Source organism: Chenopodium quinoa, unplaced genomic scaffold (genome assembly GCF_001683475.1).
Source record: "Chenopodium quinoa cultivar QQ74 unplaced genomic scaffold, ASM168347v1, whole genome shotgun sequence".
Classification (NCBI taxonomy): Eukaryota; Viridiplantae; Streptophyta; class Magnoliopsida; order Caryophyllales; family Amaranthaceae; genus Chenopodium; species Chenopodium quinoa.
Window position 1 is genome coordinate 1,402,688 of NW_018744790.1, and position 53,456 is coordinate 1,456,143.

Consider the following 53,456-nt stretch of genomic DNA (forward strand, 5'->3'; position numbering starts at 1 on the left):
CATTTGGCAACTAGCATGACCACTTGAGATCTTGAAATCTTCAAAAGGTCTTCATTTGCAACTTCATGGTTTCGTCTTCCAAGTCTTAACCAAAATTAAATACAATTACTAGTATCTACGATTAGGACTAATCTAAATATTAAGGTACAAAAATACTCAACGGTTCGTAGACCGTATTTAGATTTACAAAAATACATCACGGATCGCATTCCGTATTTTCTATCCTAATCGGGCCCCAATAGTTGCCATTTCATAAAACCTGTGAGAGAATATACATTCTATTCATCCATTCACTATCTGTGAATGGCCCATGCATTTTACAACGATAAACAAGTAACAATGCATAAACACGCGTGAACTAGTAACTAATCTAGGTGGTTAATCCAATTAACACTCCTAATTAAAACTAGTCAAAGTTGCTTTAACCGGTTATGTAAATAAGCGCAATTAATATTTGAAGCTCCCGCTAAATTCTGCATCCAACTCAATTAATCCAATTAATTAAGCCGGTAAATCCCAAAATTTGTCAAAATAAATTTTGCTAATGCCGCTCAAAACTCGAGGCCTAGACTCCAAAATTTACTAAAATAATTAAAACCAAATTAGATTAATGAATAATTAAAATGACAATTTAAGCAAAAAATACGTGGTCCAAAATGTCTAAGTGCCTAGCACTAAGACATGGAGCGCTCACATTCCGCACAACCGTTTGATGCTCAATGAACGTGGGAGTGGGCCCGATGTCGCTAAGCGTTACACCGCCCACATCGGCGAACTTTCACACATCAATAAAGTGGCCCTTGATGGCCATGTTGTACGAACTCATTGCACTACATTGCTTCGCAAGCAACGTCTACGCATATTCCCTTTTACACGACGTATGCACCAAGCCCAAGCGCACCATGCTCGTGCACCATGCACCACGCACCACACACCATAGCAGCCCCATACACCACGCACCACAGCACGCACGCATGCACCATGAAGGCAGCGTGCTGCTGCTGCTATGAGGCCTTGCGCACCTAGCCACGGCTTGGCTGCACGCATCCTCAAGGAAGCTCCTTGGCAGCCACATGCGGGCTGCTACGCATCCCGGCTAGCCAAGGGTGCTTATGCCTTGATTTGCATACCATATCCACGAGACTTTGATCCCAAAATTTTTCGTGACATTTTAATTAATTCTAAATTAATTTTAGAACTAATTTATTGAGCAAAATGAAAAATTTAAACAAGTCTAACTTAAAATAAAATTTTCATAGTGCATCTAACCAAAATAATTCCCCAGAACCATTCTTTAATTAAATTGGTTTAACTTGGTGCAACAAAAATAAGAGGGCAATTACTCACTATTAATTTAGTTAATTTAAATTAATCTTGAGTTTTTGACAAAATAAGAGGGAGTTGGAAAAATGAACATAAGTTCAATAAAGATTCCAACTTTAATACTTGTAAATCCTTGAAAAATTATATCTTTCAATGTGAAGATAAACAATTTTCTATCACAAAGTTTCAAACTTTATGATTCCAATCAACTAAAAATGATTAAATCAACAAAGTTTAACAAAAATTCATGAAATTTAGTAACTTAAAGTTTCAATCACTTAACATAATTAAAGATTGCATCTTTAGTACTTGAAAGCCTCAAAGAACAACAATTTCACACTTAATGCAATTAGTTTGCAATTATGTGAAAAATAAAACCAAGCTTTCAAGCACAAATTACCACCAAGTAATCATGCCAAAGAGGTTTAAAATTGCATATAAAATATGTATTGAACCAATTACATTATTACCATAAATATGCAATTAATTTTCAAGGTTAGAAAGACTTAAATTTTTTCGTCAAAACGAAAAATCCCTCGAAAAGTGCATTTCTGGTCATTTTTTTTTTGCTAAAAAACGATCCCTAAAAGGATAAAACCATTTCCAGAACGCCTTTTCCACCCGAAATTCACTATTTTTGGGTCAAAATATGGGTTCGGGGCTGATGATAGCTTTAATACGAGGTTAAAATAAATAAAACGAGATACTAATCTAATTAGCAACTCAAAACCATAAAAATTAAGCCATAAAAACACCTTGAAAAAAAATTATGATTTTAAAAATAAACGAGCGAGACTCCGATACCGCTGTTGGGATTTGGTGAGTCCGACTCACCGCGGAAACAACCCCGACCCAAAGAACCACTCGTAATTAATAAAACCATAAAGCATAACAAATAAACATAAAAGGATAAAATCGGAATTTACCTTTGAAGCGTGCTTCGCTATCAAAGTCGGGCTCTTACTTGAAAGCTTTAAGCTCCGAAAATACGCGAGCCTCCTACGGATTTCCACCCGCAAAAATTACTAGCGACTTTTAGGTCCGTTACCTCGAGGTTAGCGAGGTCGACCAAAATCCGAGTGTCATATGAGTTTAAGAGTTTTTGCTAATGCAATGCTCTATTGAACTCCAACTCAAGAAGGAATTCTCGTGCCATGCTTTGGCTATTTATAAGGAAGGATAGCTTGTGAATTACACTCATCTTTCAATGTGGGACTTTTCACAAAAAGATCCCACATGGGAAGATTGATGAATTCAATTATCCTTAGTTAAATAAACCAAGGAACAAGTAACAAGTGTCACATGGTTAGGTGAGGACCACTTTCCCACTTGGTCCCCAAGGTATTTCACATGCAATGTGAACTAACCATGTGTCACCCAACTTTGAGCCCCATGTTGGGTTCAGTTAGGCCATTTCACTACAAGAAAAATCTCTTTTCGTAGCGATTATTTCGTAGCGATTGTACATTCGCTACAATATGCAAGTATGTTTGTGAAATAATTAAGTATGCCATATCTTTTTTACAATCGCCATGGTTTTCCCATATAAAATCGATACGGAAAACATAATAATACATATCAACACTATTTTTACACATTTATATAATTTTGAGAAATCGTATCATTTACAATCGCCACTAAATCCTAAAAATCGATACGAAAAGCCTTTTCAACACTAGTATATAAATATTGTTTGACAAAGAATACATAAAATATGTCATAGCTTATTGGTGAAACATTTAATATAAGAGTTTGAGGTTGCATGTTCGAATCTTGTAAAGATCATACGCATTTTTTTTTTTTTGAAGAAAATGAGTTAAACATTATAGCAATTGTAATTGCTACAATAATCACCACGATTGGATGTAGTTTTTCGTATCGATTATTGAGGCCAACCCCAACGATATTGAAAACCACTACAAAAGGCTAAGGCAACGGGGGATATTGTATCGAATGATCATTCGTTGGGAAAGCTTTTTGTTGCAATTACAATCGATACTAAAGGTTAAAATAATCGCTACGAAAAGGTTATTTTCTTGTAGTGTTTTATTTTGGCCCGTGTCCATGACCCATCGCCCCGGGTCCACGACCCTTGCCACATGTGTCGCCATAGTGGCACACTGCCACCATGGCGCGCTGCCACTTGGTGGCTGCCACTAGGTGGCTGCCTACGTGGCGGCTGCCACTTGGCGGCTGCCACGTGTGCTACCACATGGCGTTTTGCCATGTGTGCTGCCACGTGGCAAGCTCCTATTGGGCGCGCTTTCCTAGCCTTTCAAGTGGCTAGGATTTTACTTGTTACTTGAAGCATTTTTCCGTCTCGCCAAATCCTAAATTTTGGCTCGACATTTGAGATTCTCCGACGCTCGATTTCGACACTCCATGCTTGAATTACCAACGTCTAAATATTTAATACTCAGGCGACGAATTAATTTCTTCTGAATTAATTCGTCAATTAAGTCGGTTCGTTTACTGCTAAGGGTGTGGCCCGAAGGGTTCAATCAAGATTAAGCTGTAATATTAATTATGCATTAATATTACTGATCGGAAGCGGCCTCCACCTAGGCATTCCGATCACTTGACCTTATATTAGCTTTCTAATAATTCTGAACCCACTAACGGAATAGTACACTTGTTCGAAGGACACCATTCCTTTCAGTGTTCAATCTTCAATTTTCGCGGGTGAATGAATGGAAATTGGGAAAGTTTGAAATTTGATAGTGGCGATTCCAGTATGGGTTTAGTAGGTTCAGCTGAACCCATATTGAGATAAAAAAAAACGAATAAGTTTTTTTTTAAAATAAAAAATACGGAGTAAAAATAAGGAAAATTTAACAACAATAAACCAACCTTTGCCCCATTCTCCCAAAATGAACTAACCTTTAAATCTGCTCATATTAGACACAAGTTTAACATTTTTCTCCCAAAATGAACTCAAATGACCACTAACTTGTACAACCGGTCATTTTTATAAATTATCTTATTTTTTTTAATTAAAAACCTTTAATTATCTTTTTCAAATTAAAAAAAAATACATTTTAAAAAAAAAAAACAGTTTCCCTTCACCCCACTGCCAACCACCCCCTCCTCCACCTCTCCTCCCTTTTCAGCCACCACTCCCCTCCCTCTTCACCTCCCATTTTTGAACAACTCCTCCCACTACATTTTCAGACCACATCCCACTCCCCATGAAACCCCTAAACTGGAAAAAAGTGAGAAATTGATGTAGAAAGATAGAAGAATTGGAATATTGAGAAATTAAGGGAAAATGGGATGATTTCGGAGGAGAGGTGCAGTGGTGGTTATGGGTGAGTGTGGGATAGCTTCGCCCACCCAATTTTTTATTAAAATTACCTTGACAAAATACTTTTCAGATTAGGTGTGGACGCGAGTTGGGTGGGGTGGAATTCGGATCTTGGTGGTTTTGGTGAGAGGATATGCGTTTTTGGATGGTTTTGGTGGGTTGGTTGGTGGTTGGGATGGAGTTTTGACTGTATTCGGTGGGTTGGTATGGGTGTTTTCGGTGGGTTGGATATGGTGGTTTTGATATTTTTGGTGGGTTGGTATGGTGGTTTGGTTGGTAGATATGGTCGTATGGTGATTTCGGTGGTTTTGGTTGTTGACATGGTGGTTACATAGGTGATGTTGCAGTGGATGGAAGTGGTGGTGGCGGCGAAGGTTAAGGTGTAGGTGGCTGTTGATAGGGGAGAAGCTGGATGTGGTGGAAGGGTGATTTTTTTTTTTTTAAATTTCTGTTTTTTTTTTTTAAAATATATCAAAATTAAAAAAAAAAAAAAAAAAAAAAAAAAAAAAAAAAAAAAAACTTGACCAACGATTTAATGACAAGTGGAATTTTACCTGGTATAACAGGTAAGGTAACTTGTTTGGTCCATTTTGGGAGAAAAATGTTAAACTCGTGTCTAATATAGACAGATTTAAAGGTTAGTCCAATATCAGAAAATCGTCCAATAGTTTGTTTATTTATGTTAAATTTTCCTAAAAATAATAGGGTCATATTAAACTCCGCGCATATATTTAGTTATACATCCCGCGTTCTAGTGGTGACTCTCACTCTCATTCAAGGACCGGCGCCGCTTTCAGATCGACGTTGGCCGCACTCCGCCGACGGACAGGTATTCGCCTGCTTGCCTTCAGCCTTCAGCCTTCTCTGAGTTCTCTCTCTTCGACAGTTCAAAACTTCAGTCTTCGCTGTGAGGGGTTATTTATTTACTTGGACAAACAATCTCCCTCCTCCACCAAACAGCACCTTGTTGTTGTCTTCTGTGCTTCTCTGTCTTCTGTCAGGTAAGACTTCTTTCTCTATCTCAGAACCAATTCATACTATTTCATGACGACTTCGGTTGTTTTTTTTTTTTTTTTTTTTTTTTCGAATTATCTTGTATTTGGGTAATTAGGGTTTATATTTGATCTAGAATTGTTAAATTTTCTGATAAAGTTTTGATCTTTCTGCTTCCTCTTGCTCTATTCAGCCAAGCTTTTACTTGGGTAATTAGGGTTTATATTTGATTTAAAATTGTTGAGTTTTTCTGATAAAGTTTTAATCTTTTTTGCTTCCCTCTTTCTCTACTTAGTCAATTGGCTTGTATTTGGGTAATTACGGTTTATATTTTCTTACATTGTATAGTTTTCTGATAAAGTTTTAATCTTTCTGCTTCCCTTTTGCTCTACTCTTAGTCAATCAGCTTGTAGTTAGGGTTTATATCTGATCTAAATTATTGAGTTTTCTGATAAACTTTTGATCTTTCTGCTTCTCTCTTGCTCTACTTAGTCAATTAGCTTGTATTTGGGTATTTGGGGTTTATATTTGATCTAAAATTTTTAAGTTTTCTGATAAAGTTTTTATCTTTCTGCTTCCCTCTTGATTTACTTAGTCAAATAGCTTGCATTTGGTATTTAGGGTTATATTTGATCTAAAATTGTTGAGTTTTCTGCTAAAGTTCCAATCTTTCTTCTTTGCTCTTGCTCTAATAAGCCATTTAGCTTTAACTTGGGTAATAAGGGGGTCTGTTAGTGGTGTTATTTGAGTTAAATTTGGCCGATTTGGCCTTTCAAGATAAGATTGTGCAGAAATTTCCGCTGTTCTGTGGGCTATGGACACTTTTAATTCAGTCCTTAAGTGAGCTTTTTGGCTAAAATTGATCAGTTTGGTGGATTCACACCTAAAGTTTTCTTTCTATTTTTTATTTTTGCTTAACTTGTAATATCCACCCCCATTTTTACTTGTCTCTTTTCAGCAATATGCTTATCGCTTTGGCTATTATTGTGATTTGTGGAAATTTACATAACTCACTTGTAATGTGGGTCTTTTTGAAGAATAGATTGAAATCCACTTTGGTAGGGATACCAAACAACCTTGAAGAGATTTGGTGTTCTCTAGTTTGTATTGGCCGGGAAGCATTATGGTGGAGAGGACTTGGCCTGCCCTTCAATCTTGCAAGCATCAGGTATGTCGTATATTTTATTTCCTTGTGATCCACTCATCAATGGCAGAGACAGATTTTTTTTAAAACAGGGATGCAATTTTTACATCATGTTGGCCATTTTACTATTTTGAAGTTCTATCCTTTTTTTTTTTTTTTTTTGACATTTTTTACAATTTTTGGAGGGCGAAAGTAGATTCAGTTTCCCTTTAAAAATTATCTGAGCAATCTTATTAAAAACGGGGATGTGCTGCTCGTCTACGGGGCTTAATTAATGAATCTGCCCCTGCCATTGATGTAAATTCACTAAAATTTGCTACAAAATATGATAACATGATTTGCGTTTCATATGTTAACTCAGTGTTCTGAAGCAAACGATCTACTGAGTCAATTGCCAGATGATCTTCTGTTTTTTATCATGTCCTTCTTAACATTGAAGGAAGCCGCAAGAACTAGTGTTCTTTCACATAGATGGAATTATTTGTGGCGATGTTTGCCTGTCTTGATCTTTGAAGATTTCTCCGCAATGGAGAGGATGTTCAAAGATGATGATTTTGTTTCCCAAGAAAGATCAAGCTTTTTGAGGTGGGTGAATCGAGTTGTGGAAGCTCATCTTGGTAAATATGTAGATGAGTTGAGGGTGACTTTTGATTTCAACAAACGTTGTCAATCTGATATAAATAAGTGGCTGGTTTTTGCTGTAGCAAAACATGTGAAAAGGCTTGAACTGAACTTCACAACACCCACTGGATGTTACAAATCTTCGCTTCCTAGATGGCGTATGTCTCTTGATCAGCCTCATAATTTATCCGTCTTTAAGTCTTCCCTACGTTCTTTGTCTCTCACTTACGTCTACGTAACTACAAATGATATTGATTGCCTTCTTAGTTCCTGCATGGTCCTTGAGAATTTGTGCATAAATAATTCACGGCCTTTAAAATATATAAGAGCTTTTGGTTTACCTCTGCAGCTAAAACACTTAGAGGTATCTTACTGTCCCCGTTTGAGAACCATTGATATTTTGGCCCCAAAACTTTTGTCATTTACACATCATGGCAACCCTGTTGAGCTACATATTAGAAATGCTTCTTTGCTTTCGAAGTTGTCACTTGGTAATATACGTTGTACAAGAGACATTGTGGCATGTGCTTTTGACTCCCTTTCAAAGTACTTTTCGCAGTTGGAGTATTTGAGTTGGACGATCGGATTGTGCATCGGGAGTAGTATATCGCTTACTTTCTGTGTCAAGGTATTCCGTGATATTTGATTGATGCCTTTTTCTAATGTATGTGTTTGGTTTGCTGATGTTTTCTATTGTAGTTTAATTTAGGGATTAAGAACCCACCTGCCATGACAAACCTCAAGCATCTAGAACTCCATGTCACTGCGTTCTGTGAACAAAGCCTCCTTGGATGGGCAGACTTGATTGAGGCATCTCCACTACTAGAAAGATTGACTCTAAAGGTAAGCACCATTCTGTTCTTTCTCAAATGAAATACTTCCTCTGTTTGTTTGAAATTGCTACATTTTGACTTTCACATTTTTTTAATTTTTGGCAAATAAGTTTTAGCTGGCAATGCTAGAAAAACAACCGCCAAGGAAACAAGAAGTCAGTCTTTACAAAATGGCATCAGTATGAATAGTTTCCCAACTTCTAGGAACGGTTGAAACCACCCACTCTTCATGTGCATAAGCCTGACAATACACCAAACACCACCAATAGAAACTACACAAGAATTAAATGACTATAAAAGCACCAACTACATAAGAAGGAGGTCCCTGTCAGCAGCTTTGCATGTGTAGGTAGCCTTAAACAGAATACTTTGTAGAGTTGATTAGCACCCTTCACCCTTGTTCCAAAAGTTTTATCATTCCCTCAATCCATAACCCATAGACAGTTTCAGCAAAAAGATTAAGGTAGACTTTGAGTTTTCTTTGCCATTTTCACTGGGTTTTGAGTTTCAGTCTCAAAAGAGCCAACAGATCTGGTCATTTAAAAAAGTTTTAAGTGCATCTTCCGAACATCAACAGAGAAAGTGCAAGAGAAAAAGAGATGTTGAACGCTTTCTAAATCCATTCCACACAAAGAGCAAGTTGGATTTGAGATTATCCCCCACTTCATGAGCCTATCTTTGGTAGCTAGCCATTCTGTCTTGCAGAGCCTTCCACAGAATAAGAACAGAGATGTGAAAGGTATCCCTACCTTTTGTATAATAGGCATCAACCCACCTGTCCCATTAACTGTCTTTTTTATGGGAAAGGGTCCATAAAAGTTTTGTCAGCTGCTTTATAACACTTATGCACATCTTATATATTCCATCCACCTGCCACCTTTGGCTTGCACATTGCATCCTAAGCCTAGAGTTCAAAGTATCACGGTAAGTTTCTGCAAATCTTTATATCACTCGAACTACCTTTTTAGGTTAAAGGAAAATTTGGCTCCGGTAGGTTTGATGACTAAACAAAATTACCTTAACCAATTGGAGCCTTCCAGCATATGACAACTTCTTTGCAACTTATGAACTCTATCTGTTTTGAAAAAAGACTCTAAGGAAGCCTAATTCTGAATTTCATATTTGACAACGCATAACTTTGATGATTATGTATTACTCCCTCCGTTCTACATTTCTTGCAACATATTCTTTATTTGTCCGTCTCACATTATTTATACAATTTCTTAAATGGAATGGTCCTACATGTTATTTGTTATTTTTCTCACATACATTACTTTCAAAAAAACATTAAAAAAGAAGAAACCCCAATTTACATACTTATAAAGCAAATGACCCAAAATCTACTAACTACAAAAAAAAAAAATATCTAAGTCAGTTAAACTGCCTAAATCCTTATGCTAGCTAACTTGTTGCGACTAATGTGTGATAGAGAGAATAGTAAAGATTATAATACATTGATATATTTGAAATTATACATTGATACTAATCCACCAAAATTTTACGTGATACAGAGTAACATTTAATTATTTAATGTTAATAATATTATGTGGTCAAACTTAGTGTATGAATAGTGAGAGTCAAATAGTTGCAATTAATGAATTTAGCCATTTGTTGTTCATGCTTAAGATTTTTGCTGGAGCTGGCTTTGATGGAGTTTTTCTTATATGCAGTTTTCCGCTTATCATGGAAAGCATAGTAGGAAGATAATAAAATGAAATAGGCGCCCCCTCAAAAGCTTGAAGACACTAGAGCTTTATAACGATCTCGGACTTCCAATTGATCTTGAGTTTGCTACTTATGTGATTGAGAACTCCGTCATGCTCAAAGATGTGATTGTTGAGCTTAAGCCTTTGTTTGGTCTACTTTCAGAACACATTAGTGTGCAGGATCAAGCTGCAAAACTTAAAAGTATAGTGCCCCAAGGTGTGAAGTTAACTTTAAAAATACTTAAATAGTGGATATGTGAAGGGAAAACATGTGACCTCCATAAGGGTTGATAAGCATATCTATGATCCACTCGCAAAGATGTTAATCGTTTCTCATCAGATGTAAGCGAGTTCTTTTCTTTTAGGGCTTGTCATTTACCACAAGGTCCATGTTATGTTATGTTATTCCGACTGTATATACAGTGCACTTCGTATTATTTTTCTTGTTTTAAGTTTATGTTTAGTTCTCTAATTGCTTGGTGTATGTTGGCGTATACTTTTCTCTCTATTTTTAAAGTGAGTTCTGAAGTTTGACAAGAATTGAAGTTCTTACATGAACTTCAATTCTATCCCTACGGTCTAGTTCTCCAGTCTCCCCACCCTTTCCGAAGTGACAGTAGGCAAATATTCTTTGAATAAGCTTAATAATACACACTTGATTTCACAGGAATACAATACGTGGTGAACCGAAATAAAATATGGATTCGACAGTAGGCAAACATTCTTTGAAAGAACTCTTAGTTGAGATGTTGATTTACTCTGTATTATACTTTGTAGTATGTATGCTTAATCTAAAGCAGAGTAGCTTATAAAACCATCAACACGATTAAAATAACATTGAGACCATAAGATTTTAGGAACGGTCATACTGCCTATTCTTCTTTGGCCACGAAAATAATAGAAATTGCGATAACATAGTTTACTAAAAAGCCTGAGTCTGAGAACGATTTCCCTGAAAATACCATTTCAGTGCAACATGTAAGAAGCAACCATGTTTCAATATAGAACAAAAGGAAGACAGTTATATGTGGATGAATGCTGAGGTGCTGACCAAGACGAGCTGCCTGTAGTAAGAGCATATGCATTAAATTAAGCGTGATCACTTCAGAACTTTCTAAAAGAGGCAATGATGTTAACAAGAATACAGAGCCATCACTGTCACCCGACTGCTAAAGAAGAAGAGACCAATCATGTTGTATAAAATATGGTCGAAGCCAATGTGGCTGAGCGCAGAGCTTAGTTAGCAGCATATGTATAAGTCCGCTTTTAAAGGTGTCCACTGAAATCTGCATGCAAGGCGTAAGATTCAGGGGTGCAGAAGCAGTAGAAGAACAGTAAAAAACATTGCAATTATAATTCACTCAACAAGACATTTCAACATAGTTACAACTTACAAGTAGACACATCTAAAAAAGCAGCAATTACAAGCAGACAGCAGAAAAATGCTAAACAAGACTGTAATAATGGAAATAGCATTGGAATTCAAAACATCTAATGCACTCAATCTAGTATATAATATACTGTAAGTACTGATAATAAAGTTTTTATACATGAACTTTTTAGATTAAAGATGGAACCGTACAAACACAACTGCATTGGCAAAGACCGGTTGACAATATAGGACCACGAGCTCCAGAACACACAGACAGTAGAAGCAAGAAAGAGACAGGGTCAGGATCCATGCAATCTTAAAATTTTGCCCTAGTTACAACTGATACGAACAAGCAAGAACAATGCAAAAATGAACAGAAAATCTACAAACGAAGAGGAATAACATTTGACACGTTGAGCTAGAAGACGTAAACAAATTAGATATAGAATTGCCCATTTGCAAATATGAAATCAGGAAGGCAAAGAGGCCTGTCCAATCTTCAAATACTCAGTAGAGAAAACATTTGAAATTCTATTTTCTCATCAGCATTAATTAGGTATCGTCTTTGTACAAATCCCACCCATTAACATTTGATGCCTTCAGGAAAGAGCTTTTAATTTTTAGTTTTACTATCATGTTTGTGCATTATCATTTGTATAAATCATTATAAATGATCTTTGTAAAAATCCCACATGTGAACATATTCGATCAAATCAGACATGGATGCACGTAAGTAGATATACATGGCCCCTGGGCAGGTCCAGTCTAAATTAGAGATTAATGATAGAACCAGCACACTTCACACAAAACTAAAATAGTAGCCAGGTGGGCCAGTTGGTGTGTCAATCCATTTTGTTTTTCACCAACTACTCAAGACCTATCTAAAACTGTTCTGCAAGACTGCAATGCTGCAACTAATGTCAGCTTCAAGTTAAAATTTCTGAGGGAGCATGATTAAAAGAAATCATAACCCTGAATAAAGCGGACAATGCTAGCAAAATTCCCACCAGACCAAAATCCAGAAGAGATCAATTATTAGGAACTAGAAATGTGCATCTAAATCTTTCAGCAATCAGTTTAATACAATAGTTGGGAGGTCTTACCAATAGCATGGCAAGGACTGGAATAAAAAAGTCAAGCATGATTGTCCTCCCCGGAAAAAAGGCGCATATCAAGAAGCATAATGTCGTTGACCATCGCAGTTGCACCCTAAAAAGCATAACAACTTAACAAGTGAGAACTCTTGACAAAAGTCTAAGCTAAGTTGAATGAAATAATGCATACCGTATTTTACAAAGACTAGTCGTTGGAGCACGCACGTTGCGCGTGCCCCCCCGACGGCAAGATAAGTAAAATTCGTGGTTGTGTTCGGTTGTTGTGATATTCGTGGTTGTGTTCGGGTTTTGTAATAGCAAGGATACATGGATTTATAAGTGTCTATAGGGAAATATGTATGAAAAACAATTGTTATAAGTTTAGTTATCTAGAATTTGCTATAATTTAAAGATTCTTAAAAAAATATATTACTCCCTCCGTCCTTTAATACAATGAATCTTTTGAACATTTATTCCTCACATAATAAAGAGAAAGATGTTGATTTTTTGTTTAAAATGTAGTATTAACTAATCAATTTGAATTTCTACATAAAGTATCTCAATACCTTATAAATCTTAAAACTTAGTTGATTTTAAATCAAATAGGTATACAAAGATATAATTTCTACTAACTACTACAATCAACTTGAATTTCTACGCAAACTATCTCATTATACCTTATAAATTTGTGTTTATTTATTTTTTATTTTTTTCTTTTGTATTAAATGTATTATTAATCAACTTGATATTAACCTCTTTTTCTCAAAATAAATAAATAAATAAAAAAAAAAAAAAAAAAAAAAAAGCACCAACTTGATACCTAGCCTCAAGAACAAAGATATAATTTCTCTACTAAAATCACAATACACATATTGAAGTTGAAAATAAGTACACATTATGCTCATATATTCACTTATATGCTCTTGCATTACTTCATCATTTACGTATCTAATTCTACCCATTTCTACCGTTTAAAAATATAAATTAAATACTACTCGTACTACAAATGAAATTAAATCCCATAACCTCAACCTATAACACTATCACCATCTCACACATGCTTCATCTGGTTGTATCCTTGTCTTCTTGGCGCCTTTAAGCACGTGCTCCACTCCTACAAGTAACATCTTGGCCCTAATATTTCAGGCTTGCTCACTTCATCCCAAAATTATCTGCATAAAACAGTAGAATAAAAAAAATAGAGCTAATCACATATGATAACACGATAAACAATTAGCTTGTATTTTACGTGAAGTTCATATATATACCTGAAGTTCATACAAAAGAAACCTACAAGTAGTTTCCTCTTCTGAAAGAGGATCATTCTGAATGTCACCCATATTAAGAGATATTTGTAACCACCAAATAATTAACCTGCAGATATATCAGTTACATAGATAAGCAAACAAAAAAGAACATGTATTAACTTGCGGACAAATATTTAAGATATCTAAATGATGATGAAGGCATATGCAAAAGCTGATACTTTAAATTCAAGATACTTAATTCTATTATTCTAGCTGCCTTTAACAGCTTATACACTTAATCTGCGATAGATATATGGGGAAAAGCACGGTCTAGACTTATATCCACAAGGCACAATATAAATATATAATGCGAAAAAAAAAAGAAAAAAAAAACACTGAGCTGCATACACGTCCAATCAGAAATCAAATATAAGAAATCTCACAATAAGCATTCCATAGAAAATTATGGGTCTTCCCATGAGAGCCTGTACGAGCAGCCATTAACCAAAAATGCTTAATATATACAAGCAATAACCAAGTTCATTGTCTATCATGTTTGACGAAAAGAATAATGTGTTGCCAATTTCTCTAATCTAAATATAAATGTACTGTATAAGGCAAAGCATCATAAGAAGATGAGAGGTTTTACCAAAGCAGTATATCTAAAGAAATAAACCCAAAAACAATTCATAGAACCCACTATTCATTCAGCACCATTATTCTGGAATGCCAATGATGCCTTCATCCCAAGCCTACTCAAGAACAAGGCATACAGGATGTGCAGAAGAAACACGAAGAAGCAACAATTTAGTAAGAGCTGCCAGAAAAAGAGAGTGTAAGCTTGATGGCTACATTATACAAAATAAAGAATTGATTTTTTTTCTCTATTTATAATAACAAAGCCTAAATGTTCAGAAATTTGTAAGTCAACAAAATCTTTCTTTAAAGATTAATAAGGATAGTTATAAAATACAGTTAAATTCATACAAGCACAACAAAGAAAAAAAAAGCCCTGCAAAAATCCATAAAAGCAAGAAGTCACTCACAGATACTTATTATGAGGTTCGGAGCTCCAAAAGCATTTGAGCAGAGTGATTGAGAACTTCTCTGAGATTGTCTTCCTCTCGATCTTCTCTTCTTTTCCCCCTGGAACTCAACAAAGCAGAGCGAGCGAGTGAGAACTACAGCAACTTTAGAGTTATTACAACTCAGTTGTTGTATCAGGGCTAGCTGACAGATTCGAGGGGTACATTATTGCTCACAGATCATCAAGATTTTATACAAGACCTGTATAAAAACACACAAAACAAGTATGAATAGCAGAAACATTGATGTAGATAGTTGCAACTGAAGTATAAGTGAGCAATCTAAATAATCAAAGAAACAGGAAGAGACGTACGCTTAAACTCATCAAGACCTCCGACCAGATTTGGAATTTAGGTAATGCCCACCTGCGAACGCAATCATGCAATCATAGTAGGGTGTCCTTTTGTTTTTTTTATCTATGCCTCCTAGATTAACTTTGTTATGGGAAAGGTCATAATGTTTCTCTTATCTTACGACAAACTTTAGGCAGAAAAGTCTGCCTCCTTTTCAAATACTTTAAGAACATGGAACCCGTCTTCTTCACAAGATTACAAGTAAGAGAAATCTTCGGAACATTAAGTCATCTATTTCCTTATGTGCACTTCAGAAACTTCTGTCAGTTTTGTAGCACACATTATGTGTTATAGGATCGATAAAGTCATAAATGACAAATGACATAAACAATATTCAATTTCGGGTCATGACTACGTTGTTTGGTGATCGTGATGAGTTGTATTTTCCTAAAGTAATGACTACTCTCTAAGCTTTAATGAGTATTGGGCCATTAGCAGGCTTTTAATAAATACAATCAAGAAAATAAAGTAAGCAAGCAGAGATGTAAAATAACTGAAGTGCTCAAGAACAAGAAGTCTAGAAGAGTAGTATATTGTAATAATCTCAAACAGAATAGCTTGATATACTTTTAGAATCCATCGCCTCACAAACTCATGGAGGTTCATAGAAATGCAAGGTCTAACAATGATCTAACTTTTGCACATCTATTGAATAAAAACTAATTATTACTTCAGATACAAAGGATCACGATCCTGCTCACCATCATTAAATTTAAGCAGGAAACGGCACACATAGTTGCCATACAAAAATAGGAGATAAGAGTGAATATATTTGAAAGACTAACCTCTTTACTCTAACAAGGATGTCCAGGCTGCTTTCTCGGTAGTTAAGTTGATATGGAATCAAGGAGGGCCACGCAGTTGAATTTTCTTTTTTGTTATAGAAGCACAAGACTAACTTCAAGCACTGCATTATTTTGCACCAACCTGCAATTGCTGCAAATATTACAGTAGAAAAGATAAAGGATTCTCAAGTTATTAGTTGTATGGTGTAAATTACTCTCACGTATATAATAATAAATTATAAGGAGACTATCATATCAAACATGACTTCTTTGTTGACTCCTTAATACTTCCCAAACTCACTTGATAAGTTATTACATTCATATAAGTAGAACACAACCCTTATCTAGACATACCACATGTACAAACCTTTACATATATATTTTCTCACCTCATTTAATAAAAACAACAAAAGGCTCATGTAATACGAAATAAGAAGTTAATTAAGAGTGATGAATAAACTTGGGGAGATTAGTGTTCGTTCATCAAATCTATTTTATAAACATTTAAAACCTTCAATACATTTAAACTAATTAACTTTAGTCACTCACACATTTGAAAATTTAACATACACATTAATCCCTCATCACTTTGGCAAATTATCAATTAGTCATTATCCAAATAGTCATTAATCAAAATTGCCCACATTTTAACTTTATAACTAATGTGTAAATAAAGGAAGAAGGGAAGACAAAATAAATAAGAGAAGCCCAAGCATTCATTTTAGCACCACAACCAACTCAACACAACAACACCACATAGGCATCAAATGAGCAATAACAGCCCGCTGCGATAGAACAAGGGTAGCAGACCATAGTAAATTCCAGAAGGCATAATTCCTAGCACACAATTCCAAATCGAGAAATTCTTGAGCCTAGATTGAATAACTTTTCGAGATCTAAAACATTGATGAAGGGACTATGAGCTAAAAACAATTTCAGGTCGATGATTTTCGGACGAACAGAACAGCGGTAACAGGGCAGCACCAGAATAACAGCGGCAACAGCGTGAAACAACAGCTACCCTCTATAGTCACTCACAACAGCAATATCTAACTTGACAGCATAAATTTTGGCAGCAAACACCATATGCATATAAGCATATTAAAAAGAGAAAATATTGGGAGAAAATGAAAAGATATGGAAAAAAAATAACAAGTAAGCTGATCATATTAAAGGTTAGGTGAAAATTGAACCAATTAGAACAAGAAAGAGAAAGGGGAGATAGAATTGTACCTGTAGATCAACAATTCTGTTACAAATCAGACAATAATGTTACTAACAATATATTTGGATGCTCCAACATGAGCTGCATAACTAAGAATTTCAGCGTTTACATAGAATAGAAGGTCAGTACAGCAACTAACCCTCATTTAGTTTCGTTTCCGTAACTTGAAGCCCTGAAACTGTAATAAAACTGCAAAAGAAAGAAAAGAAGACGCTTACTGTATAGTACGCCAAATTCGCATTAATATTCAACATATACTCTTTTCTTTTTCATAACTTCAGAGCTAGGACTTAGTACATAAGTAAAAGACTACAAATAAAACTATGAAGTCTATAACATACATAAACGTGCAGTATCAATAACATGCTACACTATTATGAAATCAGGGTCGGGAAAATAAAGGTTACGCAACTAACAGAGAGACTGCTTTCGAGACTCCATGACCTTCAAACAGAATAGGGAAATTGTATGATTGTGCAAAGGAGATAAAGTAATTATATATGCTTATTCTTTTCAAATATAAATTGAAAAACAACATTGCAAGCGAGCACACACAAAGCTTGCTCAATTTTAAATATGTTATGCAAAATATTAACTATACAAATGAACAAGATCCAAATTGCAAGTGTAAAATAGGTGCTGAACGGAAATCTAAATACTATGTATTTAGGATGTATCTTAATTTGTGGTATAAATTGTATTAGGGACTCCAACCACACAAATTTATCAAAACATGATCATATTGTCAAACCAGATCAAACAGGCCACTGAAATTCATACCTTTGCAAAGACATCACATAAGTACTTAGCAGCGCTCTACATCCTCAATAGCTGCTACCGAATGTCACCTATAACCCCCATTTTTATTAATACCTAGTTCATAAAATTCAATATTAATAACTGTTAAATTTTTTAAAAATCAATCTCCAATCAGAAAATTCGAAATTAAGTAACCCTTAACAAATCAATCTTTCACCTTATAGTTCAAACCTCATATCAAAAATGGTAGCACTACTAAATCAACTTCAAAGTAGATTACAACAAAAATCAAAGCTTAACAAACACCCAACTAAAAATTGCAATCACAATATCAGATCCCAAGAAATCACACTATCATAAAAACAGAAGTAAAAAATAACAAAACCCCATTAAGAAATACACCAAGAAAATCTTTAGCAATTGAATCGACTCAACGATCCACTATGCCTATATTATTTTACTCGATAAATTACAATGTAATAGAACATATTTTTTAACTTCAGATTTCACCAAATTACTTCCAGAAATGAATCGTATTATCTTACAACAGATTATCATTATATTAATCTTAAGAAGCAAATTTGTAGCAAAAATTGAATGCTTAGAATCTTGCCTAGCATAAATGGTCAATAAGTCCTTCACCTTGAATTTTCTGCACATACACATCCATGACATGAAAGACTGGTAAATCAGAAGTATATTCAGAAGGCATCATAAACCCTGAAAATTGATTGCTAATTAAACAATCTAGGTATTTACTCACCATCCATGAAACATTCATCTTCGCCTGAAACATAAGCTCTAGTCAATATGAAAGTAAAATCGGTGAGGGTTTGGATTGTTTCGAAAAGAATCTCATGCCTCGCACTGCTAACCTGAATATGACCGAAACTTTAAACTTTCAGATACATCAAACTGTTAGTCCTCTATAATATAATATCAAAACATGTTTCAAAATAATATATAAAAAAAAAAAAAAGAACAAACATCCAATAATACCCGAGTATCTTCACCTCAAACTCGAATCCACCAAACCTGGGTCCATCTTCCTCCTTGCAAAAATTAAATTTTTAACATCTAAAACACCCATATAACATAAAATAGTGAAATTAATAATCAATTAAAGTCAATATCTTGAAAACTTATACGACTAATACCTTAATTTTGGTGGGGTTGAATCAAAGATCCAAAGTAATCTCCTCTTTTTGGAAAAATACTGAAGAACATAAGACTAATACCTTAATTTTGGTGGGGTTGAGATGAGGAGGAAAGAGAAGGAAGTCTGTGAGAAGAAGGTGAGGAAGTCGGTGAGAGAGTAAGGGGCAAGTAAAGGGGCAAAATTGGCAATTCATTAATTTTAGGGGCAAGGCTGTAATAGCACCACATAGTACTATTCACCAGCTACAGTAAATTCTTTTGCATGTTTTATAATGGTTATAGATCCGACTGATTTTCTTTATAAATAGCCTCCTAAAACCTCTGTTTTGAATCATCAATTCTTCTCATCAATCTTCCATCTAATAATAACCAACTCTCATCAAGAAATTCTTGATATCTTCTTTCTCTCTCTAATCTAAACTAGCCTTCTCTCAAACAGAATTCCGCATTCACAAGATCTAGACATATCTAGTCAAGTTCGAAGTTGCCTTCGCTCAGACGTGAAAAGTTTGATATTTCTGAGGGTTTGGTCCCAAATCTCTATTTCAATTATTTAATTTAATTATTTGATTATTATTTCACTTGAAGTTATTAATGCGTGTATTTTGTTATTAGAAAAAGATACGAAACATCCAAGTAAGTGCTTTAATTGCTTGATTGATATTATAGAAATCATGTTTAGGTTGTTATTTTTTCCTAGTATCATGTTAGGATATTTTATTACTTCCTAATATCATGTTTAAGGTGACAACAATAAGTTTCTTATATCAATTATGATTATTGTGATGTTTCCTATTTTCTTTCCTAATAGCATGTTAGGGCTAAAGTTTTGATCTTTAATGTTTAGTGACATGCTAGGGTTTGTTATTAATCTTGTTAGTATCATGCCTAGGATCTTGCTATTATTATGCTTTAATATGATTATTTTTATAATTTTTATAATTATTATTATGATGATGATTATCGTTGTGTTGAATTATACAATTTAATGTAATTTGTAAATTAGGGAATTGTTTCACATAATTTGTTAATTTACGAATTGTTTCATGTAATTTGTTAATTTACGAATTATTTTATGTTATTTTTTAATTGACGGATAACTTATATATAATTTGTTAATATCATGTTGCTTGATATTTATTTATTGTTATTGCTTGATCACACCTTTTATGCATGTTTAAAGGGAATTGGTACTTGTAATCACGCTTAATAAGATAATTAATAATCTTGTTTAGGGTTAATTTGATTATAATTCAAGTGATCGTCAATAATAGTATTATTTGTGCATTAATATTTAACTAACATAGATTAAACAGGGGTAAACCTATTGATTGTATGTTAGTCAGAAAGTCACATGAATACGAGCAGAATAAAGTAGAGGCCTATTATTAGGGCAGGTTCAATCTCTTTTAGGTTGGATTTGTACTTTCATCCCCGAACTTTCAGTCACGGTTCCAGACCTATTGGAGTTAACGATCTCCTAGATCGTTAAGGGGTGTAACCTTCACCCTGTGAGCGGTTTACAAGTTCCTAAAAGTTGTTGGCAACTCTTTTACTAAAGCTTCCTTCCCTTTGGACGCCACCATGCTTAAATGTATGATCATAGTGGGGTTCAAGTTTGGGGAAATGCTTGAAATATTCCCTAAAGCAGCGCTCTAATAGTTCTCTCATTTTGCCGCCACCAAAAATCAGCTTCACATCTCAAGTAATAAGTAGCACAACCCACCTTAGAGTTTTCTGGGCATTTAACTGCCCCAAACAGTTTCTCAAATTCCCTTAACCAATTTTCTAGTAAGGTAGGGTCAGACTCTCCTTGATAGGTTGGTGGTTTGCTTTGGGCCACCTTCTTGAAAAGCTTACCCTGAGCATCCCCATTGTTAGTTGAATTCCTAGCCAACTGTTGGGCTACAGCTACCAATTATCTCACTACTTCATTCAAATCATTTCCATCATTACCAGAATTACTTCCTCCTGCCATTTTGCTTCTCCTGGATTAAGATCAAGGGTTTATATTAGAAATGGCTTTGTTTAGCTCTCAAGACATACACTCATCTATTACTTAACACCCTTGAAACATTCATAATAAAATTTGAAGCTAACAAATTGGGATAACAAAAGCTAAGAATTCCCTGAATTTGTTGCTTTGTCAATCAATTATTGATTTCTTATCAACCATGCATTTAATAAAGGATCACATAAATAATAAAAAGTAATTCCCATAGATCCCCGTATCTTAGAAATAATTTATTGGAATTAATTTGCTTGGAATTTTGGCTATTTGGATGGTGATGTGAAATGGAAGATTTTGGAGGATGAAATGAATTTTATATCAATATTATAAATAATTTAACAAAGAAATAAATAGGATTTTAATTAATTAAAAATAAACTAGAATTACCAAAATAATATTGAGTTCTAGAAACTTATGTACTACATAAGCTCACTAACTCAATGTGGTAATGCCACTTATTAATTTAAAACTGAAATAATAATAATAAACTGTAATTAAAATTGATTATCCATAACGAGAAAAACTATAAAATCTAATTCTTTCGGATGTTGTCTCTCTTGTCTGCCGACTGCTTGTAGCTACCAGGGTCGAACTCAGGATCATCTACCTCCTCCATTGGTTCAGGTGACTCTGGTTTAGGCTCTACCTGCACAAACTCTCCCTCTTCCTCATCATCAGAAGAAATATCAATAATAATTGGAGTTGAAGGTGGATTTGGGTTAGAAATCTCCATGACTAAACTACCTACCTCCCTTTGCTCTCCATTCTCTGCTTGACCACCATATGAAGAAGATGAAGAAGAGGAAATCTCTGACTGATGGCTAGGATAAAGGGGATCTTATCCCACCGGATTTTCATAATAGTAGTCATGGTATGTGTAATACCTCGTATATTTATACGTATTTTAATTAAAATAAGTATTTTGAGAAGTATTTAATTAAATTAAATTGTTTTATTTAAAGTATTTTTTAAATTTTCTCTCTCTTCCCTCTCATTTTCTCTTTCTAATTTTCTCTCTCTAACCTCCAATGGCCGGAGCACCGATTTCCGTTGTCTTCTTCGTCTTCTTTGTTGCATAAATCGTTGAGTGTAGACATTTATTTTTGGCCTCCTGTCTCGACAGGAAGTGCAATGACGATAAATAAAACCATCTTCGTGTTGGATCAAAGTGAAGAATACTTATGGAGAATTGGTTAAGCCACAAAACACAAAAGACTAGCCCGAATTAAAGATAAAAGCCAAAATAAAGGTCCAATTAACTAACCCGGTCATAATTAGGTTTAAGCCCTTCCTTAAAACCCAATAATGACGGATTTAGGAGCGCCTAGGTTAAATTTTAATGCTACCGCAGAAAAAGCCGCGCGCATCTCAAACAGTCGCACTGGGCTGCCGAGCGCAACTAATTCAGTTGCGCGCGACACCCAGCGCAACCTCCAGAGTTGCGTTGCGGAAGATTCAAAATTATACGAAAAAATATAAAATCGAATCTTACCATAAAGCCGCGCGCAAGACAATTAGTTGCGCTGCCAACCTAATCACTTGCGCTTGGATGCCGCGCGCAACTCATCCTTTTGCGCGTGACACCTGCTGCGGCAGAATGCTCGTAACCCTAATCCTAATCATTCCCTATAAATAAGAGCTTAAACCGAGGCTTAAATACAGAAAAATAACTTTAACACTCTGGCGAAATACTTGTAAACTTGTGCAACCTAGCCCTTCTTGTCCTAAACACTCACCTCTTTTGATATTTTGTTACTACGGTGGAGGTTCCCCAAGAAGAAGGAGTCCATAAGTATTCTAAATGGAGATCTAGCAAAGAGAAGTGGTAAATTCCCGAGCACTTAGTTAAATCACATTTATTTTCTTGTTTAAAGGAACCCTAATTAATTAATTAGTGTTGTTTGATCACCTTTAGAATAATTAATTAATCAATTCCACATAGTATCTTGCGTTAAATAAAAATTAGAATTGAATTAAATAATTGTTGGTTGATCACTTAAGCCAAGGCGAATATTGTTTATTTTCTTGTCCTTTTCACAAATTTGATTAAATAAAGAATAACGACATCACAATGTAATTCCTACGTGAATTGGTATGTGTAAATAAAATCAACTGACATAGTAATAGGTATCGCGTTGCATATATTGTTTGGTGGTGAAATTGTAAAAAAGGAAGAGCTAGTAGAGGCCGAACTAGGGCTAGGGTGACGATTGCTCTCTATAGGGAACGTTATTTTAGTACCCTCATTCCCGAACTCATTTCTGGTTTATAGAACAATTTGGGCATGGGTAAACTTATGATTCGTGCTAATTATTCCATGAACTCCACATGAAAGAAAGGCATGAACGAGGTTTATGAGTTTTCCTAAAACTCATTGGCGACTCCCTACTTGTTTCTTACAAAAAAGCGTAATGATAGAATCAATTCTAATTCAAGGTCTCCCAAATAGTCAGGAATTCAAATCCTACTACACCCTAACAAGTGTAAAGTCCTAGGCTTTTAAAGGGTCATGGGCATTTAAGGAGAGGACCCCTTACGATGAGAACCCCCTCCTTACAGTGGCGACTCCACTGGGGACTTAGAGGTTACATGATTAGTTCGTAGTTATGATCCAAGGTTTCCAACACTAGGTTGCCTATGGGTTGTAACGAGAATTAACTTGGATAATCTGTAGTTAGAGAGCGAGACTTGAACGCATAATATCTTCCTTTTGCACAAAAGTAAAAACCAAACAAGCAACATTGCATCATGCATAAGCATAGCACACTTAAACCATTGGGGATTGGCTCATTGACTAGGGGTCGCCAACACTAGGCTTCTATCCCGAAATCAATAACAATCATCCCACCCATATCGCCAACAAAATGTTGGGAGGGCAATGCCATGAGTCAACACGTTGAGTGATTGATTTTTGCGTCGTTTCTTAAGATGTGGTACCTTTGGACATCCAAGCCTTTTTTGACCTTAGAATGGCATTGCATGCTTATGTGATTATGTGACTATATGCAACGTGTTAGGATAGTCTTCTTTTTTCTTTTTAGTTTGGTCTAGGTTCCTAATTACGAAGTTGTCTCTTCGTGATTTAGAGTCATATTCAAAGGATAGCAAAGAAAAAAAAATCAAATTAAAAAAAAAAATGATGACAAAAAAATGCTCGAATTTTAAAAAAAAAATCCTATGAGCAGGTGGCGCGCGCAACTCAGTGAGTTGCGCGACCCCTCCCAGCGCAAGAGATTCCGGTGCGCGCGCCCACTGAACGAATCAATTTTTCTTTCTCAAAAAACAAATTGACTCGTCTGAACAATATCTTCATTGAAAAATTGTTAAGGGTGATGTTATCCGTTTGAATATATTTTGCGTCTTTTATTTTTTTTTCTCCCTTTTGAAATAAGCGTATCGATTTACTTATCATTTCGTACTCCTTTAGGGCCGGTTTCCAAGCTTGGGAAAGAAGACTCCCAGGCACTCGCATTCTACGTTTACCACCCGAATATCAACCCCTTTCAAACCACTTTTCTTCGACAACTAATCCTAGTCCAACAACAATGCCAACCATTGAAGAACTTCAACAAGAGATTGTTCGTTTGAGAGAAGAAAAGGATCAAGAGGCAGAGGAGAGAAGAATTAAGAAAATGAAAAAGGCTGAAAAGAAAAATGCTGAAACCTTAGCCTTGCAAGAAAAGATGAAACAATTATCCATCAAAGAAAAGTCGTTGGAGAAGCTAGTTCTTCGTTCTACAATGGGGAACAAGTACTTTGACGCAGAAAAGTTTGCTCCTCCCGCAGGACTTGCTTTACCGAAAAAGTTCGTAGCTACGGACTTGCAAATATTTAAGGTGACTAATAATCCACAAAATCATTTAATGTGTTTTACTGGCACCATGGCATTAAAGGGAGTTGATCCTAAGCTTTATGCTTTGACTTTCCCTTTATCTCTAGACCCAACCACGAGAGAGTGGTACTTTGGGCTAGATCCAAAATTCAAGGCAACATGGGAAGATGTAGTTTCGGCTTTCATTACCCAATATGAGAGTAAAGTAGAGTTCAAATCAACTCTATGTGAACTCGAAATGCTTAAGCAAGGCGACGATGAAGGTTTCCTTGCTTTCTATGGTAGATGGCGAGAAAAGGCATTCAACTTGCCCAAAGGCCACCGGAACTCGAGTTAGTACAAAAAATTCATAGACAATTGTCATGAAAAGTACAACAAGCATCTACGTTACCTTGGTTTAGACACTTTTCAAAAGGTCTATTTTGTGGCTACTAGGATTGAAGATGATCTTGCTAAAGAAAAAACAAACAAACCTCATCATCATCATCAACCTAAGAATAACTACAAGAAGGGGAATGATAATGCATCATCCTTTATTGACGTATTTACGACTACCACGCTATACAATAACACAAATCGATATGATGATCCTAGAAAAAGATGGACAAAAGAAAGAAAATTTACTCCATTTCCTGTAAGCTATAAAGAATTGTTAGAAAAATTAAATGAAAAAGGCTTATATTACTTGCGCCAACAGGGCCGACACCACCCACTCCACCAGAAAGAAGATTTCCTCGATGGGATGGTAATGCATATTGTGCTTATCATAGAGGCGTTGGACATGATACTGAACATTGCTATGTCTTATTGCACAAAATACAAGATTTAGTAGACGATGGGAGAATTCCCACGCCTAAACCTAACAATAATGCATCCCCCTTAGGAGTGTTTCACATCGATGAGGACCATATGGGAAGTGATATGTTCAATCCTTTGGACTATATCGCACCTATAGGAGAACCTCTATCCACAATACTCATAGGGGCAACTAATGAAGTATGTGGACTATGGGACGACGACTTTCAAGACTTATATGTCTCTAAGTATGCCGCCGTCCCACCTCCATCTTGTTTACAAAATGAAACAAATGGAGCGCTTGATTGGGATCATTTCTTGGGGAATTCGCAAGATTTATCGAATCTCTCCTTGGATGAACAATAGCATCAAGCACAACTCATGGAACATCTTGAAATGGAGGCACATCCAAAGCCTCTAGAAGAAAGTTAATTTGTGAGTCCTACAATTAACCCAAACGAGATAGATCATTTAACTCGTTCTGGGCGAGTCTACCAAGCACCACCACCAAATGGATCTTCGACCACACAAAATCAAACTCAAGGTCAAGTACAAAATCCAATACCACCTCCACTTGAGGTGGAAGATCCATTAGTCAAACAACTTCGCCAATCCAAGGCAAATTTTAGCATTTGGGAACTCCTAAGTACTTCTAAATAACATAGGAATTCTCTCATGAACGCTCTAACGACTTTGTATGTAAGCACAGACACAACCCCTCAGGATCTAGTTAGTTTGCTTACTAGCGAGAAATCCGACAAATCAATCATTTTCACTAATGATGATTTACCTTCAAAAGACACTACCCACAACAATGCATTATACTTAACCATGGGGTGCAAGGGGTATAATATCCCTCTAACTTTGGTAGACAATGGGTCAGTTGTAAACGTATACCCATTGCGAACTGCAAAATACTTAGGCCTTAATCCAGAAAAAGATTTTCAATCAACAACACTAAGCATCAGGGCCTATGACAATTCGAGAAGATTGGTGTGTGGAACTGTTAAGCTACCAATTACCACATGCCCAATTCAAAAGATGGTTGAATTCCATGTTATGGACATAAAACCTACATTCAACCTTTTATTTGGACGTCCTTGGATACATGAGCTTGATGCAATACCATCCTCACTTCATCAAATGATTAGGTTGATCTATCAAGGGCTTCTTATGACTATACATGCTTCTGCACTCAAAATATCAATAAATGATCAATCACTCTTAGAAATAAACCATGATAATGATGAAGAGGACATGTGGGGATTCGCCGCGGAGCCAATCTGCATAATTGAAATGGAAGAAGACTTTGAAGAACCATTCAAGCTTGATCCATATTCCACTCGGATAGTAAACAATATCTTACTCAAGAGTAGTTACTTTCATGGGATGCCTTTGGGAATAGGAATGAAGAAATCTCTCTTACTTCCTATCCCAAAGAAAAGCTTCTCCTTTGGATTGGGATATAAACCAACCAAAGAAGAATTGGAGTCTCACGATGCAAAAAACAAAGCACGTAGAGACAATAATAAGAAAGGGATAATCACTTTACTCCCATCCTACCAACAAACCCTTAATGGACAATTCATTAGGGAGAGAGAAGATTACCCATGCTACGACTTTCTAGAACCCTTAGTTCTGAAGGAATCAAGAAGCCTGGATTTGAAATATTTCATGATTGCTACTTCTTGGATGACGATCCTAGTATCGTTAAATCAAAACACCTAACTCCAGGGTGCTATGATGGGCAAGCATTTAACTTGCTATTTGGACTAGAGCAAAATCATGTCGCTACAATGACCAATCAAAACGTCATTCAAGATGAAGCTTTTGACCCAACCTCGTTGATCACCCTTTCAAATGAAACTTTTGAGCATGGATGGAGGAAATCTTTCAAATGGACCAATCACAAAGGCGATAAGCTGAAAATCGTCACAGGCGAAAGGAAGATATGATGTTTGAAGAATCGGACGATGAATCTATTATAGACTCTAGGGAAGCTGAAAATCTAGGCCTTGTGGCCATTACTGAGTCTTTATTTTCTAGTTCTAAGAATGAAGATCCCAAAAAGGATTCTTCTCTTGATGTATTCTCTTTTGATTTTAATAATATGAACTCTATTTTCGAGTATATTCCTTCTCTTGAATCTTTCGAATGTTATAACAATCAATCTAATGAAGATGATAACATTAATAAATTGGTTGAACTAATGAATGAACGAGAACAAAAGAACCCTATCGTTGAAGAAACTGAAATAGTTAATATAGGAACCAACAAAAATAAAAGAGAAGTCAAAATTAGCTTAACTCTAAATCCGAAAGAGCGATCGACCCTCATATCGACGCTCAAAGAATTCGAAGACGTGTTTGCTTGGTCATATAAGGACATGCCTGGAATAGATAGGGAAATTGTGGAACATACCATTCCCTTAAACCCTACCTCTAAACCAGTAAAACAAAAACTTTGACGAATGAAACCTGATGTCGCATTAAAAATAAAAGAAGAAGTACAAAAATAGTTGGACGAGGTTTTATTCGCGTATGTAATTACCTGGAATGGGTAGCGAACATCGTCCCATTACCTAAAAAGGATGGACGAGTTCGCATGTGTGTCGACTTTAGGGACCTTAATAAAGCTAGCCCTAAAGACGATTTTTATCTACCACATATTGATATATTGGTAGATGACATGGCTGAACATGCGATGTTATCCTTTATGGATGGATACGCAGGTTACAACCAAATTTTAATGGCAAAAGAAGACGAAGAAAAGACATGCTTTATTACCCCTTGGGATACGTATTGCTACACAGTCATGTCATTTGGTTTAAAAAATGCAGGAGCTACGTACCAAAGAACGGCTACGACTCTCTTGCATGATATGATGCATAAAGAAATAGAAGTGTATGTGGATGATATGATCGTGAAGTCCAAAGATAGAATGGGACATATAAAATCTTTACGCAAATTTTTCAATCGCATAAAAGAATACAAAATGCGATTGAATCCACAAAAATGCGCCTTTGGAGTAACTTCTGGCAAGTTACTCAGATACGTAGTAAGCACACGTGGCATCGAGATCGATCCCTCTAAAATAAAGGCAATTGTTGACATGCCTCCCCCTTAGACAGAAAAAGAAATTAGGGGATTCCTTGGCAAACTACAATACATTAGTCAATTTATCAACAAATTGACTATGACTTTTGAGCCAATATTTAAAAAATTGAAAAAAAAAAAAAGAGAAACATGAATGGGACGATCAATGCCAAAAGGCCTTTGAGAAAATTAAAGATTGTCTCAAAAGTCCACCAATTTTAGCACCACCAGTACCCAAACTACCTCTTAGGCTATACATTACAGTTACAGACACAGCCACAAGTGCCATGTTAACACAAGAGGTAGAAAAAGTCGAGCGTGCAATATATTACGTAAGTAAAAAATTCATTCAATATGAAACAAAATATAGCACCTTGGAAAAGACAAGCCTAGCATTGTGTAGACAACTAAAAAATTACGACATTATATGCTACCACACACTACTCATGTGATTTTTCAAAAAAAAAACCCGATAAAGTATTTGTTTGAACAACCACCTATACAAGGAAGGATATCTAAGTGGTTGGTGATGTTGGCCGAATTTGAGTTAAAATATATTCCTGAAAAATCAATGAAAGGAAAAGTAATTTCCGACTTTCTAGCACAACATCCTATTCAAACAAGTCGTGCAGAAACTACTCATCTTCCGGATGAAGAGATTCTCATGACACAAGATGACAAATGGGTAATGTACTTTGACGGTGCGTCCAATCAAAAAGGATGTGGCGTAGGAGTGTTACTCATAAGTCTAGAGGGAGCACATACTCCAATCTCTGTTAAACTAGACTTTGAGGTTACCAATAATGTCGCAGAATGTGAAGCGTGCATTATTGGATTAGAAGCTGAAGCTAGCATAGGTGTGCAAAAATTAGAGGTATATGGAGATTCCAATTTAATTATAAATCATATACTAAAAAAATGGAAAATAAAGAACTCCACAATGATATTATATCAAGCACACCTAGAACAACTCATCGAGCATTTTGAACATATTGATTTTAAATATCTCCCAAGGGATGACAATCAATTTACCGATGCGCTAGCAAAATTATCCTCAATGATCAACATTCCAGATCACTTAAATATGATGCCATTATGCGTTGATAGAAGAGAAGAACCAGCAAATTGTAGCACAATAGAGGAAATAAATGACATCGAAGGAGACAGTCCCTGGTATGATCATATCCTCCAATATATTACCCATGGCACATATCCCGAAAATACTTTATCAAAAGACCAACGAGCCTTACGAACACTTGCGGCCCAATATAGTCTATTAAATGGTCAATTATGCAAAAAAGGACATAATGGTCAAAGTTTATTGTTTATAGACCAACCTGAAGCCACACGCCTTATGGAAAATACTCACAAAGGTGTTTGTGGACCTCACATGAATGGTAAAATGCTTTCAAAAATAATTTCACGACAAGGGTACTATTGGTCCACTATGGAACATGATTGCATACAATATGTTAAAAAATGTCCAGAGTGCCAAATGTTTGCTAATTTACAACACCTTCCACCATCTGAACTATACAATCTCACTTCCCCTTGGCCTTTTTCAACTTTGGGAATTGACATAATTGGAAAAATCTCTCCAACAGGAGCAGGAGGGCACGCGTACGTATTAGTAGCCATCGACTACTTCACTAAGTGGATTGAGGCGGCTTCTTACGTGAATATCACTTCTAAACATGTCCAAAGTTTCTCAAACGAACCATATTTTGTAGATATGGATTCCACATGAACTAATTAGTGATCAGGGATCTCAATTCAAAGCTAAAGTCGAGACCCTCTTAACTCGTTATAAAGTAAAACATCATCACTCATCCCCATACAGACCTCAAATGAATGGAGCTGTAGAGTCGGCAAATATGGACCCTTAATCTTAGTAAATTTGCATCTTTTATGTGATTTCAAGTCATAAACTCTTATAACTATGTAAATATGGGATGGTTTGAGAAAGAATGAGTTCAAAAGTTAAGAAGTAAAGAAAATAGGCATGTAAGAACCCATTTTGGCTTGAAATGGCTTCATTTTGAGGATATGGACCCTTAAACTTAGAAATTTGCTTCTTTTATGTGATTTCAAGTCATAAACTCTTATAACTATGTAAATATGAGATGGTTTGAGAAAGAATGAGTTCAAAAGTTAAGAAATAAAGAAAATAGGCATTTAAAAACCCATTTTGGCTTGAAATGGCTTTATTTTGAGGATATGGACCCATAAACTTAGAAATTTGCTTCTTTTACGTGATTTCAAGTCATCCATATGTTTATTTGCTTTACTTGTAACATATATTGTTGGTTAATTGTTTAAACTATATATTATTGTATAATGTCTTTCTTGTAGGAGAACTACCAGAAGAATGTTGAAGAAGCCACCACTCAAGGGATTAAAAAGAGTCCTAACGAGTTGTATTGGGAGAGTGTGAGTGGTCGCAACAAGAAAGGTCGAGTGAGGGCACCTGGCCAAAGTGCAGAGATGTACTATGGCAACCGGACGAGTCGAGGTTCTAGGACTTCACAACAGTACACATCGTCCGTTGTTTCTCAGATGCAGAACCAGATGGACCACTGGGTGGAGGCTCTTCTTAATGAAATTCAGATTGAACTCCGGAGTGAAACTCGGAGTGAACTTCGGAGTGAAACGGAAGTTGAGATGCAAACCCGAATTCAAGCTGAGGTGGCGAAATGGAGAGGAGAGCCGAGGCGAGATGGAATGATTTCATGAGTCGATTCGCAAACAAAGACACATGTTCCACCGTTCAGCCTCAACGTCGAGACCCCAGGGATGACCCGGGTAGTGGAGGGGCAAGCCAGGGTACCCCGGAATTTGTATAGCTTAGCTTTGGTTTATGTAGTACGGACAAGTAGTTAATTAGAATTTATGTAGCGTTTGATTATGTTCTCGCTTTTGTAGAATTACTATATATTATGTAGCTTTTGGATATATTAACTTAAGCATAGCTTTTGTGGAAATTTATATATTTATATTTCCAAAATTTGATTATGATTTTAATTTTCACAGGTATTAGGTGCAGGAATATAGGTTATTAATGCTGAACAACAAGAATTTTGGCTTTGTGAATTATATTCTGCGACGGAAATAATTAATATTAAGTTTGTCGAAATTGATTTGCGACGGAAAAAGAAAGAACAATCCGTCGCTGGAAGAATCACTAACGACGGAAAATTCCCTCGCAAAAGTTAAAAATTTGCGAGGGAATTTAATTTCGTCCGTATATTGCAGGGGAATTTTCCGTCGCAAATAATCTTATTGCAAGGGATTTATCCGTCGCAACACAGCGACGAAATTAAATTCCATCGCAAATTCTCAAATTTTATGAGGGAATTTTCCGTCGTTAGTGATTCTTTAGCGACGGAATTTTCCGTCGTAAAACTGCGACGGATTATACCTGAAAGTCAGATTTTGTTTTGACGGAAGATTTTCTGTCGGCAATTCCGTCGTAAAAGGTCTTTCCGACGGAATTTTCCTCATACAAAAGGTTTTCCGGTGGAACGTTACGACGGAATTCCTTCGGAAATGTTGTTTGCGACGAAAATTGGCCTTTTTGCAAGGGAAATTTTCCGTCGGTAATTGACCTTTTTCTTGTAGTGAGAACAAATGGTAAATATGGGAAAACAGGTGAATATACCTCGAGAACATCGCCAGAACCGCCCGGACAACTCGCACCACATCGAAGCTTGATGATGCAGTACTTCAAAGAATCAACTTACTTCATAAATCCCATCATGTCCGAGTGCGTAGGCTGAGAACAAAGAAAAATCAGTAACAAGCGGTATTAAAAAGGATGAATAACGTGTCAAAAAGCTTACCGGCTCAAACTTAAGACTCTTGTGCCTGTCTAAAACCCTCTAGTGCGTCAGCAATATGATCCTTAGAAATACCGATCGACCGCGAGTACAGACAGATTGAGGCAGGACCTCAACCTTCCCCTACGACGAGCAGTCGTCTGGAAACATGATCGAATAATCAGGTTATTCGACGGTTTAAACAGAGACTAGCGATAAAATTCTCAAAGGAAATCATACCTCGGGAAGACGGGGCGGAGGAGCCAAATAAGGAAGCAAGTCTTGTGAATAATCGCCCTCCATACGCACGATCTCTTGCCAAGGAAATGTGTAGCACTCCTCCTGTTCATCAACGCCCCAAGCAAACGTGAGTCCAGCATCAACTCCGGTGGAGGCAAAGACACCACAAAGCGGTCAGCGCTGTGCAACAACGTGCTCCCCAAGATACCAAAAAAAGCGTGCGGTACCAATGAAAACAATACGGCACGCCGAAAGCTCTAAGGCCTCGGAAGATCAGTCATCCCAGCCCAAGGCCGATACTGGATCTCAACAGCAACCTGAAAACCATATGAAGTTGCAATAAATGCCAAAAAATAGCATCAAGGTAGAGAAGAACCTGATGCAAGATCAATTCTTACACCAACAGAAAAAGTGCCTCGGCGCAGCAGCCCGCGCAGCGTAGATACGGATTCCACTCGTGACTCGCCTCGGTCATGCCAGCTGGCTCCAACAGGGAAATCATGGACCGCTCCGTGACGCCGTCGAGGAGCTAATCTCGGAAAGTATTCATAGAACCACAGCTGCAATGAAAATCGTCACCTCTACGACTCTCCATAAACCGTAGACAGCGACAGGGGCTTAGTCATTCAACTGCCTGCAGCCATGACGTAGTGACGAGAGTAAATCAACATATCCAATGCTAGCCCAACTATAGGATCCTATCTCGCCGATCCTGACCCAGAGAAGGAAGGTAGCAAACGAGCGCACGTGAACTCCTATCATAAGAAAGAGTCCCAGAAATGAGAATAAAGATAAAGATCCACACTCGCTGCTCAGGTGTCGTCTCAACCATGTCAAAGCCATGGGCAAGAACATAAGCCAACTCTTATCGCCCGCTCTTAGGACCACCTCGAAGCACCGGCTGAGTCCTGATATGCTGAACGACCGGACCTAACAAATCTACTACCTCAGTCGCCCCCCAATTGAGGTCTGGAATCTGTCGTACGGCCTGCTCGATGAAGCGTAAGCCGCTGATCATGCTAAAATCCATAGGGGTCACTATCATCTCCCCCCAAACAAGGTGAAAAGTGTTGGTAGTATCCCAAAAATACTCCAACAACGCACGAACAACTGAACACAACCTCGGGGGCTGCGAAATCCTACAACCGCTGAATAGAAATCTCCTAAACCAGCAAACTCCTACAAGGCGTTAGTGACAAGATCCCTCGAGATAATCCTGTATAGTCGAGGAATCAAATATCCAGCTTCGGATCCATGATGGCGAAGCGTGCCATCGACTACGCCGGCAAGTGGACGGTGAGAAATGTGGTTCTCACGCCAGAAAACCAACTCGTCTGGAGTCCACGGAGGTGGAATCCATCTACCCCTACCTGTAGAAGGGCGAGGCTCAATCTCTAAGGCATCGTCTTCCATGCCCTCGGGAACTATGGGAGTGTCCTCTCGAAAAGCCTGACGTCGGCCACGAGTAGAAAGATCGCGATCGCGTCGTCTAGGAATGCTATTACACTCAAACAAAAATTGAGCTCCAAAAGTTCAAAAAACCCCTGAAGACAGTAGCAGAACCACCGCGACACGGTAGTTCAAGCTGTGACACTGTATCTCCGTCCATGTCGCGGCAACCCTCTGACAGCAGCGACGAACAACGGCGGAAAAATTGAAACAAAAACAGCGGAGTAGAAACGCCGTGACACGAGAACAGAAACCGTGACACGATGGGGCTCTACGTGAGCCGATGTTGATAGGTCGTGGCACGGTAACCGGCGAAATTTAAAATAAAAAAAATGGAGAAGAAAGAGCAAAAGGAAATTGGGGAAATGAAAATGGCGAAGAAGTAACAAAATGGGAAAGTAGCAGCTCGAATTTAAAGCCAAAAAAGTAGCTGTTACGCGGCTCCGTTCCCGTGCCACTTATCCCGTTACCGCGTAACGGCGTTTCAGCACGTGGAATGGTGATGTTATCAAGGCGTGTTGAATTTTTCAGCAAAATAAAGGTCCCGCGTCACAGGGTTCTCCACCGTCTGATAGGACATGCCACCGTGACGCGGTGCGCAACTGTGTCATGCGCTCTTTAAAGCTCCTTGCGAATACTTTGGCATCTTTGACTAAGTTGGGATGATTTTCCGCAACTTTTGGACAGTTATTTTCTCACCGGAATTATGCGGAAAATTTTAATTGGTATTTAAAGGGTACCAAAATTACCAGTTTACCCCTAACAAGCGTCAGGGTCACATTTTCGACATTTTAAACACCTAATATGGTCAGATAGTCGACTTGAAGGTAAATCATCTACGACCCACGTTCGGAGACAATTGAACCATCATTATTTCATGGCGCAAGATTCTCGATGCAAAGAGACTTGCAAATTTCATTCAACAAGTTTTTTCCTCAAGCATGGAAAATTGTCGGTCGTGTCACCTCTCAAAGTAAAGAAGTCAGCGATTATATCAGCTGTCGGTTTTCCTCAAGCATGGAAAACATTATCGGTGGATTTTTCTTCAAGTATAGAAAACCGCCAAGTCGGCTTTCCTCAAGCATGGAAAGCATTATCGATGTATTTTTCTTCAAGTATAGAAAACCGCCAAGTCGTCTTTCCTCAAGCATGTAAAGTATTATCGGTGGATTTCTTCAAGTATAGAAAAACCGCCAAATTATTCTGTTGGCTTTCCTCTAGCATGGAAAGTATTATTCCGTGGATTTCTTCAAGCAAGAAAAATGCCAAAACCATATGTCGACTTTCCTCAAGCATGGAAAGTATCATCCGGTAGGTTTCTTTAGGCTTAGAAAGCTACCAAATTCATCAATCAACTTTCCTCAAGCATGGAAAGTGTTTCAGCAAAACATGATTCGGTAGATTCCTTAAAGCATAGGAAGCTACCAAACTCATTTGTCACCGATACACTGGTGTCAGATACGCATTCTATCCCTTTACTCTTTTATCTGTGAGACTAACATTTTACTGTAGGTATTGGCGTATAAAGAGTGATTTAGGATCGCCGAACGTCTTAAATCATTCTCCGTCCCTATCGACTACTTTGACTATCGTTTTTGAAACTGATGTTTCTACAAACTCAGTCAAAGTGGGGGCTTCTGTAGACACCTAAAAATGTCTCCCCGAAACCAAACCTGATGATGAACAATCTTAAACCGCCATTATTGGTCGGGTTCAGTATTTAATCCCGAGAGTGCTTAAAAAATCGTATTTAATTAAATTTAGTTTTTAATAGTCCATGGATCAGTCTTGATATTTAGTCAAAGCATAGTTTATTTTTATTTTTTGCCCAAACCATTTTATTTATTTATTTTATTTATTATTTTAGCCCAATTAATAAAAAATAAATCATAAATGGCCCGAAATGATCAATCGGCACTTACAAAGGTTGTAGACATCAGGGCAAAAATGTATTTAGACGGAAAAATGGATGCAGGATTTTCCCCGTCACGGCATACAGTGCCGTGTCACGGGACAATATGCCGCGCCACGGCACTGTTCCCCGTGACACGATGCCAGAGCTCCCGTGTCTTTTCCCCGTAATCCCTTCACGCGTTTTACCTCCCGTAGGTCAGATATTTCCCGTTTCACCCAAAAATATCCCGCATCACACAAATTTTCACCGTGTCATGGCAATTTTTGCCGTGTGGCGGCAGTGTTTTTAGGGTTTTTATCCATTTTAGGGTTCCGTGTGTTCCGTCTACTCATTTTCCCTATAAATACCCCCTCATTTCTGATGTACAGGGCATCAATTAACTTTCTTTTTCTCTCTTCTATGCTCTAGCCTAAACACTAGCCTACCTTTCTTTCAAAATTCCTTCCTTAAGAACTCCAAGGAGTCCGTACGTTACTCGAGGTTCTGTCCTTAAACTAAGGCGTGAAAGGTAGAAATGTTTGAGGGTTTGCCCCCAAATCAACTCTATTAAATTTAATTTTATTTAATTATTGTTTAATTAATTTTCCTTGAAGTTACTAACTCGTTTATTGTTTTATAGTTGCAAGCAAACAAAATCAAAGTAAGAATTATGTTCCTTTTATTTCTATTATTTTTCTAACGATTTTATATTGTTAGATTTATTGTTAATTGCTTCCAATATTAATGTATATTCTATTATATTTTTTAATTATCACTATATTGCATGTTAAAGGGAATATGTAATTGAAAATCACGCCTAATAAGATCATTTGGATGTCCGGTTTAGTTTCCTTTTAATCTTATTGTTTAATCAAGTGATCACGATATTTTAGAATTATATGTTGCATTAATATTAAACCAATTTAGATTAATAATAGTTTGAAGCGAATTGAATCTTTGTTTGCATGCCTTGAGATCGCAGGAATCACTTTTCACTATAAGAATCGAGTAGAGGCCAATGCAGGCGAATGTGACTCCATGACTCACTTCATACCATCATCCCCGATCCTCCATTCATGGTTCCGAACCATATGGAGTTAGTAATCTCATGGATTATAAATGGGGTGTAACCTTCACGGGTCAATCGTTGTTGCCTTTTGTTGTCCCTTAATCGTGGTTGCCTTAAATGATTTGTGAACGGTTTACAAGTTCCTTAAAAAACTTGTTGGCGGCTCCCTACTTTCCTTGACCCTGATCATATATGTCGATTCCCACTTCCTATGAGTGCCAAGAATATTCACAGCATGCTTTAACGTAGGCGCACTTCAAACGATGCCTACAATAACGGAATTAAATGCGTCAAATGCAATGATTGGATCCAAAGGATCATACATTGTTGAAAAACCGAGCCAAAAAATTAAACCAACCATCAAATTTCCGTGAATGGCCTATACATATGGATAGCCCTTTCAAAGAGCTTTCCAACGTTATATTATAAGCCTAATTCCAGCTAAAACGAAGAAGTTATGATCAAAACACTAAATCGGGCCCTTAAACCGACACCCTTGCACTCCAACGGCCATATCTATTGATCCATAACAAATTTTAACCTAATTTTAACGACATTGGAAAGTATATACTTTCAGATATTTCCAATTATATCTCACAAGCCTTAATCCAAGTTTGCAATCAAAAGTTATGAAAGTTTTAAAAACGCATTTTCGTATAAGTCAAACCGCATCACAGCGCAACTCGGTAAGTTGTGCGCGACTCATTGAGATGTGCGCGGAACCCAACGCGACTTAGAGAGTTGCGCACACCACCTGACGGCGCGGATCTAAAACCCTAAACTTATATCCCTACGCCTATAAATAGGGGTATTCGTTCAACCCGAAAAAGGACAGGAAAAATCAGAATTCTAAAAACCCTAAACTCTGAAATCCTTAATCTCTCAAATCCTCTTACTATCATAGTAATTTTCTTCTCTCTTTCCAAATACTTTCCAACCCTAATTGACTCCATTGAAGTCCTTGGAGGTAAAAGAAGAAAGAAGGTCCATAAACATCTAAAACGGAGATCTTTGCATAAAAGAAGAATGTTAGTTTCCTGAGCACTTAGATAAATCACTTTTCTTTTGTTGTTTAAATAACTTTAATTGATTTATTAGTGTTGGTTAATCACTATAAACAAACTTTTAATTAATTAATTCACATAGTTCTTTCGTTAATCAAAGACTAGAACTGAATAATTAATTTATTGTTTTATCACCTAAGTCAAGGCAAATATTGTTTACTTTTGTTATTTCACGAATTTGATTAAAAAGAAAAACGACATTCGTTGAAATGTAATCTTTATGTGATTAACTCGTATAAATAAAATCAACTAACTTAGTTTTTAGGTATCACGTTGCATATATTGTTTGGTGATGAAATTGTGAAGAAAAAAAAAAGAGCTAGTAGAGGCCACACTAGGGATAGAATAGCGATTCCTCCCTAAAAGGAACGTTATTTTAGTACCCTCGCTCCCGAACTCATCTCTGGTACACGTTGATTAATTTGGGCATGGGTAAACTTACGATTCGTGCTAATTATTCCTTGAACTCTACTTGGGAGAAAGGCATTAACGAGGTTTATTAGTTTTTCTAAAACTCATTGGCGATTCCTACTTGTTTCTTACAAAAAAGCGTGATAATAGAATCAATTCTAATTCAAGGTCCCCCAAATAGTCAAGAATTCAAATCCTAATACACCCTAACAAGTGTAAAGTCCTAGGATTTTAAAAGGCCATGTGAATCTAAGGAGAAGGGTACGATGGGAACACCCTTTTTACAGGGGGGGAGGGAAGTGTGAATGTTGATAGCGGGAGGGGAAGCAATAGTTAGAAGACATGCCTTGAGACTATCTGTAGTAGGTCTAGACAATCGATTGCCAACATCTGGTTTAGGCGCAGGAACACTAACCTAGAGGGAAAAAAAGAATTTAAGGAGAGGATCGTCAATTATCAAAATAAAAATTTACCACTATGCATATTCTGTGAAACAAAAATACTGTACAAGAAATAAGGGTACAAACAATAGCACGTTCCATTATTTTTTCTCGGGTATAGTCTCAATGCAAGCATAGTCCGGACACAGACTAATTCCAATCAATTACATCTTAATCATCAGATCCACTTAAGATATACTCCATAAAACTTTAACTTAAAATATGGAGCAAGAAAAATCATGCCAATCATCATGCAGCCAGGCACAGGACAAGACAAATTTGTCCAAAATGTCTAACACTAACCATTCAATTATGGGAAAAATTATCACCTTTAAGTCTTTCACATCTGCATGGATCAGCAAGCTCAACATGAGCAACTAATTCTATTACATACGAGTAGTACTTATGGAATTATGTACTAGAGCATTCACTTGGGCCAATAAATTTTCCCCTGGAGGAACAGATAAGTATGGTCAGCTTCCACTACGTAGCATCTTCTCTGCTTTCATCTAATTACCTGGCATGTCCTCCCATAAAGGAGAGAACTAAATCTTTCATTCAGGGGTTGTTTGGTTCAAGTTAAGTACAATGTAAATGGTACAAGAGATGGGAATAACAGGCAAACAAAATGCAGGGTATACACTATACAGTCAAACCTAGTATTCCATATGCAAATACCCTACCTTTGATCATTTCAGTTGTTGTTTGCTATGATAAGGACTGAAAAACCCCCAAGGCATTTGGGCCAAAAAAACCTAACCTATATCCCGCTCTATGATATTTATGACACCTCCTTCCCTTTTTGACCTCCTTACATAATCATGTCATGTCCACCATGCCACCAGCACCACCATTACTTCATCTTTCTCTGCCCACAACCCCCACCAATTTTCTCCCTCACTTTCCAAAGACTAGCTAACCCATCACAGCATCGTCGCTATTTACCCACTCAACATGACCACTGAGTATGGGTAGGCCCAATCCAATAACAGATTGAAACGAAGGCACCAGCTATCAAGTATCAACAAAAGCAGGAAAAAAGAGGCAGGAGAAAGACAGACTGGAAGATTTTCTTGTTCCAATTATATTATTAGATTCAATCCCTGAGGTTTTATTTTAAAGCCCTTATCACTACAGACATCATGATCAACACAGCTTTAGTGTCAAAAGGTGATTATGTAAGGACTTCCAAACCTTAAGAAGAGCCAAGAGGATGTGCTTAGAGGAGGGAATCAAGGAAAAAGGAAAGTTTTGAATTTTATTTTCAATTAATTGAACATGGGTAAATGCAATAGATAAACTTCAACCAACACCCAGCAAAAAAAAAAAAAAAAAAAAAAAAAAAAAAAAAAAAAAAAAAAAAAAAAAAAAAAAAACCTAGAGATTTAATTTCCTTTCTCCAATGACAGTCTTTTTGGTCAGGCGATAGCCTAGCTATTAAACTATATGGATGCAGGTGACAGTCCCCATTGGAAGCCCTTGCTTCAACTTCATCTTCTGATAAAACTAAATTCCTTATCAGAGAATTAGAGAGTATTCAGATTTCAAGAACTACTTCTTTATAGTATAAATTTTTTTAACTTTTTTATCAGATATCTTTGAAGAGACAAGGATTTAATTATATGCATTTAACCTGTAAATCAGGAGAAAAAGGAAGAATTAAAGGGAACTCAGTACTTTGCAAACTTCACGTGATGCCTCATTTCACATCTAACTATGCGCACAGTATATCCTTGAACTTTCAAATTAGGCATAATGTATGCAAAAATGCAATGGTCTTCTAGTTTCTTTCGAATAATGTTGAAGTGGTAGAAGAGTTCTTTGTTAGTTATGTGACAATTTAATTTAAAGGTTTTGTTATTCATCTCCATCAATGCGCGTGAAATAATGTTGATATGTTACTTTTCCACATGCATTGTATTAATAAAACTTAACAAAATACTTATGATAAAAAGTTAAATAGGTCAAACAACAAAAAGTTCTCCAACCACATCACATATTCGACATATTATGGTTCCAAACTAACAACACATTATGGTTACACATATATCGTTTGTAACATAAAAAGTAAGGGGTATACTGTGGACACAATTAGGTTGGAAAGGTATGACATGAATTTTGCAAAAGTTAAAGGAATATCTTACGAAATATCCCTAAAAAATCCAGGAAATAAGCCAAATAGCAAAAAGATACTCCGCATGTATCAACTAAAAAGAGAAGGCACAGGTGTACCTCAGATGGAACACTTGACTTCATGACAGAAGGGACATAATCTTCCTCCATTGATCTTCCAACATAGTTTTGCAGTACATCTTTGCCACGAGAGGATTCATCTGACCATCATATTAAACGTGTAAGAAAACATCGGTAACAACATACAGAGATAGGATAGCAACCTATTCTCAATTAGGCATCCCTTCCCCGCACCAATGCCCAATCTCGAAACCACAGACTGGTTAAAAAATTATGCAACCAGTTAGGGATTTTCCTTTCACAACAAAATCAGACCATCACACCTGGTCTGCTGCAAACTAGAAGGCCAAGGAGCACGGTGCCTTTATGTAAACAAAAATAATCACTCTAACAGAGAAAATAAGGTACCTTTATGCCCAGGTTGCAATTCTTGCAAACTTAAATTTCCACGCTGCATGCAAGGGGTGCCAAATGAAATATGTAAGCAACTAGCAGGAAGAGTTAATACACACAACAAAAAATAGCCTTCCAGGAATGCATAAACTAGGTAGCTACAAAGTCTTACAATTAATTTATCAGCATAACTTGTTTCAGATATACTATCAGAGAGCTCTTTGGCATGATGATGATCCTCTAAATATCCTTGGTTCAGATTGGTCAACAATTAAAATGAGGATAATTCTGTCAGAAAAATATTAAACAGTATTTTTATATAAGAATTTTACAAATCCTTCCCCACATCTATTTCTTTTATATTGAATGTAGGTTTTACCATTTTATGATTTACCAAGTTAGCATCATCTTCATCCTCTTCAATATCTTCTTCTTCAAGTTCTTCTTTCTCAAGTAGTTCATCCAACCTGGACATTATACGGGCATATTATTCATCATCAACTACCCCAGCACTACTATTACCGATTTCAGACACACTAGGTGCATCGGCCTTTTCTAGGCCTGAAATTCCATGCAAATTGAAAATGATAGATCCCTCTATTGACAGTACTTTTTGTAAATGTGAACGCACATCTTATCCTCCATGTTACTAAAACTATCAGCATAACAAGCAATGGGAGAGACAATAGTGAATCAAACTATACAACTCATATGATAGAAGTCAGTGAATCTCTGTTAGCAAGAATCGGCATGTAGCATCCATATATTCACCAAAACAAAAAAAATAAAATATTGCAAATATAAATGCATCAATTCAATTAACTATACATCTGAATAGAATTGCAAGTTTGATATTCAGAAAACATGTTTTGGTACCTGATGCAATCTTAGAAAACTAATCAGAAACGAAAAACTTGACGGTGTTCTGCACTGTCTGGTTTAAAATCATTTACTTTCATCCCTAAGTCACTAAAAACTCATATAAAGGATATTTTAGGCCACTCCACACACAGTGACACATAGACACACGGAAGACCAAAGGCAGGGACAGAGATAATAAAAGAAAATCCTTTGTTGAAATTAATTTTAGGGTAGCAGATTATAAAGGTCAATTGGTCACATGAAGAAACATCATCCAGCTTTTAGTTAGAGCACACAGACAAGGCTTTCAAACAATTATGATGTTGACTTACTCAATAATTAGAAAAAAAAATACGTCAAGCACAAACATAAACAAATAAATTTTCCAATAACAAGATACGAAGTGTTTATAGTTTGAACAAAAAAAATGTCCATAGTGCACAAGAAAGGTTTTGGCAATAGTAGTGAGCTACTGTTGAATCAGCAGATAACTATGGAAGCATGCAAGTTAGCATGTCAAAAGATGATGCTACCATCAAAGACAATCATTCACTTTAAGAAAAATAATTAGCATAATTTGGACATACTTCCTCCAGAATCTTCATCATCGCTACACTCTTCCCTGATCTCCACAAGCCCCTCCTGCAATAAGCACAGAAAAGCTGAACTAAGAAGATACAAATCAGTCTAAAGCAAACAATAAAGAACAAGTAATACACAAGCAACTGAGTCAAAAACTTACCACAGCTTCTGCAGCAGATCTGTCTAAAAATGAGGCCTCGGCTTTAAGATCTTCAATCACAGCCTTAACAGAACCAACTTGCGACTCCAACGTCTGCCCTCTTCTTTTAAGAATGTCAACAGTTTGTTTGGTTGTTCTATCAGAAAAATAACCCTCTCCTAGGAGAACCTGATACCCACTCAAACAAGCTTCTCTTAGTTTATCCTTCTATGTAGGAAATCAACTCATACAAACAAAACAAAAAACAAAGGTTTTCCAATCACTATCAAACACATATACTCCATCTACAAGAACATTAGGTCAGTAAAACTTCAACAACAATAATGAACAGTAAGCCGTGTATCCAATGGGTGTATCGTACCAACAAGGTTAGTCACCGTCACCCCTTTACGAAATTAAAATTTAAGTGATTTATGGTGACAAACAATGACAATACACCGGTGACCCTTTGTCGATTCCAAATCAATCTTGGTTCATTGTAATAGCAAACTAGGCCAACAAATTTTCATTGCATATATCAGCAATTCATGGATACTCAATATAAAAAAAACTCTAAATTAAAGCTTAATTTGAATTTGTTTGCTAAAAATATAGAATACTTTGCTCAAATGAGAACTTGCACACAATAATTGCAAACCTTATTCAAATCAATCAAAATTGTCAACAAATAAGCTGAATCTTTGCAAAATCGCATATTTAAGCAAAAAATGTCGCAAATTAGATCATACAACGTGAGTATAGTAACTTAGATAATCAAATTCCGTATTAAATCATCAATAAAAATATACTAAAAGACTCACCAGCAATTACACGTGTCATCTCTTGATGTGTCCTTTATCCTGGTGTGCCCTTTAGGGTTTTTTTTTGTCTTAATTGTTAAAAATTAATTATTTTCTAAATCTTTACTTTTTGTTTGAATAAAAAAAATCAATCACAACACTAGGAAAAATATCATAGATTATAATACATGCATAATAATAATAATAATAATAATAATAATAATAATAATAATAATATAATAAACATTAACTAATAACTACATGAATGATATACTGATTGATTACTAATAATTTTTTTCATATTTATATAAGATATTGCCAAAACATTTTTTAAAACATACTGTTAGTCAATTAGAGTTCATAACAAGAGAAATGTTGAATAAAGAAGTAATACATTATTCAGAAGATATGGATTAATATTGTAAATGGCTTGATTTGAGATAAAATAATAGCGTGATTTTAATAGTGAGTACAAAAGGGAGTTGAATTATTTCGCGAGGTAGATATATAGTTTTTAAATTTTTTTTTTAATTAACAAGAAAATAACGGCACCGCACTGAAATACATAAATATAATTATATGATCAAATGCATAAAGGCTAATTGGATCTTCCGTGATTATTTCAATAAATATTTTGGTAGGTTATTTCACAATATTAGTAGACAATTTTCTTACACTAAATTTTTTACACTAACTAAATAGTGTAGAATTGCTGAATTGATAATTATTCTAAAAACTACCATGCGTGGCACGGGACCTAATCTAATCTAATAAAACAAAATAACAAAGCCAAATTACCAGGAATTCATTAGTATGAACCAAACGACCTGGAAAGAACGCCGCCTTACCAAATTTAACCTGAAAAATAAAAAATAAAAGTAGATTAAAAAAATAAACTTATTATTTCACAATACCAAATAATTAGCCCAAAAATAAAAGAAAAAGGAAAAGGAAAATTGAAAGACTTGGATGTGGTGGTGGAGTTGATCGGGGAGACGTTACGAGGTTGATGAGGTTAGTATTGTCGACGACAAAGCGTCGGAGGTTGTCGAGTTCCTTGCGGTTCTCGAGGATTTTGTCGTTTACGAGTTCGGCGGCTTTGCGAGCTTCTTCTGCTAGGAACATTGATGACAGTGACGCCATTGTTCCCTTCCCTTTCTCACGAACCGCCATTGAAGAGAGAGAAAGTGATTGAGTAAAAATGTTGAAGGAAAGGAGGATTTCTCCCGCACCAGAATTTTAAAAAGGGAAGAACGGAGAGTCTACTAAAACTTTGAAGCAAGAGAAGAGGAAAAAAGATTTTCTTCCGTTGCCGGGAGTTTATATTTTCTTTTTTAAAACTTATGGAGTGTTTGGTATTTGAGAATGAGAATTGAGGCACATAATATTGGAAACAAAAACTTTTGCATGTCCTCGGTTTACAATAATTTTATTGTACATCGAATATTTTGTGAAAAAGTGACCCTTTTCTTACAAAAGTGACCCTTTATTCTCAAAAGTGACCCTTTTTCACAAAAATAACATTTTTTCACAAAAGTGACCCTTTTTCACAAAAATGACCATTTTGCACAAAAATATCCCTTTTTTTTTAACAAAAGTGACTTTTTTTCCCTCAAAAGTAATTAAGCTACATATGTAAATTGTAAAACAGAGTATCAAAATCTCACTAGTTTTTTTTGTTTTTTTTTTCAAAAGTAAACCATATTATGTTACTTTGATTCGGAAATTTTTGCTACTACTTTTGATATATTACTATTGCAACTATTGTTACTCACAACACATAGGATTTGGCATCGTTACCATCGACTGAAGATTTGGCATCGTTACCATCATTACCCTCGAAAGCAAAGAAGAGCTTGATGCCGCGATCGAGGGAATAAACGGTCAAACACTCAACAACCGTCAGATGATTGTTGACGAGGCTCAAGCTCGCGGCAGTGGTGGCAACGATGGTGGCTTCCCGTAGTGGGTGAAAAATAAGTGAGGAGAGAGAGAGAGGCTCAAGCTTGCGGCAGTGGTGGCAGCGGTGGTGGCTTCCATAGTGGGTGAAAAATAAGTGAGGAGAGAGAGAAACTGAAAAAGAAAGTAATGAAGAGGGCTCACGTGCTATTGATTTACAATAGCATTATCGTACATCCGATTTTTTTGAACATTTGTGTATTGGAAATTAGTTTATGGTAATTTCATTGGGAATATACTAAAATAATTCTCAATCCAATGTTTGACATGTTTATAGGATTATGTTGGAAATAGATATAATCTATAACTTTATACTAAAGGCGAAATTAGGAATAACACATGTCATCTCATAATTAAAAATTTTCCCTCCAAAAGTTTTTTTTTTAACTTTTTATTTTTTTGGTCAAAGCTTCTTAGAAAAGTTTTTAATACAAAATACAATAATATTATACATTTCCTATTTGATAAGTATATTCCATTTGTACACAATCAAACAAAGATATTATTTTTTTATACAATATTATGCAATAATATTGTGTTATCTATAACTTTGTAATGTAATTCATAGATAGTTATTTTTATTAGTCATGCATATACTATTCTCTCTGTTTTCTTTAGTGTGATAATGTTTTTTTTTTTTAATTTTGTTTGTAATTAAAGAACTTTCATCCTATTTTGCAATTAGGTATAATTTTTTATTATAAAATAACAGTATTAAACTAATGATAAGTATTAAAAATTACCGTGCATGAAACGTGATTTAACCTACTTTATCAAAATAACCATATCCACTCCTTTACTCTTCCTTTTCTTTAATGACAATATAGTCATTTAATTCATTTACAATTTTCATTCACAATTACTTGTCCCCCTTTAAACAATGAATCATGGAAAATGTTGGGAAAATTCTCCATTCCGAACCTACCTCCTTTTCGCATTCCCATCAAACAAATATGGAAAAGGTGATGAGGTGGGAAATAAATTTCCATTCCACCCTCATTTCCCATCAAACAAACATCCCCTTAAGGTAAATTAATAAGAGAGATATCTTAGATTTTGGGAAAACTCCTTGGGTTGGAGTGTGTACCATTGAATAATATATATAGTGTTACAATACTAGTCCTAATCCTGTTAGGAAACCTAGTATGATAAGAATACAAACTATATCACAAATATATACAAATATATCCTAGCTCTGCGACAAATATTATCATAATCCTATAATATCTATCGCACCCCCACAGTCGTAGCGGGAGGAGGGCGAACGCTAAGACTGGACCTGAATTCCAGATATAATTCTCGTGGTAGGCCTTTAGTGAAAATGTCTACGAACTGATATCTGGAAGGAACATGCAGAACCCGAACCTGTCCCAAAGCAACCTTTTCTCGAACAAAATGAATATCCATCTCCACATGTTTGGTGCGTTGGTGTTGTAACGGGTTACCAGAAAGGTATATTGCACTGACATTATCACAATAAACAATAGTAGTCTGCCGTAGAGGACAATGTAACTCAAGTAGGAGATTACGGAGCCAACATGCCTCTGAGACAACATTTGCAACGCCTCGATATTCTGCTTCTACACTCGACTTAGATAAAGTATGTTGACGCTTAGATGACCTAGACACGAGGTTGTCCCCAAGGAAACAACAATAGCCCGATGTGGAACGTCGGGTATCGGGACAACCTCCCCAGTCAGAGTCAGTGTAAGTAATAAGTCGATGAGAAACAGTCGGATATAAATGTAAGCCGTGATCAATGGTACCCTGAACATAACGTAGAATGCGTTTCAATTCCTCAAAGTGAGGTTCCCAAGGATCATGCATAAAAAGACACACCTGTTGTACCGCGTAGGCAATATCTGGCCTAGTGAAAGTGAGATATTGTAGAGCACCTGCTAGACTGCGATAAAGTTGGATCCCGAACCGGTGGTCCTGCATCTGCACTAAGTTTTGAATTAGTTTCAACTGGAGTAGCTGCAGGTTTACATGAGCCCATACCTGCACGCTCTAAAATCTCATGTGCATACTTTATTATGAAAGTAGCAAATAAGAGGGAGTAGAGTCACCGCAATCCCTATAAAATAACTCAATGGCCCTAAATCAGTCATAGGGAACTCAGTTTGTAACTGAGAAATGATCCCTGCACGTAACTTATCAGATGAAGTAGCTATTATAATATCATCAACATATAGAAGCAAATATGCCATATCATCACCCTGTCGAAAAGTAAATAGAGAGGTGTCACTCTGAGAAATGACAAAACCCAATTTTATGAGAAAATTTGCAAAGCGTTGGTACCAAGCCCTGGGAGCTTGTTCAAACCATAGAGAGACTTGCGGAGTCGACAAACATGAGTGGGTGCTCTCCGATCAAGAATCCTGGAGGTTGGTGCATGTAGACAATTTCCTACAAATCACCATGTAAAAAGGCATTTTTGACATCTAATTGATGTATCGGCCACTTTTTAGCTATAGCTAAGCTGAGAACAGTGTGAATAGTGGCCGGTTTAACTACCGAACTGAAAGTCTCATCACAATCTACACCAATTTCCTGCGACCTGCCATCACATACAAGATAAGCTTTGTGCCTTTCAACATCACCATTAGACTTGTGTTTATGCTTAAATAACCACATACAATTAACAATATTCACCCCCGTAGGCCTTGGCACCAATTCTCATGTCCCCGTATTAATCAAAGCACTATATTCATCAATCATCGCCGCATTCCAATTATGGTCATTTAAAGCTTGTTTATAGGATTTTGGAAGTGGTGATTTATGAAGGTGGGGACCCAAAGGTTGAACTGTGAGGTTACAATATTTCGGGTTTGGTTTAAAAATACCCCGTTGACTACGGGTGACTCGAGGCGAAGGAGGTGGTGGCCGAGTGGGTTGTATGGGCGGTATGCCAAACACAGGTGGCGGGGAGTAAGCAACTGTGGGTGTGATGGGGCTGCTGGCCGAGGGTGGTGTTGGCAGTGGGGTCCGCGGGCTACCCGCGGCTGGGACAGGGCTGCCGCAACCAGCCTACGGAGTAGCCTGCTGGACAGTGGGCGTCGGTGTGGGCAGCAAGGTATGAGACGTGAGTCTGGGATACTGGGCTGGCAACACAGGATTGGGTTGGCGACACGGGTGCTGGGCTGGCGACACGGGTCTGGGTTGCTGAGCAGGTGAGACTTGTGGGCTGACAGACTCGTCAGTTGGGCCTTGTGGGTTTGGGTTGGTTTGTTGCGGGCTATGAAGAAAGGGATGCAACAAGTGGGGTGATGGTGAATCCTCACCTAAAAAATCATAATCATGAGTACGGTAATGAGCTATATTTCGAAAAGGGAAGTTGCTTCATCAAATGTGACATGACGCGATATGAGAATTTTATTTGTGGTGAGATGAAGACATCTATACCCTCTATGGTCAATAGGATAACCCAAGAACACACATGGAGTTGATCTAGGAGCTAGTTTATGTGGAGCTGTAGCGGATAAATTAGGAAAACATAGACACCCAAAGACACGGATGTGATCATACGAAGGAGTCTTTCCAAACAAGGCAAAAGCAGGAGTATTGTTTTTAAGAGCTTTTGTTGGCAAAATATTTAGAAGATAGGTGGCCGTTTCAAGAGCATAAAACCAATACGAGGGGGGGAGAGACGCATGAAAAAGAATAGTACGCTTAATATTATTAAGAGTGCGACTCATACGTTCAGCTTTGCCATTTTGTGAAGAAGTATGTGGACAAGAAAGTCGGAAAAGCATCCCATGGTCAATACATTTTTGCTTAAAGGGGTCATTATCAAATTCCCTACCATGATCACATTGAAAACTTTTAATTTGACGTTCAAATTGGGTTTCAACATATTTTCGGAAATTTATAAAGGATTAGAAAGCTTGAGATTTGTATTTTAATGGAATGGTCCACACAAAATGAGTATGAATAGTATTTGTGACCCTGAGCACTACGAATAGGAGAAGTCCAAAAATCGGCATGTATAATATCAAAGGCACAAATTGTAGTATTATTAGAATTATCAAAGGGAAGGCGAGTATGTTTTCCTAATTGACATGAATTGCAAAATTGGGAGTCATGCTCCTTATTACAATAAAAATGATTTTTAGATTTAAGAAAGCTAAAAACTTGAGCTCTAGGATGTCCTAGACGACTATGCCAAGTAGAAGGGGAAACAGCAGTGAGGGTAGTAGCAAGACAGGTTCAGGGAGTGGACTTGGTGGTTCTGACTGGATATAAATCTCCCGAACTATCACATCTCGTTATTAGTCTCCTCGTACGAAGGTCCTTCACAGAAAAACCAAAAGGGTCAAACTCAATAAACACAGAGTTATCAGTAGTAAATTTACGAACTGAAATAAGGTTCTTAATGAGTTGAGGTGCTAGGAGGACATCACGAAGGATAAGAGGTGTTTTAGGATGGGGAAGGGAGCCATGACCATAACCTGTTACTGGAATACGATGACCTTCACCAACTAAAATATGATTTTTAGTGCTTAAATTAAACAGGGGTAAGAGATTACCAGCATTGTTCGTCATGTGAGATGTTGCACCCGAATCCACGTACCACTGATTATCGGGATTTGGAAGTGTCATTATGGAGAATGAGGAAGTCAAGTCTGTGGGAGTCATGGGTTGCCCATATTGGGCCGTATAGGCCTGCTGGGGTCTGGGCTGTCCAAGAATGGACTAATGGTGCTGCTGGACAGGAAACGATGCTGGCGGCCTGGCCCAAGTTGCCTGCTGAGCCCATTGCTGGAAGCTCGCCCATAACTGTTGCTGCGTTGGGCCTGATGTGTTGGGTGGGGTGGTCTGGGCTTGGGCCGATTGGTGCTGCTAGTTCTGGACACGACCCCTACCTTTTCCCTTGGGTACGCCACCCCGTCTTCTACAGTTACTGCCACGTCCACTGCCACCACCACCCCTGGCTTGCTGTTGCGGCGGTTGCTGCTGCTGGGCGGCTGCCGCGGAGGTGGTGGTGGTGTTGCTTGTTTGGGTAACAAAAGCCTGCCCGGAGTTCTCCTTTGCGGATTTTCGAGACTCCTCTAACAAGATACGTGATCTTGCTTCATCAAATCCGGGGAGAGGTCGAATTTGGGTGATGGATTGAGCCACTTCATCGTAGACTGAGTCAATTAAACCTGCACAAAGGTGTAAAACAAGAGTTCTCTCGAACACGGGCTGACCAACATTAGCTAGTTGATCTTTGAGTTCTTTCAATTTCTGACAGTAAGAAGACACATCTGGAAAATTTTCAACAAAAAGATTGTTAAATTGGTTTTCAAGATAAATTGAGCGAATTTCACCATTATCTTGAAAAATATTAGCAAGTTTATCCCAGGTTTCCTGTGCCGTAGCATGCTTGTACAACACCGTGCTTCGTAAATCTGCAGAAATCGTATTGTAAATCCACTTTTTCATAATCGAGTCAAGGAGGTTCCACTGCGCCGTTGTGAGGTCCGTAGGACGAGGGGATTTAGGATCAATATGGTCGATAACATTGCAGGAGTGACAATGAATCTCAAAAAGTTCAACCCAACTATTGTAGTTCCCTTTGTCACGGTTAAGAATTTCGGGAACGTCATTCTTGATGTTGCTAATTGAATTAGCAGGGTGATAGTCATTAAATGGGGGAGGTGGTGGGGTTGGATTTTCATCATCTTTGGCCATTGTAAATTAAAGAAGAAATAAATTTGCCACTGAGAAAGAATCTTGCGGCTAGGTGGACAAAGAAACAGTGATGGAGGTAATGGAATTACCACGTGAGAAGGAAGGTAGCGGAAGAGAAAGGATCGGATCTTTTTAGAAAAAAATTTGTGGAACTCTAAAAAGATTTAGGCTGTGATACCACATTAGATTTCTGGAAAACTCCTTGAGTTGGAGTGTGTACCACTGAATAATATATATAGTTTTACAATACTAGTCCTAATCCTGTTAGGAAACCTAGTATGATAAGAATACAAACTATATCACAAATATATACAAATATATCCTAACTCTGCGACAAATACTATCATAATCCTATAATATCTATCAAGATACATATTGAAGGTAAAATTGTTAAAACTTACCTTATATTTACTTGAATTTGTAAACTAGTACTTTTTTTTGTCAACTAATACCCGACATGACAAATTAATTAAAATCAGCACCTTAGCTCAATTTTTCAACCAAAAAGTCAAATTTTCAACCATTGATTTTGCGAAAAAATTGACTTTTTTTGCTGAAAATCTGAGTTTAGGTGTTGATTTTAATTAATTTGTTAAACTAAGGTATTACGGGACAAAAAATCAAAAAGGGTACTATTTCGCAAATTCTTATAGACATACTTTTTTTTTTTTTTTGAAACCTTATAGACATATTGCTAGATTAGTACCCGTGCGTTACACGGTGATGATAAATATTTAATCTAATTTATATTATATGAGATTAATTTAATCATTATCATATGTTTTTCATTTAGTGGGATTATAAAAGTTTACTTGATGTTTTCTTCTTTTAATGTATTTATTTCATAATCAAATTAGGGTATGTTCTCATTGATTGAACTCAACTGAATTGAACTGATGAACTGAGCTGAACTGAACTGAACTGAAATGAATATTTTATAAGAGAAGGAAATTAGGAGCTGAACTGAACTGAAAATAAACGTATGAGAACAGTCCTTGAGTATGTTGAAGTAATCATAAAACAGACGTTTAAAAAAAATAGAATTAATATAGTTTTGTATGTGACTTAAGAATTTAATTTGAATATAGTATATTTTTAATACCTTTTCATCAAGAAAAACCATCTCAATGCTATTATAGTCATTTGGATTATCGAAGCTTGGTGGTTCCATAAGTGTATTATTTATATCTTAATTATAATATTTTCGTTAATTCCTTCATTGGAGTTATATCTTCAATGAACTCATATTGTTGAGCAGACATTTTCATATATCATGCATGATTAGATTAGTTACTCCCGAATAATCATAATAACTGACATCAAAATGAGTAAAACTTTGCAAATTGAAATATGGAAAAAAAATATTTTCATACCTTCAAATAAATAAGACACACATTGAACAAAGGTAATGTTGAAAAAAAAAATGCAACATATAAATATATATATAAAAAAAAAAAATGTCAATCACTTTGAATAATTATTGCTTTTTTTTATTTTATTTACACTTCTCGTCACAATTAAGGGCTTGTTCATATTTACTGAACTGAGTTGAACTGAACTGATTGGAGCTGAACTGAACTGAACTGAACTGATTGGAGCTGAACTGAACTGATTGGAGTTGAACTAAACTGAACTAAGCTGAAATGAATATTTTATGAGAGAGGGAAATTAAGAGCTGAACTGAACTGAACTGATTGGAGCTGAACTGAACTGAACTGAACTGAACTGATTGGAG

General features: G+C 36.5%; 3 protein-coding genes and 1 long non-coding RNA gene across 27 annotated transcripts; 1 reads left to right on the top strand and 3 right to left on the bottom strand.

The window, feature by feature from the left end:
- Positions 1-5,321: 5,321 nt before the first annotated feature.
- On the top strand, positions 5,322-10,408 carry LOC110703929 (putative F-box/LRR-repeat protein At4g15060). 4 transcript variants are annotated; one of them, XR_002507799.1, is made up of 6 exons: positions 5,323-5,628; positions 6,663-6,788; positions 7,126-8,013; positions 8,085-8,228; positions 8,329-8,957; positions 9,889-10,408. XR_002507799.1 is itself a non-coding variant. In XM_021881728.1 (5 exons), exons 2-5 carry the CDS (start codon positions 6,744-6,746, stop codon positions 9,931-9,933), a joined length of 1,122 nt encoding a protein of 373 aa, XP_021737420.1. In that variant the 5' UTR covers positions 5,324-5,628; positions 6,658-6,743; the 3' UTR covers positions 9,934-10,408. The 4 variants fall into 4 exon arrangements, 2 of the variants coding, with proteins under 2 accessions (XP_021737420.1, XP_021737419.1); XR_002507800.1 differs by lacking the exon at positions 8,329-8,957 and having other exon boundaries at positions 5,322-5,628; positions 8,095-8,228; XM_021881728.1 differs by lacking the exon at positions 8,329-8,957 and having other exon boundaries at positions 5,324-5,628; positions 6,658-6,788.
- Positions 10,409-10,750: 342 nt separating this feature from the next.
- Positions 10,751-19,394, bottom strand: LOC110703930. Of its 18 annotated transcripts, none has more exons than XR_002507816.1 (13): positions 19,003-19,394; positions 18,845-18,897; positions 18,609-18,720; positions 18,488-18,526; positions 17,867-17,959; positions 17,226-17,275; positions 15,037-17,110; positions 14,888-14,924; positions 14,684-14,783; positions 14,287-14,454; positions 13,659-13,764; positions 12,400-13,562; positions 10,751-11,210 (listed from the first exon to the last, which is right to left on the bottom strand). It is a non-coding gene; the product is annotated as an uncharacterized LOC110703930 (long non-coding RNA). The 18 variants fall into 18 exon arrangements; XR_002507812.1 differs by having other exon boundaries at positions 14,684-14,924; positions 15,037-15,088; positions 15,862-17,110; positions 19,003-19,393; XR_002507807.1 differs by having other exon boundaries at positions 14,684-16,003; positions 17,095-17,110.
- Positions 19,395-38,859: 19,465 nt separating this feature from the next.
- LOC110703931 (RNA polymerase II subunit 5-mediating protein homolog) lies at positions 38,860-46,518 on the bottom strand. 4 transcript variants are annotated; one of them, XR_002507821.1, is made up of 8 exons: positions 45,887-46,518; positions 44,885-44,944; positions 43,308-43,475; positions 43,153-43,207; positions 42,084-42,171; positions 41,877-41,992; positions 41,720-41,762; positions 38,860-41,451 (listed from the first exon to the last, which is right to left on the bottom strand). XR_002507821.1 is itself a non-coding variant. In XM_021881730.1 (5 exons), exons 1-5 carry the CDS (start codon positions 45,257-45,259, stop codon positions 42,095-42,097), a joined length of 531 nt encoding a protein of 176 aa, XP_021737422.1. In that variant the 5' UTR covers positions 45,260-45,549; the 3' UTR covers positions 42,012-42,094. The 4 variants fall into 4 exon arrangements, 1 of the variants encoding a protein (XP_021737422.1); XR_002507820.1 differs by lacking the exon at positions 45,887-46,518 and adding an exon at positions 45,089-45,549 and having other exon boundaries at positions 41,877-41,953; XR_002507819.1 differs by lacking the exon at positions 45,887-46,518 and adding an exon at positions 45,089-45,549.
- Positions 46,519-50,050: 3,532 nt separating this feature from the next.
- Positions 50,051-51,883, bottom strand: LOC110703842. The gene is made up of 2 exons (XM_021881624.1): positions 50,575-51,883; positions 50,051-50,338 (listed from the first exon to the last, which is right to left on the bottom strand). Exon 1 carries the CDS (start codon positions 51,719-51,721, stop codon positions 50,888-50,890), a length of 834 nt encoding a protein of 277 aa, XP_021737316.1. The 5' UTR covers positions 51,722-51,883; the 3' UTR covers positions 50,051-50,338; positions 50,575-50,887.
- Between the last annotated feature and the right edge of the window lie 1,573 nt (positions 51,884-53,456).

Coding starts and splice junctions, on each gene's coding strand:
- LOC110703929 (XM_021881728.1), top strand. CDS start 6,744: ATGGTGGAGAGGACTTGGCCTGCCCTTCAATCTTGCAAGCATCAG. Junction 8,014..8,084: donor CGCTTACTTTCTGTGTCAAG/GTATTCCGTGAT, acceptor TTTCTATTGTAG/TTTAATTTAGGGATTAAGAA. Junction 8,229..9,888: donor TAGAAAGATTGACTCTAAAG/GTAAGCACCATT, acceptor TCTTATATGCAG/TTTTCCGCTTATCATGGAAA.
- LOC110703931 (XM_021881730.1), bottom strand. CDS start 45,259: ATGGCGGTTCGTGAGAAAGGGAAGGGAACAATGGCGTCACTGTCATCA. Junction 44,945..45,088: donor ATACTAACCTCATCAACCTC/GTAACGTCTCCC, acceptor TTTATTTTTCAG/GTTAAATTTGGTAAGGCGGC. Junction 43,208..43,307: donor GATCTGCTGCAGAAGCTGTG/GTAAGTTTTTGA, acceptor TGCTTATTGCAG/GAGGGGCTTGTGGAGATCAG.
- LOC110703842 (XM_021881624.1), bottom strand. CDS start 51,721: ATGGCCAAAGATGATGAAAATCCAACCCCACCACCTCCCCCATTTAAT.